At 41.8% G+C, this 71,625-nt stretch overlaps 2 protein-coding genes across 2 annotated transcripts; one reads left to right on the plus strand and one right to left on the minus strand.

The window, feature by feature from the left end:
* Positions 1 to 15,145: 15,145 nt before the first annotated feature.
* LOC125119579 (fibrous sheath-interacting protein 1-like) lies at positions 15,146 to 34,149 on the plus strand. Its single transcript, XM_047766749.1, has 2 exons — positions 15,146 to 15,651; positions 33,922 to 34,149. Exons 1-2 carry the CDS (start codon positions 15,219 to 15,221, stop codon positions 33,966 to 33,968), a joined length of 480 nt encoding a protein of 159 aa, XP_047622705.1. The 5' UTR covers positions 15,146 to 15,218; the 3' UTR covers positions 33,969 to 34,149.
* A 3,696-nt stretch (positions 34,150 to 37,845) lies between these two features.
* On the minus strand, positions 37,846 to 55,239 carry THBS1 (thrombospondin 1). Its single transcript, XM_047766750.1, has 22 exons — positions 55,077 to 55,239; positions 54,373 to 54,467; positions 53,557 to 54,116; positions 52,656 to 52,731; positions 52,167 to 52,366; positions 51,934 to 52,056; positions 50,655 to 50,748; positions 49,019 to 49,192; positions 48,540 to 48,716; positions 48,056 to 48,229; positions 47,694 to 47,821; positions 47,432 to 47,584; positions 46,503 to 46,721; positions 45,920 to 46,027; positions 45,022 to 45,181; positions 44,756 to 44,874; positions 43,045 to 43,279; positions 42,630 to 42,857; positions 41,914 to 42,185; positions 41,145 to 41,242; positions 40,904 to 41,043; positions 37,846 to 39,948 (listed from the first exon to the last, which is right to left on the minus strand). Exons 2-22 carry the CDS (start codon positions 54,437 to 54,439, stop codon positions 39,941 to 39,943), a joined length of 3,513 nt encoding a protein of 1,170 aa, XP_047622706.1. The 5' UTR covers positions 54,440 to 54,467; positions 55,077 to 55,239; the 3' UTR covers positions 37,846 to 39,940.
* Positions 55,240 to 71,625: the final 16,386 nt, after the last annotated feature.

Raw genomic sequence — 71,625 nt, forward strand, 5'->3', positions numbered from 1 at the left:
CCACTGAGTTTAATTTATAGAGTGTGGTGCCACTGTCACAGATGGAAGAGTAAGTACCCAAAGAGGTTTTCATGGAGCCAGCAAAACTTTGCCTTGTGTATGTCTTGGGTTGTTGACCTGGGAACAGAAATGAGTAGGACCTGGCCCCAGCCTTGAGAAGCTTAATGTCTATCAGGGAAGGCAGACACAGGGGTGCTATGCTTATGTAATGTGGCACTCCAGATTTGGGGCAAGCAGGGGGCAGTTGTCACCTACTAGAAGGGGCTTCATTTTCATACTTCTTCTTCATGTGGAAGGGTCTCTATTAGGCTGTTCCACTGTATAACATTTTCAGTTGTAAAACAAGAGTGTGGAGGGGGCATGTCATGGTAATGGTCCCCCTAAAAAATGGACCTTAGCCAATTCTGCTGAGCTCTGGCTTTACATTCTGGCTTCATTTAAAAAAATTATTTCCAAGCCTTGGACCAAGATTTAATTTTTCTGAGCCTTAGTTTCTTTTTTTAATTATTAAATTTTATTTTTTATTTTAAAAAAATTCATAGGCATTCCCATCGTGGCTCAGTGGTAACGAACCCAACTATATCTATGAGGATGTGGGTTTGATCTCCAGTCTTGCTCAGTGGGTTAAGGATCCGGCATTGCCATGAGCTGTGGTGTAGGACACAGACATGGCTTGGATCTGGTGTTGCTATGGCTGTGGCGTTGACCTGCACCTGAAGCTCTGGTTCAACCCCTAGCCTGGGAACTTCCATATGCTGCACGTGTGGCGCTAAAAAAAAAAAAAAAAAAAAAAGGAAAAAAAAGAAAAAAATTATGGCCATACCCACAGCACGTGGAGGTTCCTGGTCCAGAGACTGAATCTGAGCCCCAGCTGTGACCTAAACCCCAGCTGCGGCAATGTGGGATCATTTAACCCACTGCGCCAGGCCAGAGATTGAATCTGTACCTCTGCAGTGACCCAAGCCACTGCAGTTGGATTCTTATCTCACTGCATCATGGTGGGAACTCCCTCTGAGCCTTAGTTGCCTTTTCTGTTCAATGTGGAAAGTAAGTTCCCAGTTCCACTCATTGGGTAGTTGGGAGAATGGAATGAATGATGTATGTCAGCATAGACAGCCCTCGACTATAAACCCTACCCATACCCCATCTCTGCACCCAGCCTCAGGGCAGCTAATGACTAGGGCTATCTGGTCACCTGCCTAATGTAGGACCCAGACCCCAGGGAGGGAGGTGGACAGAGTTATCCTTCTCATATAGCCTCTTGCTTTACATGGAAGAGAAAATGAAATCCATCATTAAAGAGGATATGCATCAACCTATTTAGATCCTTATGAATTTGGGTCCAGTTCACTGCAGGGATTTTTTGTTGTTGTTGTTTAATTTCTAGAGAATTTAACTCCCACCATTGGGGTCACAGCAAAACGTAGACATTATTGTGCACAGTATGTCGTCCTTATTCTCAGTGGTAGTGCAGTTTCACTTTCAGATTGGCAAATGTAAAAGGACAGTTCACTGAGCAGCAATATTAATGGGGAGCTTCATGTTTATGTAATGATGTTGGGCTTTGTGTGCCATACAGAAGGTACAGGGGTAATCGGATGTTTCAGATACATGTCTAGACAGGGTAAAGCTTCAGGGACACTTGTCCAACCCTGGGAAAAGCTACAGGTCACCCGCTTTTGACTAGAAAAAGCTCTCCTTGATTAGCAAGTTAAATGTGGAGTTAACTCTCTGGCGCTAGATTTACACCCAAGAGGAAAATCAGATCTGATGAGATTTGACAGGACCGATGGTTTGTTGAGCTAGACAAGGCCTGACTATGTGGCTTCTCTGAGGCTGCTAAAAATGGTAGCTCCCAATGATCTTTCTACCATCCAGCTGTGGGGCCTGGATTCCCATTCTTGGAATCATCTCTTTGGACTAAGTCATTCTGATTTGAAGAGGCTCCTGTAAAAATTCAAGCTTAGAAGTGTTATACATGGACCTAGATTGCTTTGTCTGAGGGAGAATAATGAGGAAACCTATCTCAGGTAAGTTTTGTTATGAGGGCCATGGGACATTAAAAAGGCTTGGAATTGAGTATGCTTTCTGAGACATGTGTGCTCAGGTGGAAAGGCAGCATGGGGTCTTTGGATGCCCTAGGGAAGGGAGCAGAGCAAGGAGGAGACATTGGTGAAAGAGAAGAGTGTCCTGTGTGTGCCCATGAAGCAAGGGAGAAGGCTGTTCCACCTACATCCCTGTGCTTCCCAAAATCTCATCCTGAGTCTGTAGACTTTTTTTTTTTTTTTTTCAGATATGTACAACTTTGTTTTAAAATAGGGAAGTTCCTGTTGTGGCTCAGAGGGTTAAGAACCTGACTAGTATCTATGAGGATGCAGGTTTGATCCCTGGCCTCCCTCAGTGGGTTTAGGATCCAATGGTGCCATGAGCTGTGGTGTAGGTCACAGATGCTGCTCGGACTCCGTGTTGCTGTGGCTGTGATGTAGGTCAACAGCTATAGCTATGATTCAGCTCCTAGCCTGGGGACTTCCATATACCGGGGTGCGGCCCTAAAAAAAAAAAAATAGTGCCTGCATTACAAATTTTAAAGTCTGGGAAGTTCCTTTTACACCATCCCAAAGAGCTCATAAATGTGCACATGGGAGCAAATTCATTTAAAAAAGCATTACTAAAAAGGCATTAGTTCAATTTCTAAGAGACGGAGCAACCCTCAGTTAGCCAGAGTACCAAGACTAGTAAGATTGCCTTACCCATGAGACCATATAGCTTCATTCCTTCACTTAAGACCAAGGGGCTTTTTTTTTTTTTGTCTTTTTGCTATTTCTTGGGCCACTCCCGCGGCATGTGGAGGTTCCCAGGCTACGGGTCGAATCGGAGCTGTAGCCACCAGCCTACACCAGAGCCACAGCAACGCGTGATCTGAGCCGCGTCTGCAACCTGCACCTCAGCTCACGGCAATGCCGGATCATCAACCCACTGAGCAAGGGCAGGGACTGAACCTGCAACCTCATGGTTCCTAGTCAGATTCGTTAACCACTGCGCCACGACAGGAACTCCAAGACCAAGGGGCTTTAAAAATTGTATAGTTGGTATTCCCTCTGTGGCACAGTGGGTTAAGGATCTGGTGTTGCCTCAGCTGTGGCATAGGTTGAAGCTGTGGCTCGGATTCATATGGGAACTTCCATATGCTATGGGTGTGGCCAAAAATTTTAAAAAATAAAAAATAAATTAAAAAGAAAAATTGTATAGTCCAACAAGGGAAGAATTATTTTGAGCAAAGGCAAAAATATCTTGGAACTAGCCCCTTTCTGGAACTTTCTGGGTTATGATGGTACTGTCTGGTATTGAAGACTTAGAGTGTGTGCCCTGAAGTGTAAGCTTCTTGCCAGGATGATGTTCCAGCCTTTCCCTCATGTGTGCTCTCTCCTGGGGAGCAGAAGGCTGCTGTAGCCCCACATGAATCCATTAGTGTATACAAGACAGTTCCTTCATTGCAAATTGCCAGTTGTGATGTACCTTGCCTAGCTCTCTTCCTGGTGTCACAGAGAGGCCCTCCAGGGGCCATTGGAACGTGGAACATGCAGATTTAGGTTGATAACTTCTCAAGCACGGTCATCTAGCCATGACTGCTTTCAGCTTCTCAGATTGAAGGTTTGTCTTCCTACCTATTCTGGCATCGATTAAAATCCTACCTCCTCTGCTCAGGGGCAGTGCCAGCAGCCTCATATGTCTCGAGCGCTCATAGCAGATCATTAGCTGTTAGTACTCCTCACCACCAGACAGGAGTCAGCGAGTAATATATTAGTGTTTCACTTTTACAGTTTAGACGTTTAAGGCTTTGAGAGATCAGGTAACCTTCCCAGTATGAAATGGAGCAGCAGGGAGTGAGAGCAGGGGTTTAAACTCAGAAACATTAGGTTCAGGTCCTAGAATACAGCACAGGGAACTATATCCAATCTCCTGGGATAGAACATGTTGGAAAATAGTATGAGAAAAAGAATGTGTGTGTGTGTGTGTGTGTGTGTGTGTGAGAGACTGGGTCACTTTGCTGCACAGCAGAAATTGGCACAACACTATAAATCAACTATTCTTCAATTAAAAAAAATTTAAAAAGAGAAAGAAATGTCAGGCTCCCTCTCCTACTCTATGCTATTGTTAAGGGTTTTTCCTCTCAGTTGGGAGCTTCTGGTCCCTCCCCCCCCCCAAAAAAAAAATAGCATATAGCCTAAGGGACGCTTACCTTGGCACTTTATCAAGTAGGATATCAATAGCTGTGGGCAAACAACCTAGAGAAAGGATGCTGGAGACACATTTAAGATGTAGAGGAATGTCATATATTTTCATGGTTCTTCCAGTCTCTCATTTTGACCCCTTGGTGGCTGCTGGCAGGGTAGGGTCTGCCCCTGCTTAACTCTCTCCAGAGCTCAGGTCTGGTCTTGAACTCTGAATCAAGCCCAGATTGAAGGCAGGCCTCTCCTGCCTTTGCAGTGCATGGGGCTTAGTGGCCTCTTTTACACTTTGTGTTTTTTTTCTATTTATCTTGACACACAAACCTAAGCTATGACCTTGGCAGTCTCCCTTTGGCTCTGATTCTCATTCTCCCTCCAGCTCTGCTACCTCCTGCTACCCTGGGAGGGGCCCTGGTGGTGTCATTAGTAGTGATACCTGGTCCTGAAGCTGTGGGGGCAGCACAAACCTTGTTAGATCTGCTCAGCCCTGCAGCAGGTGGGTGCACAGCTCTGGGTGATGGAGAAACTGTGTACAGTTACTTTGGAGCATTTTAATGCCAGTGCAGCTTGGCCCCTGGGCTCATTTCTATCGCTGGGAAAATTCTTGTCCGTGCAAGGAAATAGCTTCCCTTTCCAGTTTCCATGTTTGGGCATCTTGGAGGGGTCTCGCCTGTGTGGGTGGGGTCCAGCTGAGCATCCTCTCTGATCAGCTGAGCATCCTCTCTGATCCGGGCTCTCTAGATAGTGCCATCATGGCCAAAGGCAGGGGAGCTGTCCTCAGAGCAGCTGAGGAATGTGGCAGTGCCCACAAATTCAAGGGCCCTTGTCTCTGGAAAGCGGAAGTTGTCATGGTCAGAGCCTGCAGCCTTGGTTCACTCCTGTGATAGGCCGTGTGAGGCTGGACACTACCTACCTTCCAGGCCGTGCCATATCTCTACTGTTTCAGCCCCAGCTGATGGCCTCTGTGCCCTCATGAACTAGGTGTGAGTGGTAATCATTTATCTTCTTTGAGACCTGTCAGATATACTCCTCTGACCTGATTTTAAATGAACACTTGCTGGGTATGGGCCTGTAGTGACCACAGCACCACAGTCTCCACATGGGCCCAGAAAACGTAGGCATGAAGGTCCCAGAGACAGAGTTCTGAGGTCATCTCCTCAATGAGAAGTTTAGATGGTGTCAGGAGAAGTATTTAAAGTTCTAGAGAAGCAGCCCTGTGGGCATACCTTTAGGTTCTTTAGATTTTGATATTACCAAATTGCTCTAACTTGACTCATCTTCCAGCTGACCTCCTATAAAGGGTGAGGCTTACCTGAACTCTGGCCCGGGTTAGAGCATTTAAACAGCTCATGGCCTTCTTGACTTCTGACCCCATCATGACCTCCTTTGACCCAACTCGTCTCTACATAGTACAGATAAACTTTCAAAGAGAGTGGGGAAAAACCATGCAAATTATTTTCATAACTGTTGCTTTCCAGTAAACCAGCAATCTTGCCTACCAGGAGACTTTGTTGCTGTAAAAGTAACGCATAAGATATATTTCCCCAGGGAATGGGGGTAGGGGGTGGGCGTGGTCCAGTGTCCCCTGTGACCAGAAAAAATACTCTGTGTAAAAACTTGCTCACCTCATTTCCAACAACTTCCTGGTTGTTTTGCTTTGTTTTTCTGGGACTAGGTTGGACAGAGGTGCTGCCTCCTTCCAGCTACAGAGCTGGAACCCCAGCCTTGTTTCCAGAAAAGAAGTGGCATCGACTTGCTCAGAATCTGAATCAAGTGGACTTGCTGTCCCTGCCACAAGAAAAGAGCAACCGCTGGCCATCTTCAAATAGTATTTTCCCCCAAATGGAAAAATTAGAGCCCCCTTTCACCTGTCACCCTTTTAGAAACCAAAGTTATGAAATTGCTCTGTCTCCTCTTCGAGCTCAACTGCACCCTTCTGACTGCATCACCAACTAGAGCCAAGGTCCTGGCCCTTTCCCAAATTGGAGGAATAGAGACTCCCATACCCTGCTTCTGGTTCCTTCCATCCATAACCCCTTGTGATGGAGTGATTCCCCTTCTCATCCTCTTAGGCGAGATTCCTAATGTCATGGAAACCAGCTCTGGCAGCTAAGCTGAGAACCATCACAGGGTACTCATGGGCACACTAGCCTTTCATGGAGCAAGCACATCAGGCAAACCCTTCAGGCCTTGCCTTGTCCAGTTGTTCAGGGAACACAGGTGACCTGGGCAGCGGGGGGTGTCCTGTTCTACATGGTTACTTTGACATGGTAGGCCCATGTAGAAGTGGGCTTCCAGCAGCACCTTGACATTTATGAACTCACTTCAGAGCTGCTTGTCTTGACCTATTTCACACTCTGTATTTTTCTATCCACAGATCCTCCAGCTTCTGACCTGGGCTGACTCATTTTCCTATTTACCACCTTGCCTCAGCCCTCATTTCTAATGTTTTACATAGTTTCTCTGGTGATGACCTTTGCTTTCCTTTTGACTGGCGTTCAGATTCTCCACTGGATGGTCAGCCTGTGACTTTTCTGTGTAAAAATATGCCATATCTTGCATGGCCGCCAGGACCTTTGTGCCTCCTAAGAGCGTTATACCTTCCAGACTTGCCTTTATTGGATTGGGGTAGCCTCAGAGTAAGAGAAGAGGTGGGATAGGGAGGGGAGGAGCTAAGAGGAGAAGGACAAATAAGCTCATTCCTCTGTGAATCCTTAGCACTGTTGATGCAAACATTGAAAGAAACACTGATCATTTACCTCCATGACTTTTAGACTTGTTTAATCTTAAGAGCCACAGCAAGTGATATGACCCTCTTGAGCCTACATGAGCTGATTGGGAGCATATTGACTTGAAAGTGCTGTTGTGTAGTCCAGCTGGAAGTCTTATCATTCTATCCACAAGTCAATATTTCCTGCCGAGTAATTCTCTTTTCTATCCCAATGAACTCTCAGATTGAATGACATCAGTGAAGTTTGGCAACACCAAGTGATTCTTAATCCGTGAGCTGGCTGCAAACTTCATTAAGTATCAAGTCCCTTCTGATGGTTATTTACTTAATAGCAATTCTAGTTTAACAGTGTGATAGAATTAGTTTGGGGTTCCCTTCTCTGTTCATACCTTCTTCTTTTGGTGATCCCCCTTACCCAAAAGCTTGGACTTGGGTGGCCAAGTTCATACCATTCAACCCACACCACAGATGATTGGACAAGTGATGAACACTTGAAAATGACTTTGTCAGTCTGCCATTGGTCAGTGACCAACTAGGTTATCTTGCTTGAAAATTTGGGCTAATAGACATAGAGACCATTGTCAGTCATTGATGGGTGGCAGACTCTTAAGGTGGTGTTGAATGCAGACCAGAGTTAATTCATGCTACCTAGGCAAGCCAAGATTGTAAGAGAGCAGAACCCGTTAATAAGCAGGGAAAGCTAGTTTGCAGACAAGAGGATGCATTTGGACAAGCAGTTGAGTTAAGAGACCACAGGGACTCAGTAAGAGAATGATGAAGCATGTGGCTTTGGTTCCTGGTGGCTTCTCAGCTCCAGAGCCCAACAGGCCCTTTGCTACTTCATTTCCTGCCTGTTGATATCCACAAAATGCCTTCCTAGATTTTACATCAATGCTCACCTCTACTGCCTGAGATAAAGAGTTCTCCAGGCAAGCAAAGGCTAAAGGAGTTCATTACTTACCCCCTCTCCTTTTTTTTAGATAAGGATTTCTGTTCCTTATGGCTAAGAAACCTTGCCTAAACTACTACTTAGGTGTTTCCAACAGTAGCTGCAACATAGAGTCGTAAACTTATATACTGGTAGTTAAGCAAAGGGTGGAATGTTTTCCTGTTGCTTAATTTAATGTAGACCTTGATGTCATTGAAAGCTATTTACAGCCATGCATTTATTGTTGATTGTTTAGGACATTCCAGCTTTCCACCCTTTTCTTGCTTGTGATAATTGTATTGGCTTTATAGGGTGGGTCTTTAGGAACTTGGCGTTTGTGGGGAGAAAAAAAACAACTAGCATTAGACATAAGCTTACATCAAAGGACAAAATGGCCTCTGCTAGTTTCTAATGCTGGACTTTCTGGTTATCTGCAACAGAGACATAATCTTGATTGCCTTGTCAACAAACCCAGTGCCAAATAACTGGAGAATTTTATGGTTGGGGAAACTCCAGATAGATAGCATAAGAGGAGAGGCAGGGATGAGGTGAGGTAATCCACAGTCTGTGATCCACCTCCAGTAATTACAAGTCACATTCCTCATCAGATTTAGCTCCTATACCAAACTGGTATTTATCTGGGTGGAGAAGTGTAAACAGCAGGCACCCTGGGAATGGAGCTGGGGCTGTCTTTTTTTTTTTCTTTCCAGAAATGAGCTGAAGGAGAGGATACTGTGTAAATCCATGTAAGATACTAAGCTAGCCTGGGTAATCTGAAGTTAAGTGAAATAATCTATGGGAACAATTTTTACTTTATTTTAATAATAAATACATTTATTTATTTATTTATTTATTTATTTATTTATTTATTTGACTGTGCCCATGACATACAGAAATTCCCAGGCCAGGAATTGAACCCATGACACAGCGGTGACCTGAGCCACAGCAGTGACAACGCCACATCCTTTGACTGCTAGGCCTCCAGGGCACTCTAGGGAACAGGTGTTATGTCTGAGGGGATGGATAGAAGAATGAAGGTCAGTTGGTAAAAGGATACCAGACCACCTGGCTTCACATCCCACCACCTAGTGGCTGTATAACCAAGGACGGGGTATATAATTTCTGGCTGCCTTGCTTCAACTTAAAATGAGAATAATAGTATCTACCTCATAGGTTGGTTACGAATATTAAAGGAATTTTTTTTTGTTTTTGTTTTTGTTTTTTAGGGCTGTACCTATGGCATACGGAGGTTCTCAGGCTAGGGGTCCAATCAGTGCTACAACTGCCGGCCTATGGCACAGCCACAACAGCATCAGATCCGAGCCGTGTCTGTGACCTACACCACAGCTCACTGCAACGCTGGATCCTTAACCCACTGAGGAAGGCCAGGGATTGAAGCCACAACCTCATGGTTCCTGGTCAGATTCATTTCTGCCTGCCATGATGGGAGTTCCAAAGGAATTAATACACATAAGATGGAGAGGGCAGTATCTGGCCCAGATTGGGTGCTTATTACACTCTGTAAGACATACTTGGGGTGCCAGCAAGACCAGCAAGATGCATGAGAACTAATACAAGTGTTCTCTCTCTCTCTCTATTTTTTTGTACTTTGTCTTTTGAAGGCCTCACCTTTAGCATATGGAGGTTTCCAGGCTAGCGGTATAATCGGAGCTATAGCTGCTGGCCTACACCACAGCCACAGCAACATGGGATCCGAGCCATGTCTGTGACCTACACCACAGCTCCCAGCAGCCCCGGATCCTTAACCCACTGAGCAAGGCCAGGGGTCGAACCCACAACCTCATGGTTCCTAGTCGGATTCGTTAACCACTGAGCCAAGATGGGAACTCCCTCTTTTTTTTTCACTAATGAGAAAAATCTAAAACATTTACAGTTTGACTATGGGTTGTGTGTGTTTTGGCCAAAACAAGAAAGAAGATCCATAAAAAGCCTACTAAAAGGATAATGGGAAAAGAGGGGCTTTCACAGCAACAGAGAAAATAGATTGGGCTCTGGTCTAGAAATATGAAAACTGAGATGCACTCTGATGAATTTTTCAAAGGACAGGAATAGCATGAATAATAACTTGTTTATGAAATACTGGAAAATTAGAACTGGCATGAAAGACGAATACTTTGAGGTGAAGACTTGAACAGATGGTTACTTGACTGTGCTTGCACAGTGAGTCGTTCAACTAGGGAGTTCACGAGCTCAGGAGTTTCAAAGCAGTCTGGATGTAGGGTATGGGTTATGATCCTGAACTGTAAAGGGTCAATAGGGATGTTTGTGATGAGCACGTTTGGCCGGTTCAGCATTTGTAGGTAACTTATATTAATGTCATTCTTAGCCATTTAAAAACATTGAGCACCCTTCATTTGATTCCCACAAAATTGATTTACTAAGCTTGTCCTGTGGGCAAGGCTCTGCAGGAATTCAAAAGATGAGAAAGATGGCTTGTGTTAAAGGTTCTGATGTAGTACCACCCAGAAACACTGTAATGAAATTAATTCGAGGGCCTACTAAGTTCACTTTTACTTATAATGTTATAAGACCACAGAGTTTTTTGGCTGTTTTTTGTTTGTTTGTTTGTTTGTTTTTGATTTCAGAATTGGTATTGTGAAGAAATTAAAGAAATAAAAGTTTTCTTTTTGTTATTGTTTCGTAAATTCTACCCAGGGTCCACTCTAAGGTCAATAGAACAGCTTATTCTTACATTTATTTTATTTTATTTATTTTATTTATTATTTTTTTTTGGCTTTTGTCTTTTTTGTTGTTGTTGTTGTTGTTGCTATTTCTTGGGCCTCTCCCGCGGCATATGGAGGTTCCCAGGCTAGGGGTCGAATCAGAGCTGTAGCTGCCAGCCTACGCCAGAGCCACAGCAACGTGGGATCCGAGCTGCGTCTGCAACCTACACCACAGCTCACGGCAACGCCGGACCCTTAACCCACTGAGCAAGGGCAGGGACCTAACCCGCAACCTCATGGTTCCTAGTCGGATTCGTTAACCACTGTGCCACGACGGGAACTCCCTTACATTTATTTTTAATTTTAGAGCAGTTATTCACAAAAAGCAATGTTAGAGCTAGAAGTTAATGTAGTGATCATCTTCAATTCCTTATTTCATAGCTGCAGGAACTGGGTCTCTTAGATGACCTGCGCAAGATGGTAAGCTTGGACTGAAGCCCAAGTTCTAGTCTTCTGTGTTTTCTTTCCTATTGGGCTGCTTTCCCCAGAGGATCAGAGTGATTGTAGTTGAGCTCATTTCTGTGTACATGCAGACTCCAATGTGTTATGCTTTATCTTGGAGCACCCAGAAACAGATTTACTGTGAAACCAGTGAAGCTGAAGTTTCAGGTCCCCTTTTGTATGAACCTTGAGTGGGGAAAGGAAGATAGGTTGTATTCAGGAAACATTTCTTTATAAGCATTTCTAGTAAATGAGAGATAATGTAAGAGATGGACCTGATTTTCCAAGGCTCTGTTCATCTCTTGTGATCTTTTTTCATATTCTAAAGAAAAACTCACGTTTGTACCTATTTTCTACTTATAATTTTGTATTCTTTTTTTAAAAGAAGAATCCCCCACCCTGCTCCAAGACTATATAAATTTCAAGTTCTGTGAAATCTGGACCTGCCTCTGATGCCCAAAGATATAACCAGTTGGGAATTTCATTTTAATATTTCAGATTTTTATTTTTAAATTAATTTAATTTAAAAATTTTGAGGAGTTCCCGTCGTGGCTCAGTGGTTAACGAATCCGACTAGGAACCATGAGGTTGTGGGTTCGACCCCTGGCCTTGCTCAGTGGGTTAAGGGTCCGGTGTTGCCTTGAGCTGTGGTGTAGGTCGCAGACATGGCTCGGATTCCGCGTTGCTGTGGCTCTAGCGTAGGCTGGTGGCTACAGCTCTGATTCAACCCCTAGCCTGGGAACCTCCATATGCCGTGGGTGCGGCCCTAGAAAAGGCAAAAAGACAAAAAATAAAATAAAATAAAAAGAATAAATAAAAATTTTGAGTATATTTAACTCACTTTTATTTTATTTTTTCTTATAATAATAAAATAGTTGAAGAAATTGTTGTGTTAAAATGTTTTAAACAAAAATGGTAGCTCCTTGCCCCATTCTTCCCCACTTCTTAGTTTTGCTGTCCAGAATCAACCACTTTTAATTCCCTTAGAAGTTTTCCGCTGTCATGGAACTCTATGTTGTTTAATAGTTTGCCTTCTTAATTGATCAGTTTATATCAATTTACAATGCCCTAAAGTTTTAATCAGTAATACAATGGAACTGTATTATTATATCAATTATATATTGACTTCCTGTAATGGTAGCCAAAGTTTTAACTTTGTTACTTCAGATATCCCTTCTCTCTCCTACCATTTCTCCAAAATAGTCAAATCACAATTTTTGGATACCCTAATCAAAACTATTTATATTATGATTTCTGTGTAAACATTATTTAGAGCAAAAGCAAGTAGTATCCTATAATAACCTTTCTTGTACAACTTTTTTGTTTGTCCTAGAGTTAATAATTACCTTATTTTCTTGTGCTTGATTTTATGTTATCTACCTGAGAAACTACCTTTCCTTTCATTTCATATAGCTTTTTGATTTTCCAGAGTTCATAATTGTTTTATTTTTCCTTTTACCTAATTACCTGTGTATCTAGCTAAATACATCATCAGAACTTCCAAGCATCTATCTTATCAATATTATTTGGGGGAAGTGATCAAACACATCAGATAATCTACCAATAACCCACCTCCCCCACTCTTCTTCCTCCCACCCCCCAAAGACCTCCTTCAATAATCTTTCATCCTCTTGTATGCAGTTTTTACCATTGCAAAAATCAGTATGGACTGATTTTTTTGTGGGGTCTAGAAATTGCGTATGTTAAGCCTTTAGTTTGGATGTTTGCTGAGGATGACCCTCTGTGGACCTTTTCTAAATCTTAGGTAGTCGTTTGCTCGTTATAAGCAGATTTTGAAAGTATATTTTAGTTATCCAGGGCCAAACAAGGACTGCCTTCATTTTTTAGTTGTCTAGGTTTACATAGTAGGGTGAAGGGAATGCTCCTGAAAATGAATAAATTACTACATCTAGATGTCTGAAATGTCTAGTGATTGAAAGTAGGATTTGCTAATATATCATTCAACTCCCATTTTTGACATGTATATTAACCTTAGGGTGAATTTCCTGAATTTTGAATCCCCAATGATTGTTAAGAGTATATTCCCAAACAATTTCTTATTACTCACAGACTCTTTATGGTACTTGCCATCATGAAAACTGGTTTTTAATATATGGAAGTTAAATGCAGTTTAAAACACGATATATTTTTTAAATCACTCAATGAATTTATTACATTTATAGTTGTACAATGATCATCACAATCCAATTTCATACATCTCACAACCCCAGTGCATCCCCCTACCCCCTGAACTGTCTCCTTTGGAAACCGTAAGTTTTTCTTTTATTTCTTTTTTTTTTTTTTTGTCTTTTTGCCTTTTCCATGGCCGCTCCCATGGCATATGAAGGTTCCCAGGCTAGGGGTCTAATCGGAGCTGTAGCCCCTAACCTATTGCCAGAGCCACAGCAACGCGGGATCCGAGCCACCTCTGTGGACCTACACCACAGCTTGTGGCAATGCCGGATCCTTTGCCCACTGAGCAAGGCCAGGGATTGAACCTGCAACCTCATGGTTCCCAGTCAGTTTTGTTAACCATTGCGCCATGATGGGAACTCCTGGAAACCGTTAAGTTTTTCAAAGTCTGTGAGTCAGTATCTGTTCTGCAAAGAAGTTCATTGTATCCTTTTTGCAAATTCCACAAGTCAGTGATAGCATTTGATGTTGGTATCTCACTGTCTGGCTGACTTCACTTAGCATGATAATGTCTAGGTCCATCCATGTTGCTAAAAATGCTGGTATTTCATTCTTTTTAATGGCTGAGTAATATTGCATTGTGTATATGTACCACATCTTCTTGATCCACTCCTCTTAAAACACATATTTTTAAAAAGCATGATATAAAATTTATTTTACACACTACTTTTATTAGTTGTGTTAGAAGGATTACGCAGCAATGGGGAATTAACTATACCAGGCTCAAAAACAACTCCCCCTCAGTACTTTATAAATGTAGAATATTTGGTTAATTTTTGCTGTTTACTACAAAGTAGGCCCATAGCATTGTTTTAGTTTACTGAAGTAGAAATGAAGGCCATTACAATTCATGATTAGGTTTTTTATAAGGACTTTTTGTTCTCAGGTTATTCATTCTCCTTTAAAAGAAGATTATAGTGTTGTCATAAATAATCCACTATGTAAGTCAGGGACAGTGCTGATTCTTTCAAGAAAGAGAAAATTTTTTCAAAGTCTTTCAATATATTTTAATCACATTCCTTTTTGAGACTGTTACAGTTCAAGTAGCACGCTGTTCAGTTGATTCTTGTAGAACATAGCTCTTTATGTTTGTTTGTTTTATTTCCTGAGAATATCACTGGAAACGTGTTTTTAAATCCCTAAGATCTTGGCTGAAACAATCAGCACTGATAACCTTTACAAGCAGAGATTAAATGTGTATGATCAAATCCTCCTCCCAGAATGTACTGCTATTGGAATGCCCCTGGCCTCTGTCTAGACCTGTGGTGTTGAACCAATTACACATCTCAGGATATACCTCCCCTTCACCCTTCCTTTTCTGTCTTCGGTCGTATTGTCTGCTGAAAGTTGTAGACAGACATAGGAGGTGAATCTGCTCCACTGGTCTGAGTTTTTAGGAATTGGGTGGTGATAGGGTTCACACTCAGGGGTAGCGAGAACAGAGAAACACCTACTGGAGATGATGGCAGGATTCCTGCCTATTTATCAAAGAGGTGGTTACTTACTACCCTGCTTGATGCCCCAAGACTCAAAAAATTGAAGGTGCTTTTCTAATATCTTCATTTCAGCTCAAGGTTCTTCTGTCTGTAGAGAAGAGAGTCTTAGTAGTTAATTTAGTGCAACAGTTCATTTCCATCGGTGTTGGACTTTCTCCTGGATTTTAGTATGTGTGATTGATTCTAAACTTATTCTCTAGGCATGTTGTATATTTCCTCTGCAATTTTGGATACTTCAAAATGAATGATTTTGCTATTGGGTGTCTTGTGTAAAGGGTTTCCTGGGACTTAACGTTTATATTGTATTACTGGAAGCATACCAGAAATCAATGTTTACTCAATCAGTTGACAATGAAAACTTTCTGTTTGTTTCATCAGTTAGATTCAACATCATTTCTCTCTGAGGAACAGTTAAGATGTCTTCTGGATGAGTGCACATTCAAACATAAATCCACGATGAGACTCTATTCAGAAAGAGAAGAGAAAAAGATTGAGGATATAACACCTGAGTTCCCCCAGCTTTCCAGATCTATTCTGTCTGAGTCACTAAATGGGTCAAAAGCAAAGGTCAAAAGCACTGAGGTGGAAGATGTAAACATGCCTGAGAACACAGAATGTGAAATATCTAGAGGCTACTACCTCACCAAAGCCTTGACTGGGCATTATATGTCACAATCTCTTGTCATCGAAGCAGAGTATATGAAATGCCTCCAATCTTCTGAGGACAAGGTTATTAGTGACACAGAAGACTACTTTATGTCGAAGACCCTTGGCATTGGGAGACTGAAAAGGCCCTCCTTCTTGGATGATCCACTGTATGACATAAATGTGAGCCTTGCATCCGAATACCAACATCTGAAACTCAGCCCTCCAGAGAAACCAAAACCAGGTCAGGCTTGGAGAATGTGTGTTTTGATGAATAATTCTTACTAAACACCTCAGTATAAAGGCATTGGAGTTTAAGAGTAGGGTAAGGAGGTATGCTTGAAAGTCATAGATGGGGTCAATTAAGAGTGTGCTAATATTAGAACATATTTATTAATGTTCATCTGAGATCAAGGTTGAGGTTAGTACTCTGATGAAGTACATTATTCTTTTTTAAAAAAACCTTTATGGAAGTGAAGTTGATTTACAAGTGATAATTTCTGCTGTACAGCAGAGTGATTCAGTTATACATGTGCACACATTCATTCTCCTTCTGGTTCCTTTTTTTACATAAATTATCGCAGAATACTGGGTAGAGTTTGGTTACCAAAGGGAACAGGTGGGAGGGGAGGGAAGGCCTAGGGATTTGGGATTGGCAGATGCACACTATGGTATACAGAATGATTGAAGTACATTATTCTTAATGGTAACTAATACATATTCTTGATGGTTATCCAGAAAACAATGTTGATTTTGGAAGAAAAGAGAAACTAGTTTGAATGAATATAAATAATTTGAGTAGATTTGCTTATTATTTTAACTTCCAAAGTTCAGTGATGAAAATTTATTCCAAGGAATGCATTTGTATAATGTTATGTATCATTGTGGTTTTATTAGTTTCTGTGTGCAGACTTCCCATCTCTGGTACTTGTATATTGCTAGTTGTTTTTCTTTTTAAATTTGGTCCAGGAGTTCCCATCGTGGTGCAGTGGTTAACGAATCTGACTAGGAACCATGAGGTTGTGGGTTCGATCCCTCGCCTTGCTCAGTGGGTTAATGATCCGGCGTTGCCGTGAGCTGTGGTGTAGGTTGCAGACGCGGCTCGGATCCCGCGTTGCTGTGGCTCTGGAGTAGGCTGGCAGCTACAGCTCCGATTCGACCCGTAGCCTGGGAACCTCCACATGCCGCGGGAGTGGCCTAAGAAAGGGTAAAAAGACAAAAAAAAAAAATTTTTTGGTCCAATATGGCATCTTGCAATGATACAGTGGTACAGGATACAAATACTATGGGCTGTTTTTGACACAGACAACATTCAATTGTTTATCTTTGTCAGAAGTCTAGCATAGTCTGTGTTATATTTATTGAGTCTATTTAAACAGCTTCAACTTTTTCTCTCATGTAGATTACACTAAAATATATTTTCTAGTAAATCTATGCCTATTACCTATTAAATCTATAATATATTAAATCTGAGCTAACTCCTCAGCCCTGTATTTCTAACTGCCATCTGAATGTGGCCTCAAACTGATTTTCTCATCCTTGCCTCTCAACTCAGATTTTCCTCTTGACTTCTGTTTCCTCAGTCACCCATGCTTAAAATCTGAGTCATCATTGAATCCTCCCTTTCCCTTGTATCCCACTTCCAATCTTCAAATCTTGTTTGTCCTACTCCTGAGGTGTCTCCCTTGCCCATCCCTCCCTTGCTTTTCCTGCCACCTCAGCTGGACTGGGGTGACAACCCTGGGCTCTCTTCTCTTCCTCCTGATGTCCACCACCTATACCAATCCCCCCCGAGTGCAGCTCTGATCACACCCTTCCCAGCTCAGAAAGATTCTCTGGCTCTCTTCTGCCTATTGAATGAAATTTGAATTCTTTCACTTGTTTCAAGGCCTCCACAATCTGACCAGAATTTCTCTTTGTAATCAATCTCTGTCTAGTGCCCTAGAGGTTATTCAGGTTATAGCTAATCTGGGCTCGGGATTTCTGGTACTTTCCTATGTCTCAGCTGTTGCTCAGGCCCTTTTCTTCTCAGAAATGAAATTCCACAAGCTATACACAGTTTTTACCCAGCAACAGGGTTCACTTGCAACATGCAATTCCATTAAATGGGTGTGGTCTGCCTTCTCCCACCAATGATCTTCATTTAATAAAAAAACTAGAACTTTGTTCTACTCTAGAATTGTAGTGTATTTCGTTTCTTTTTGGACAGAAGGTTTTTTCTTTCTTTCTTTCTTTTTAAATGTAATAGGCTTTATTTTTTAGAGCAGGTTCACAGAAAAATTGAGCAGAAGGTATCAAGAGTTCCCATATATTCCCTGCCCACACATATGTAACTTCCCTAATTAACAACATCTCTCACGACAGTGGTACATTTGTTACAATTGATGAACCTACACTGACACATCATAATCACCCAAAGTCCATAGTTTACTTTTGGGTTCCATCCTGGTGTTGTGGATTCAATGAGTTTAGACTAATGTATAATGACATGCACCCACCATTTTTATTAGAAAGAAGGTATCCACATTTCCTTTTTGTCTCCTGTAATAAAACTTACTAAATTGGGTGTAATGATTTATTTTATGTGGGGTCTCATTCCTGTGGAGTCAGTCTATGGGAGGTTTAGAACAGCATTTTGCTAAGATATGACTTTACTTCCCTGTGAATGGCAGTCACATCTGTTTCTGAGTAAAACATAAAAAGATGAAATGAACTAGAACTTAAGATGACTTAATGGAAAGGAGCTATTCCTTTAAGTTATAAGGTGAGTATTTGTAACTTCAGGAAATATGCCTCTGATGGTACCAGATAATCCTAGTGTAAGATTATAATGACCCTATGAGAATGGAGGATTAAGATGGTCTAGATGTGACTATGTGAACCGTATTTTATTTTCTATTTATTACATAATAAACCTTAAGTAATAGGGCCTACATCACTATTTTGAGTGCATGTCAGCATATCTGAAGCTAGAGTTTTTCCTTTACTAACCTCAGCATTTATGATGAAAATAACTTGAATAATTAATTTATTAAAAAAAATGAAATTTTACATTATGTGCTTTATGCAAAAGTGAGCAGCAAAACTGAATGCTAAACCAGTTTGTTGGCAAAAGCCCTTTAAAGATGTAGCTGTAGTGAGAAATTGCACTGTGTTCAGCTATTACATTATATCCCTCTCTTCAGAGGATTAAAAGTTTCTAGGGTGGAAACTTTAAAAGTTTAAAACTTTTAAAATTAAAAGTTTCATTTTTTTAAAGGTATAGTTGATTTACAATATTATGTTGGTTTCAGGTGTACAGTAGACTGATTCAGTATTTTTACAGATTATACTCCATCAGTAGTTTTTACAATATAATGGTTATACTTCTCTGTGCTTTATAATATATCCTTGTTGCTTATCTATTTTATACATAGTAGCTTATATCTCTTAATCCCATACCCCTAGCCTGCCCCTCCTGGCTTTCCTCTTGCCTCTGGTAACCACCACTGGTTTGTTTTCTTTATCTGAGTCAGTTTCCGTTCTGCTCTATACATTCGGTTGTACTAATTTTTTAGATTCCACAAGTGATATCATATAGTATTTATCTTTCTTTGACTTATTTCACTAAACATAATATTCTCAAGGTTCATCCACATTGCTGTGAATGGCAGAATTTCATTATTTGTTATGGCTGAGTAATATTCTATTGTATATACTGATCCTTTTTTTCTTTTTTCTTTTTATGGCCACAACCACGGCATATGGCATATGGAAGTTCCCTGGCTAGGGGTCGAATTGGAGCTGCAGCTATAGGCCTATGTCACAAGGCATGGCAACATTGGATCCAAGCCACATCTGTGACCTACACTGCAACTCTTGGCAACACCAGATCTTTAATCCACTAAGTGAGGCCAGGGATCAAACCTGCCTTCTCACAGACACTATGTTGTGTTCTTAACCTGCTGAACCACAGTAGGAACTCCACTACTTTTTATCTGTTTATCTGGTGGTAGACATTCAGATTGCTTCCATATTTTAGCTGTTGTGAACAGTAGTGCTGTTATGAACATTGAGATACATGTATCTTTTAGAATTAGTGTTTTCATGTTTTCAAGGTAGAGACCCAGGAGTGAAATTAGTGGGTCATATGGTAGTTCTATGTTTAGTTTTTTTGAGGAACCTCCATGTTCTTTTCCATTGTGGCCTCACCAATTTATTACATTTGTACCAACAATGTACAAGTGTTCCTTTTTCTCCATATCCTCTCCAACATTTGTTATTTGTAGACTTTTTGATGATAGCCATTCTGTCAGGTGTGAGGGGATATCCCACTTTGATTTGTATTTCTCTCACCACCTTTTCATGTGCTTGTTAGACATCTGCATGTCCTCTTTGGAAAAATGTCTGTTCAGATCTTCTGCTTATTTTTTTTTATTGGGTTGTTTTTTTGATATTAAGTTGTATGAACTGTTTATATATTCTGGATAGTAACCCCTTGCCAGTCATATCATTTGCAAATATTTTCACCCATTCTCTAGGTTGTCTTTTTGTTTTGTTGATAGTTTCTTTCATTGTACAAAAGCTTTTAAGTTTAATTAGTTCCAATTTGTTTATTTTTGCTTTTATTTCTTTTGCCTTAGGAGACAGATCCAAAAATTTTTTTTTTTGCTACAAATTATGTCAAAAAATGTTATGCTTATGTTGTTCTCTATGACTTTTATGGTTTCTGGTCTCACATTTAGGTATTTAATCCATTTTGAGTTTATTTTTGTAGATGGTATGTGGAAATGTTATAATCTGCATGTAGCTGTCCAGTTTTCCCAGCACCACTTATCAAAGAGATTGTGTTTTCTCCATGGTATATCCTTGCTTCGTTGGTTATAGATGAATTGACCATAGGTGCATATTCTGTTCCATTGATTCAAGTACCTGTTTTTATGCTAGTACCATTCTCTTTTGATTACCGTTGCTTTATAGCATAGTTTGAAGTATGGGAGAGTGGCACCTCAGCTTTGTTCTTTCTTAGCAAGATTGCTTTGGTAATTTGGTTTTTTTTTGTGTGTGGTTCAGTATGAATCTTAGGATTATTTGTTCTAGGTCTGTGAAAAATGTCATGAGTATTTTGGTAGGGGTTGCATCAAATCTATAAATTACTTGGGGTAATATGGCTTTTTAAACAATATTAATTCTTTCAATCTGAGAGCACAGGTTATTTTTCCATTTCCTTGAATCATCTTCAGTTTCCTTTAGCAACGTTTTTATAGTTTTCAGAGTATAGGTGTTCCAACTCATTGGTTAAGTTTATTCCTAAGTATTTTATTCTTTTTGATGTGATTTGAAAGGAGATTGGTTTTTAAAAGGAATTGGTTTTTAAAAGGAAAAGCTTTATTTTTCTGTTAATTCATTATTAGTATATGGAAAAGCATCATATTTCTGTAATGTTGATCTTGTGTCCTGCTGCCTTGCTGAATTCATTTATTAGTGCTAATGGTTTTTGGGTCAAGACTTTAAGGTTTTCTTTATAAAGTATCATGTCATCTGGAAATAGTGACAGTTTTACTTCTTCCATTTCAATGTTGATGCTTTTTATTTCTTTTTTTCTCTGGCTAGTACTTCCAATACTTTGTTAAATGGAAGTGGCAAGAGTAGACATCTTTGTTCCTGAATTTAGAGGAAAAGATTGCAACATTTCACTTTTGAGTTTGTCATAATTGGCCTTTATTATGTTGAAATATATAGGTTTGTCATAATTGGCCTTTATTATGTTGAAATATATTCCTTCTATAGCCACTTGGATGAGTTTTTATCATGAATGAATGTTGAATTTTGTCAGATGCATTTTCTGTGTCTGTTGAGATAATCATGTGATTTTTATCCTATCTTTCATTAATGTGGTATTTCACATTGATTGATTTGCAGATATTGAGCCATCCTTGAATCTCTGGGTTAGATCATGGTGTAGGATCCTTTTTGTGTATTGTTGGGTTTGGTTTGGTAGTATTTCATTGAGGTTTTGGGTATCTATATTCATCAAAGATATTGGCCTGTAATTTTCTTTTTTGTAATGTCTTTGGTTTCAGTATCAGGGTGATTGTAGGCTTGTAGATGTGCAGAATGACTTTGGGAGTGTTTCACATTCTTCAATATTTCGGAATAGGTTGAGAAGGATGAGTATTAGTTCTGGTCCTGGACTTTTGTTTGCTGGGAGTTTTTTTTTTTTAATTACAAATTCAATTTCACTGCTAGTTATTGGTCTACTTAAATTGTCTGTTTCTCCATGAGTCAGCCTTGATGGGCTGTATGTTTCTAGAAATTTGTCCATTTCTTCTAGGTGGTCCAACTTGTTGGCATATAATTTTCATAGTATTCTCTAATGATTTTTTATATCTATGTGGCATTGGCTGCTATTTCTTCTCTTTTGTTTCTTATTTTGTTTATTTGGATTCTCTCTTCTTGATGAATCTGGATAAAGTTTTACCAATTTTATTTATCTTTACAAAAACCCCCAGCTCTTGGTTTCATTGATCTTTTCTGTTTTTTGTTTCTATTTTATTTCCTCTTTGATCTTAATTGTTTCCTTCCTTCTGCTAACTTTGGGCCTTGTTTGTTCTTCTTTTTCTAATTCTTTTGGGTGGCAGTTATATTATTTATTTGAGATTTTTCTTATTTCTTGAGGAAGGCTTGTATCTATGAACTTCCCTCTTGGAACTGCTTTCTTGCATTCAGTAGATTTTGGAGTGTTTTGTTTCCATGTTTATTTGTCTCTAGGTATTTTCTGATTTTTCTCTTTGATTTCTTCATTGACCCATTGGTTTTTAAGTAGCATGTTGTTTAGCCTTCATGTATTTATTCTTTTCCCATTTTTCTTCCTGTAATTGATTTCTAGTTTCATACTGTTGTGGTCAGAAAAAAGGCTTGATATAATTGCTGTCCTTTTAAATTTGTTGAGATTCATTTTGTGCCCTAGCATGTGATCTGTTCTGGAGAATGTTCCATTTCCACTTGAAAAGAATGTGTATTCTGCTGTTTTGGGATGTAATGTCTTATAGATACCTAAGTCTAACTGGTCTAGTGTATCGTTTAAGACCACTTTTGCCTCATTGATTTTTATGCTTGAATGATATGTCTGTTGCAGTAAGTGAGGTGTTAAGGTCTTCAACTGTTACTTTATTATTGTTAATTTTTTCCTTTACGTCTGTTAGTGTTTGCTTTATATACTTAGGTACTACTGTATTGGGTGCATATATGTTAACAAATGTAATATCCTCTTCTTGTATTATATTATTATATAATGCACTTCATTGTCTTTTGTTATGGGCTTTGTTTTAAAGTTTATTTTGTCTGATATGAATATTGCTACCCCTGCTTTCTTGTTATTTCTGTTTTATGAAATATCTTTTCATACCCCTAGCTTTCAGTCTTTGTGTGTCTTAAGCCCTAAAATGTGTCTCTTTTGGGCCGTATATTGAAGGGTCATTTTTTTTTTCTCCAGTCAGCCACCCTATGTCTTTTGATGGAAGTGTTTAATCCAGTGACATTTTAGATAATAATAATAATAATAATGATAATAATAATAATTTGTCTTTATTGCCTTTTTAGGGCTGCACCCATGCATATTTAGGTTCCCAGGCTAGGGGTCAAATTGGAGCTGTAGCTGCCAGCCTACACCACAACCACAGCAACTCGGGATCTGACCTGAGTCTGTGACCTGCACCATAGCTCATGGCAACACTGGATCCTTAACCCAGCGAGTGAGGCCAGGGATCAAACTTGCATCCTCATGGATACTAGTTGGGTTTGTTAACCACTGAGCCATGATGGGAACTCCCTTTATTTTTTGTCTTTTATGGTAATTATTAGTGGGTGTATACTTACTGCCATTTTATTACTTATTTTCTTCTTTTTCTTTGTCATTGTTGTTTGTTTCTTCCCTTGAGGTTTGATTATTTTCTTTAGTAGTATTCTTGTGTTCTTTTCTTTTTATTGTCTTTTGGGGCTGCACCTGTGGCATATGGAGGTTCCCAGGCTAGGGGTCCATTTGGAGCTGTAGCCGCAGGCCTACGCCAAAACCACAGCAATGCAGGATCTGAGCTGCATCTGCGACCTACATCATAGCTCATGGCAATGCCAGATCCTTAACCCACTGAGCGAGGCCAGGATTGAACCCACGTCCTCATGGATGCTAGTCGGGTTTGTTAACCACTGAGCCACGACAGGAACTCCTTGTGTTCTTTTCTTTTTAGTTTTTGTGTGTCTATTGTAGGTTTTTGATTTGTGGTTACTATAGCATTCACATATGTTGACCTATAGTTATATCTACTTATTTGAAACTGGTCATCATTTAAGTTCAAACACATTCTAAAAGATCTACCTTTGTTTTGTTTTCTATTTTTTTTTCTTTTTTCTTTTTTTTTTTAAGGGCCGCACCTGCAACACATGGAAGTTCTCAGGCTAGGGGTCGAATCGGAGCTGAAGCCACTGGCTATGCCACAGGCACAGCAACTTGGGATCTGAGCCGCATCTGCAACCTACAGCACAGCCCATGGCAATGCCAGATCCTTAACCCACTGACGAGGCCAGGGATCAAACCCACATCCTCATGGATGCTAGTCAGGTTCATTAACCACTGAGCCACAATGGAACTCCCAAGATGTACCTTTTTACTCTCCTCTCCTACATTTTGTGTTTTGGATGTCATATTTTACATCTTCATGCATCCTTTATCTTTTTTTTAAATTTTTTATTTTATTTTTATTTTTTGGCTTTTGTCTTTTTTGTTGTTGTTGTTGCTATTTCTTGGGCCGCTCCCGCGGCATATGGAGGTTCCCAGGCTAGGGGTAGAATTGGAGCTGTAGCCACCGGCCTACGCCAGAGCCACAGCAACACAGGATCCGAGCCGTGTCTGCAACCTACACCACAGCTCACGGCAACGCCGGATCGTTAACCCACTGAGCAAGGGCAGGGACCTAACCCGCAAACTCATGGTTCCTAGTCGGATTCGTTAACCACTGTGCCACGACGGGAACGCCTCCTTTATCTTTTTGTTGTAGTTATAGTTGCTTTTACAACTTTTTTTTTGTCTTTTAATTTGCATACTGGCCTTTAAAGTGGTTGATCCTCAATCCTTGCTGTATATTTGCCTTTCCTAGTGGTATTTTCCCTTTCTTATAAATTCTTTCTTCTTTTCCACTTAGAGGAGACCCTTCAACATTTCCTTTAGTGTAGGTTTAATACTACTGAGTTCTTTCAGTTTTTTCTTGTCTTTCTCTCTCCTACTCTAAATCATAATCTTGCTAGATAGAGTATCCTAGTTTGCAGGTTTTCCTCCTTTTGCCTCTTTGAGTATATCAGGCCACTCTCTTCTGGCCTGCAGTGCTTCTGCAGAGAAATCAGCTGATAGCCATTTGGAAATCCCCTTGTATATAGCTTTGTTTTTCTCTTGCTGCCTTTAGAATTCTCTCTTTAACTTTTATCATTTTAATTATGATGTGTCTTGGTATGAGTCTGTTTAGGTTCATTTTTTTGGGGATTCTCTCAGCTTCCTGTACCTGGATATCTGTTTCCTTCTTTGGGTTTGGGAAATTTTCAGACATAATTTCCTTAAATCCTTTTTAAATCCACCTTTCTCTATCTTTTCTTTTTGGAACGTCTATGATGTGAATGTTGGTGTGCTTAATGTTACTCAGAGATCTCTTAGATTGCTCTTATTCTTTTAAATTTGTTTTTCTTTCCACTGTTTTGATTGGTTGATTTCCATTATTTTATTGTCCAGATCATTTATGTGCTCTTCCATATCACTTAGTCTGCTATTCATTCTTTGTAGCTTTTTTTTTAAATTTCAGCTATTGAATCATTCATTTCTGATTTAATCTTTTTTTGTATTTTCTAGTTACTTGTTAAAATGTTACTGTTTACATCAGTCCTTCCCCCTAATCAGTTAACATTTTTATTATGAATGTTTTGAATTCTTTATCTAGTAAATGTTTATTTCTGTTTTATTATTTATTTTTTCAGGGTTTTTTTTGTCTTTCAATTGAGAGTAGTTCTTATGCCTTTTCATTTTGCTTGACTTTCTCTGATTCTATGAATTTATGTAAAACTGTTACTGATGTGGTCTTGAAAGTGTGTTATTACGTGGGAACATCACTATACAGACTGCATGTATCCACTGCCTTTGGTGGGAGAGCTGGATTTGAGGCCAGTGCAAGTCATGTCTTTCCTCAGGATTTGTTGGCAGCCATCACTTTGTAGGTGGGGGGCTTCAGATACAGGGGCTAGAACTGGTGCTGGGTGTGAGATGGGACTTCCTCTCTGCCCAGTGGCTGTCACTGTGCTGTTGGAGTGGGGTCTGATCCCGCATTGCTGGAGCAGAAGCCCTGGGGGTTGGACCTAAGCTATCTCCGCTCCCTTTAAGTGTATGTTTTTCCTTCTCCTATACTGGAACCCCTACCCCAGAGAAGGGGAGTGCTGAAAGAAGTGGGACCTATGCACAGAGAGAGGTCCAGTATGCTGCTTGTGGAGGCGCCTGCATCTTTGCTTAGACACAGCCTTGAGTGCAAGTCACCTTTGTCCCTCACAGCTGATAACTGCCCAATAGCCTTCCCTGCCCTGTTGTGGAACTTGTCTACAGGGCTGGTATGGGTTATGTAGGCTCTTGATGTATACTGGGAGGTGAGCTGTGTTGGAGCAACTGCTGTCAGATCTGGGCAGCTTCTGAGGTTCCACTTGAGCAAATGCCAACAACAGCCACTGTTGCCCCACCCAGGCTCTACCTTGGGACTGGGCTGCCTCTGTGTCCCATGGTCAATTCTTTTCTGTGGTCATTGGTACCCCGTTGTGTAGGACCCCAGACTTGAGCACCCAATCTGTGACTTGAACTGCTCACTCTCCAAGGTAGGTGTTCACCCATGTCACCTCCCTTTTCCTGTGAGTTCTCTCCGAGGGGCATAGGTCCTGATCTGATTGCTTTTCTTCCCTTCCTACCTGATTGTGTGTGTGTCTTTCTTACAGGCTTGGTTGTATAGGAGTCCTTCTGCCAGTTTCTAGTTCGTTTTCAGAGATAATTTTTTCACATGTAAACGTATTTTTGATGTGTTTGTGGCAGGGAGGTGAGCTTACGTCCTCTTACTCAGCCATCTTGATCCCTCCTCCTGAAGTACTTCATTTTCATGTTTGTGCTTTAAGCTTAATTTGACTTTCTGTATACAAGGTCCAAGACATTGGGTGTTGTACTGTTGGGTTTCAGGGGGTTGATAAATAGCACCTTCTCTTCCCTGCTCAGATCAAAGCAATTGAGAGATGGGTGGATTCTGACAAATGGAAATAGAGGAGCTTGGCTTTATTGCTGATGAAATGTAGGGGATTGTTGTTACATGGTAGGCAGCCAAATGGTCTTCCTAATGCTACACCCTCAAAATAAACTTACACACCCAGTCATTTACAGAGGGGAAAATGTTCAAGCCTCACCTGTGGAGAACTGTGCATGTGGAACCAATAGTACAGAGGAACAAAGGAGCCCCTAGGGTAAGTTTGTGCTGACCCCCTTGGAGAAAGGAGTGTGCTGAGTGAGCTGTTTCTCCCCCTAAATTCACCAATCAGGTATCTGCCTCTTCTTTCCATGGGAGAGGCAGGGAGGTGGAGTGGGGCCGATGCCTCCCCACTGTTAAGTTCCTCAACGTGGACGTGTGAGGAGAGTAAATCATTTTTTGGTCCCATAAACCTGGGAGACACTTCTGAGTACTTGGGTGCTTTAGGGCTGTGGTTAGTCTAGTATTTAATAAAATCATCTTATACTTTCTAGATATTACTTTTAGATAATCAAAAAGGCATCTCACATGTACAGTATTTTGTTTTCCCCAACAAGCATTTGAGCTGCTTATCAATAGAAATTCATGTAACAAAGAGGAAAATATGATTAACACCTAACAAAAACAGACTAGGGCAAAAAGGGACACAAAATCAGTCACATGGTAAAGAAGGGGGACAGGACTATACTAATTCTTCAAGGAAAACAAAGTGGAATTTCCTATAGGACCCATTTAGTGAGTAATGTTCCTAAAATTTTCTATAACAAATGCAACAATGAGTTAGATGAGGTTTTTATTTTTGTTTTATTTATTTTTATTTTTTTGCTTTTTAGGGCTGCACCCACAGCATATGGAAGTTCCCTGGCTAGGGGTCAAATAGGAACTACAGCTGCCAGCCTATGCCACAGCCGCAGCAGCGCCAAATCTGGGCTGCATCTTTGACCTATACCACAGCTTATGGCAATGCCAGATCCTTTGAACTACTGAGCAAGGCCAGGGATTGAACCTGCATCCTCATGGATACTAGTCAGGCTCATTACTGCTGAGCCACAACAGGAACTTCCAGATGAGGTTGTTTTTAAAATAATACCCTTAGGAGTTCCCAGTGTGGCTCAGTGGTTAACGAATCCGACTAGGAAGCATGAGGTTGCGGGTTCGATCCCTGGCCTCGCACAGTGGGTTAAGGATCTGGCATTGCTGTGAGCTGTGGTGTAGGTTCAGACATGGCTCGGATCCCACATTGCTGTGGCTCTGGTATAGGCCGGCAGCTACAGCTCCGACTAGACCCCTAGCCTGGGAACCTTCATATGCTGCAGGTGCGGCTCTAGAAAAGACAAGAAAAATAAAAAAATAAAAAAATAAAATAACACCCTTAAATGACAATTAGGGCAACTCACTGTCTTGGTTTGCTCAGGAGTGTCCTGGTTTTACCCTGAATATCCCTCATCTTGGGAAACCCTCTGTCCCCAGCCAGCTGGGATGGTTGGTCACTAAATTGAAACTGAGACTGAAAACCAAGGAGCAAATTAATTACCCAAAGGACAGAGCTCACAGAATCCAGTTAAGGAGCAGGATTTGAGTCTAGGACCTAGACAAACAGAGAAGCCTGGTAGAAGCCCTACCCACCAATGATCTGGCCTCTGATTAGGGGAGTGGGCTGTGGGTGAGACAGACCTGGGTTTGGATCCTTGCTCTGCTTTTAGCAAGTGATATTATGCAAGTTACTTAATCTTTCTCTTCTCTCCATCTTGTTTCACTTATTGATAAGATATTATTTAGTACTTACCCTATAGGGTTATAGAAAGGATCAAATGAGAACATCCACATAAATGATTAAGTTAGTGACTGGACTTGGTTAGCTTACACAGTATTTAATGTTTCATCAGGAGATTTCTTATAAGTGTCTGGATTTCTGACTTTTTTTTTTTTTTTTTAAGCAGATCAGTACGTTGCCCACTGGGGAGGAGAGCTGAATAACAGATGTTCTCTTTAGAAGGTGCATGTACTTTTCTGAAAAAACATGGTCCAACCACCTGGTCCTCTCTGCTTCATGTGCTTCACCCTTTGTGGTGATATGATTTCCATCCCATATTATATGCCTGTGCTGTTTAGAAGGTTGTCCAGCCACTGGGGGCTCATTAGAAATGCAAAGCTAATGGCCCCACCTCAAACCTACTTATCAGTATTTGCACTTTGAAAAGATTAGTTGTGATCATTAGTTTAGATTTAGGTTAGTTGTGATCATTACAATGAAGTTTGAGAGCACTGTTACAGTTCATCAGAATTCATCAGAATTGCTGCTTTGATAAAATTGTTGTGATCATTAGATTAGTGTAGATTAGATTAGTTGTGATCATTATGGAAGTTAGAGAGCACTGTTACAAACCACCAGAGCATGATTCCTAACCAGTGTGAACATAGAGATCATCTATGGAATTTTTGGCTTGTTTGTTTTATACCTATGTCCAAGGCCTAGCCAGACTTACTGAAATCAGAGTCCCTGGTATAGACTATCAAATTAATGCAAGATGCAAGATTTTGCTATGCATATTTGAGAAATATGGGGTTCAGTTTAGTTGTGAGAAAGCTAATTATGTTATTTTGTTGAGGTCCTCAGAACAAATTCTAAACAATGGCACCTTTATAATTTGAGTATATTTCATGTTGAAATTTCCAAAGATCTGATTGGGCATTGACCAGGTTCAGTGAAGCCCAGTTGAAGGTGGATTGACTTTTGGGGCAGATATTGCACTGGTTTGAAGGAGGTGTGGGTTAGTATACATTATTACTCATACCACCTGAACCATTTGAAGAGAACTAGGTTACTTTGAGAAAGTTTTCATTGTTATACTATAGTCTTATGGGTTTTCAGTGGAGCAGTGAGATTCTGAAAATAATACTACTAGCTAACTTTTATTTTCCATTAAAAATATTTTGGCTTGCTCTTAGGGAAATATTTAACTCATCACTGCTTTGATGGAGTTCTTTATTTCTTTCAAACAGTATGTGCTCTCAGGCCTCCTAGTTATTATTTATTAAATTACTTTTCCAAGACTGCCAATTACTTCTTAGATGCTCTTGGTAACTTAATCAACCCTCCAGAGTTTCTTTGTTCAAAATATCTGCCTTATTAGAAATTTCCAGTGTTAATTCCTGTTGTATGTAAAACCTTAGCACATAGCATGTTTATATTTGGTGAATTTATCTTTTCAAGTTACTTTCAACTAATTTTCTTTAATTCAGTTCTTCTTGGGGTAGACTTTTCATAGAAATACTTGCCCCTGATTATTTTCCCTACTTTGAAATACCACTTTCTCTACCATTTGGTTTAGTAGTGTAAAATGGACAATGGCATGTTGGAGAGTTTTGATATTTAACTATAGTGTACTTACCACTTTATCAGTTGTATGGAACTTCTAATTCCATTGCTTCATTCAAATTGAGTAAAAGATCATGACTGTAGATTAGATCAATGGACTAGTGGTATTGGCATCACCTGGGAACTTGTTAGAAATGGAGAGTCCCAGGTCCCACATCAGACCTACTGTACCAGAGTCTGCATCTTAACAAGATGCCCCAGTTTTAACAGGTGACTTCTATGCCAGTAGAGAAGATCTATATTAGATGGTTTACTAGTCATTCTATTTTAGGATTGTAAAAAATGCTAGCATATGTGGTGGTGGAAATAATGTCAGAAAGTATCCTCTTTCCCATCTGCTAAATCCTATGCTTTATTTCTCCTCCTCCTCCCCCTCCTCCTCCCCCTTTTCCCCCTCCCTTGCATCCTTCCCCTTCTTCTCCTTCTCCTCCTCCCCCTCCTCCTCTTCCTCTTCCTCCTGCTTCTTCTTCACTACAGCATGCAGTGGCCTGATGTGGGATCTCAGTTTCTAGACCAGGGATTGAACCCAGGCTACCCTTCCTATATCTTCTTGAATTTTATTTTAATGAAGACATTGCCCTCTCCAGATTGTCTTCTTATCTCCCCAACCATCCCTATTGCCCTTCTTGTGGTGAACCTTTATTTTGGCCTCTGAGAATAAGCATGTCTTAGCTTGAGTTCTCTACTGTTTCATGGTTAATATTTTATTTGGAGACACACAATAGGCAGCATGGGATCATCTATGCTTTGTATTCTTTTGATTTTCAGACCTTTCTCTTGGCATCTGTCCCAAGTCTGTCTGGCATGTTAAGCTATCCTGAGTGCATCCTTTAGGCAGTATATCTTACCTCTGGCTACACATAAGAATCATAGGATGAGATTTAAAAATGAGTTAATGCCTTGGTTCCATTCCAGATGAATTAAGTTGATTTCTAAAATCAGTTTCTGAGAATGGGGTCTGGGTGATTCTGTTGTATAGTCATGATTAAAAACATTGCTCCTAGAGTTCCCGTCGTGGCGCAGCAGAAACGAATCTGACTAGGAACCGTGAAGTTGTGGGTTCAATTCCTGACCTTGCTCAGTGGGTTAAGGATCTGGTGTTGCCCTGAGCTGTGGTATAGGTCGCAGACGTGGCTTGGATCCTGCATTGCTGTGGTTGTGGTGTAGGCCGGTACTGATCAGCTCTGATTGGACCCCTAGCCTGGAAACCTCCATATGCCTTGGCTAAGGCCCTAAAAGCAAAAACAAAAAGACAAAGACAAACAAACAAACAAACAAAAAACATTGCTCCAGGCTTCCATAGTATTCATTTATAAAGGGCACTGTTCTAGGATGTCAGGAGAATAGGAAATAATCACTGCTCTGAATTATTGCACAGTCTGTTGATGAAGGCAGACACTTAAGCAGATAATCACAGCATAGTGGAACAGCTATAATATAAGAGCTTCCAGAGGAAATGATGAACATGGGAGAGGTGGGGAGGTGGCATTTGAATTGAGCCTCCAAAGATAAGTGGTGGGCAGAAGGAGAACACTCCCGACAGAAGGACAAGCACTTATGAAAGCTTGGGGCCATGGTTTTATCATTCCTCATCTCATATGTGGGATATCAAGGTCCATTTCTCATCCATTCCACCTTCCTCTGCATCCTGTTTAATATTTCTTCTCCATGCATTGATAGTATCACCACTTATCTCACTTTACTCTTAAACCCCAAATCATGTACCCTTAATTACTAGAGTGATTTAAAAAATATCAGCTTTATCAACATCTATTTTAAATTCCTGTATCAGTTTCCTATGGTTGCCACAATGAATGATCACAACAGAAATCTATCATCTCAAAGTTCTAGAGGCCTGAAGTCTGAAATCAAGGTGTCGGCAAGGCCACATTCTGTCTGGAGGCTCTAGGGAAGGTTGCTTCCTTGCTTCTTCCAGTTTCTCAGGCTGTTGACATTCTTTGGCTTTTTGTGGCCACAGCACTGCAATCTCTGGCTCTGTCTTTACATTGCCTTTTTCTCCCTCTGCTGTATCTCAAATCTCCCTCCACTTTTCTCTGATAAGGACATTTGTTAATGAATATAGGACCCTCCTGGGTCATCCAGGGTGTCTTATCTCAAGATCCTTCATTACATCTGTAAAGACTCTTTTCCCAAGTAGGTAACTTTCACAGATCCCAAGGGTTAAGATGTGGACATAACTTTTTGGGGGGACCATTCAACAGTACGATACAACTCAGTGGTTTTTAGTATATTCACAGATTTGTGCATCTGTCACCACCATCAGTTTTGCAACATTGAAAACACCAGAGGAAAACACTGCACCCATTTGCAGCTACTTCTTATTTCCCCCAACCCCCTAGCCCAAGGCAATCGGTTATCTGTCTTATGACTCTATGAATTTGTCTAGTGTGGATACTTTATATAAATGGAATCATACAATATGTGGCCATTAGCATCTGGCTTCTTAGCATAATGTTTTCATCCATGTTGTATGTAGCATGTTTCAATACTTTACTTTTTTTTGTTTTGTTTTGTTTTAATGGCTGCACTTGTGGCATATGGAAGTTCCCAGGCCAGGGATCAGATCCAGGCAGCATTGTGACCTATGCTACAGCTGCAGCAACACTGGATCCTTTAACTCACTGTGCCAGGCTGGGGATTGAACCTGCATCTCCTCAGCAAACTGAGCCGCTGCAATCGGATTTTTAACCCACTGTACCACTGCTAAAATTCTGGTAGTGTACTCTTTTACTGTGGAATAATATTCTTTTGTGTGGATATAGCACATTTTCTTTATCTGTTAATCAGTTAATGGACTTTTGGGTTGTTGCTACTTTTTATAGTTCTGTTATGTGTAATTCCGCTATGAATTTTGGTATGCAGGTTTCGGGGTGGATGTATGTTTTCATTTCTCTTGGGCATATTATATACCCAGGGTTAGAATGGTAACTGGGTCTCTGGTAAGCTTTTGAGGAACTGCCAGACTTTTCCCAAGTGGCTGCTCCATTTTACATTCCCACCAGCCATGTATGAGGGTTCCAGGTTCTCCTGATTCTCTCTTTTTTTTTTTTTTTTTTGGTCTTTTTGCTATTTCTTGGGCCTCTCCCGCGGCATATGGAGGTTCCCAGGCTAGGGGTTGAATTGGAGCTGTAGCCACTGGCCTACGCCAGAGCCACAGCAACAGCAACTCGGCATCCAAGCCAAGTCTGCAACCTACACCACAGCTCACGGCAACGCCGGATCATTAACCCACTGAGCAAGGGCAGGGATCGAACCCGCAACCTCATGGTTCCTAGTCGGATTCATTAACCACCGCTGCCACGACAGGAACTCCCCTGATTCTCTTTTATTGTCGTCTTTTGTCTTTTATTTGGCGCTGTTGTCAGTTCTGGCCTTTCTGATACACCTCTCACTAAGGTTAGAAAAGTATTTCCATTCTGTCTCTTTTAGTGTCACAGTTTTTCCCTCATATTGAAGAAATGAAAGACAATCAGCTCTCGTCTACCCTGTGACATTTACTTTCAGTTTCCCCTTGCTTCCCAGAAACTTTAATAAGCAAAAAAATAAATTTTGATGCCTGTCTCCAAACTCATAACCATTTTAGCTCTCAAAGCTCAAAAATCGCTCCCTGAGCTATAAACTCAATGAAGGCAGGCACCTTCTCATTCACTTTTTTTTGTCAATTTTGTATGCAGCATGTGGTGATTGTCTAAAAAGTACTAAATGAGAATGCAGATTTTGTACTGCCTCATATGTGAAAGGATTTAATGTTTTATGGGTGATGATTTTTCTTAATTATGCACAGATTTCTGACAAATTTGGTTATTTTTTTTTTTTTAATGTGCAGGTGACCAGGAGACTGAAAATGTGATAGAAGAATGTAAAGAGTCTTAAGCAAAGAGTTGCTGGAATATGCTTTTAAAAAAGTTGGTAATTTAAGTTAAATCACACTGTTTACAAATTCTTTGAATTCAGTGAATACATTGTAGAAACCATCCCTCAAATGATGATATTGGATTCTCTCTTTTTGGTTCACACTTCCTTGATATTTTTGAGACTGGTGGTATAATTATTCAATGGTTCTTCTTCATTGAAAGTTCTGGGAAAATTGTTTTTTATTGCTAATCTTGCAACATTAGGGTTACATTATAGAAACCAACATTTTATATATGGGTGCTATGTTAATACCAGTTCAAATGCAATGACTGTTTTGTGTTTGGGTTTATACATTACCACTTCATTGCGATTTAGACGGATTTGTCACCATGAGTTGTAGTTTTGCCCCTGAATTCCCTTCTTTCCTCCTCCCTAATGCCCGTTAAGTAGGTTTAACTTAATATGAAGAGAAAATAATTTTTTTTTCAACAAAGCAATGTTAGGTTGTCCTTTACTATCCTTTTAGTAATGATACTTTTCACAAGCAGAAGTTTGAGTGAATTATTCCACCTATTAATTTTAGTTTTTTATCTTCTTTCCTTTAAGAATGCAACAAATAAAGGTCAGCTACTTAAAAACAAAACAAACAAACAAAACTCCTGATTTTGTTTTAAGGTAGTGAGTTTGTTAGTTACAAGTCAATAACCCGGATTCCTGAGAAAATTTTATGTTAACACTCCATAGAATGAATTGGCACTAGAACTAGAAGTCCAGTTTATTTCTGATTCAAAAAAATAAGCTGACTATTGTGCCGCTTTTAATGAAATTTGGAGTCATGTATGGGTAGCATTTTTTTTTGCTAGCATGTTCTCGTCTACTGATATTGAATAATGTTAGTGAATTGCTTACATCAAATTTCCTTGCCTTTTTTTATTGTTGCCACACCCATGATATTTGGAAGTTCTCAGGGCAAGGGATTTTATCCAAGCCACAGCTTCGGCCTACGCTGCAGTTACAGCAGTGTTGGATTCTTTAACCCACTGTGCTGGGCTGGGGATCGAACATTTGCTGCAGCAGTGACCGTAATTGCTATGGTCAGATCCATTGCACCATGGCAGAAACTCCTTCCTTGACTTTTTAAAATGAAGACTTCTATAGCTACTGTTTTCAGAAAAATTAATAGTCAATTTCTTTTCCAACCCTCTCTCTTTCAGTTTATATTAAAATAGCAGTAGTTCTTGCTGATGTCAGTGTGCTGCAATGTAATTTATCCTGATCCTCAGAGTTTTGTAGTGGGGTGCCAGCAGAAGTTAACAGTCATGATTTTAGACTCTCAAAGGAATGACATGTGTGTTATAGAGTTTGAGTCAGAACAATCAGAGGAGAGAGGTGATATGGGTGGATTTGTAATGGTCATGGAGAAGAGCCTTTTTTTGCCCATAAGCCTTTCAGAGGAGTTGAACTTTCTAAACCCATGCGCTTCTGGTATTTGACATGTGTGTGCATGTGTGCAAGAGAAAGAGAAGAGATTGGGAGCAAGAGGGAGGGAGAGAGTTAAAAAGGGAGAGAAGGGGAGAGGGAGATAGGTGGTGGGGAAAGAGCTTATGGCTTTATGATGTGTTTCTGCAAATGGTGTTTGGAGCATAGTGAGTCTTTATGTTTACAAGAGTTTATGAAAAGGAGTTCCTATTGTGGCACAATGGAAATCAATCTGGCTAGTATCTGTGAGGATGTGGGTTCAATTCCTGGCCTCGCTCAGTGGATTGGGGATCTGATGTCGTGATGAGCTGCAGTGTAGGTTGAAGACATGGCTTGGATCCTGCATTGCTTTGGCTATGATGTAGGCTGGAAGCTGCAGCCCTGATTCCACCCCTAGCCTGGGAACTTCCATATGCCATGGGTGAGGCCCTAAAAAGGAAAAAAAAAAAAAAAAAAAAAAAAAGAGAAGGGAAGGAAAACAGAATGATTTTAAGTAACGAATTTTACTATTAAGAGAAGTGAAAGCAGGAGTTCCCGTCATGGCGCAGTGGTTAATGAATCTGACTAGGAACCCTGAGGTTGTGGGTTCAATCCCTGGCCTTGCTCAGTGGGTTAAGGATCTGGCATTGCCATGAGCTGTGGTGTGGGTCAAAGACGCAGCTCGGATCCTGAGTTGCTGTGGCGTAGGCGGAGGCGGAGGCGGAGGCTACAGCTCCATATGCTGTGGGAACGGCTCAAGAAAAGGCAAAAAGACAAAAAAAAAAAGAGAGAGAGTAGTGAAAACCATTCCATAGCATGTCAACTGAAGGTACCTCTAACTGGTGAGTTGAATTTATATAATATATTCCACATGAAGGCTCCAGATTAAAAAAAAAAAGTTACTCTGCTAGGGGAAGAAAATGTTATTTAAAAAAACCCAGTGTTTTTAAGGTTCTCTCTAGACCTGAGTGTTTGCCCCAGGCCAGAATAGAGAAGAAAAAGTATGAAAGAACAAGAGCTAAGTCATTTCAGGAATGAATTTAAGATCTTTAAATTTGAGGTTTTTCTCCTTATGGCTCTTTAAGAAAACTGCTGACACCACCTTTATTGTAAATTCCCATAGGACCTAAAGTTTATTGCCCTTCAATCCAACTCTCTGAAACACATGACAATAAACTCCTGTAGAAGGAAAAAGCTGTCACCCCGATGGCATAATTTTAATTTTTAACAAGCCCTTTATTTCAGTACAACCAGATTTGAGGGTCAGTCTTGGAGTGAATGTGGAGCATGCCTGGGAAAAAAGCTCTGGTCCCCACTTTTCTGTCCTGTCTTGCTATCTTCAGTTACTTTTGTTCTATTAAAAGTGAATTAGAATTCTCTCCCAAGACTTCACACATTGAGCTGCTCTGAGAGAGTGAACGATGTCGTGTTTCAAAGAATTATTTCTTTCAAGTCGGTTTTCCAAATTTTATAACCATTACCACCACCTTCTAGTTCCTGATTCTTCACCTGGATACCATGAAGTGATTTGGCAATTTGTATTTACATATGATTCTCCTACCCTAGATGGATGTTTCTAGAATGAGAGAGAAAAATCAACAAGGGAAAAATATTCTCTCACTCAGTCCTTTTTGTATTTAATGGACCTCTAAGTGAGACCTTTAACCTACTGAAAAAATTTCTTCTTCTACCTGTTCTTATTAATACCGAAAATGGTCCAGTATTCTGCAGTCATGGTTAGCCCACCTGGAACTCAAGGTCTGCTTATTCTAAGGTTTTGGCCTTCTTTTCATAAAATGATTTGGTATTATATATATATATATATATATATATATATATATATATATATGGATTTCTTTCAAATTGTACCTGTCTCTTTAGTCATCTGTTTTTGACCAAAGGAAGATTCATTCACCAAAAGGTGATACCTATAGCGTTGACCCAGCTTTTCAAGGAAATTCCTCCTCCATTAGTGTTTCTAAAGCTTCTCCACAACATGCAATCATGTTGTCCACCCAGTGCCTTGGTTCATGGGTCAGAAGAGGCAGTTGGGAGAGTTGCATGTGCTCCACTCCTGTTTTCCTTTTTCATTGTTTTAGAACCAGACTTTGAAAAGGAGTCAATAAATGACATTTAATGACATTGGTAAAGTATGAAATTGTATCCTTTTGGGGCCCAAATGGGGAGGGTCATTTTTCATTGCTGTGTTTTTAATATAGACAGGCTAATTTGTTGCTTTGTTCTTCTATTCCATAAATCCAGCAAATATATAGTCTAAGCAACTCAGCCTTCAATCATGTAGAAACTGTGACTGTCACCATTACTTACTGTGGTTTCTTTTTGTGTATGCTATATTGGATTAGGGATGGAATTTACCTATATCTCATAATGTGTAAAGCCAGAGAACAAATAAACATGGATACAGTAAGTATAAATATAAATTTCCATATGATTTATTGTTGTTCCTTGTACATAAGAAACAGTAATATACAACTTACACTGCTTTAGAATGTAAAATGGGATAAAAATGTGTACAAAAAAGCACATTCCTAGAAAAGTATTGGCAAATAGTAAAAATGGGGGGAGGGGTAACAAGCAAAAAACAAATCAACAAAACAAAAAGAAAAACAAACAATTCTTCAATTCAGTGTGCAAACATTTTATAAAAATAGAAATACTAACTCTACAGGCAGTATTTCCTGATAAATTATTTAAATAGCATATCTACACAATCTTGAGATATCTATTCCAATGGCAATGAGAAAATAATTTATAAAAATAAAGCAACAGTATACAAGATGAGAGAAAAAACAACTTTCAGAAAATGTATTTAACATTTCAATGCTATTTCCTTATTGGGAATACTTTTTCTGCAAAGAATTTTTATACTATATACAACATTGACTTTTTTTTTAGGTACTACAGTAGCTTTAAGTTTGTTAGACACTTAAACTCTTTCCACTTGATCCAAGAATTCTTTACTCAGTCACACAACAAATGAGGTAATATTTGTATACAAGTTTCACCTTTGTCATCTTTTTTCTTTTGGAAAAAGGAAAAAAATAATAAGTGTAGATGCTTTTCGTCTCCCTGGAAATAGGCACAAGGGATGGGGTAAAACAGTATTAAAGGCCTCCTGGCTTTCTTTGCAAACTAAAAACACTTGCAAATGGACAACCAAGTAATTCCACTTGAAAAAGAAAAAAAGGAAAGAAAAAAAAAGAATCCCAAATTATTTAATCTCAGCACAAAGTGCAGAACAGCTTGCTATGCTGATTTCCTTGTGCCTTTCCTGTGGAAGATTTGCCCATCAGTTTCAACTACCTGCTCTCAGACACTTTCCATATGAAACCTAGATTCCAGGTAGAACAGAGTTAATAAATAATCTGTATTTACAATCTTACAGTCATGAAGACTTGTAGCAAAAATGATCTGGATAGTCCTTACGCTTCTTCCTGTTCCATGAATAGTCTTTCAGACAGATCCTCCAGAATAAGTAAAAAATAAATATTTTACATTGTAAAGTGTTCTTAAAAAAACAAAACAAAACTACAGTCCAAAAGAGAACATTGGAAAACTCCATGATATTCAGGAAAAAAGAGAGAAAAGGAATGTCTTAGTTAAGTTGATCATTTTGTGCCTTTCTAACCATAAAAATATAAGCACGGCTACCCTGCCCTTGGGAGGCAACCTGGTGCTCACTGAGATGGTATGTTTTCTTATTTTCCTGCTACATCTGCACAAGCTACATCTGGAATTCAACCAACAATTTCAATATAACCAGGCAGTGGCAGCCAGCACTGCCTTAATGCTGGTTTAATTCTGACTCCCTATTCTGGTCACTACAGGTGATGTGTAAAGGGTGGAAAATAGGGAGGAAGTCCAGAAGCCAGTCTTTTCCTTCCTTCCCTGCTTTGATTTAAGTGCCTATTTACGTGGGTTAATCAGCTAACACCGGCCAGCATCATGAAATCCAGCAAGTCTTTCAATCCCCTGAAAATGATTTAGTACCGAAAATGTAACAGTTCCTCCATATTTTCTTCATACATCTGTCTCTTGGGTATGCGCCCTCCTCTCAGGGCTCTGGCCCCCGCTTCCCCTATTCCCAAGGGAGGAGGTCAGGGGTGGTTTTGTTGGTCAATTCTAGTGAGTCCACCCTTCATGCCTGAAAATGCTTTGGAGTCCACTGCTCAGAGCTGGCCTCACAAGAGCACTGTACTCTGACAAAAGCAGAGTGGGACAGGCACCTTCCAACTGAAGCACGTGGAAGCTTTTGCTTTTTCCAAAGCAAACCCAAGTCATTGTTTATATTCTTGGAAGAGTCTTCTCATTCAGAGGCTGAATGCTGAGTCTGATTTGGAAAACTGCATTTTCTTAAGGCAAATCACATGTTCTAGGAGTCCACACTGATGCAAGCAGAGAGCAAAGGCAGGCAGGGAGGAGTGATCTTGGGGGTTTTCTTAAGCCCATGGTTCCAGAAGGTGCAATACCAGCATTGGTTAGGATCAGTCTCTTGGTCAACAGTTTGATGATTAGGAATCTGTTAAACAAATAGACAAATACATAAATACATAAACAAACTCACTCATAAAGGCACTGTCCTTTTAATATCACTTAAGAAATTAACTACCTGGGCATAGCTCTACTTTTATAATGTCAAAAGCATATTTTAAGATTGTCAGCTTATAAAACTACGTGTTAACATGTTTGAACATTGTTGCCAGGAGATTAATTCAGCATGACCTTCCAGAACTTACACTGTGCTTTCTAAGGCTTTTGATGTTAAATGTGTATTATTTTAAATAATTTATTTTAAAAACTTTATTTAAACATTTAAAATTTTTTCATAGAAAAATTCAGACTCAAAGATCACGTAATTTAAATGGTAATTTCAACTGTGTTTTCTTTTTTACTCTGCTTGGTCTTGTCAGCACCAGGGCTTGGCCCTGTGAACATTTCACAAGCACTTGTGAGTTTCGGTCGACCCAGTGCTAGACTGAGTGAGAGCCTAAGGAACCAGTGAGTAAAAAAGAATGAAGGAAAAAAAGCAAAGGTTAGTAGTGAAAATTACCTTAACATGCCAGTATAAAGGCCGTATGCCTTTCCCTTCCTTTCTAACAGGGAAAGTTGTGAAGACAGCTTGTGCCATAATGGCAGAAATAGAACTGGAAGTGGTATGCAAGGCATGGAAATGTAAACACTGAAAAATGTTTAAGTATTATCGTGGGGGTCCTTGTCTGCAGTTCACTTTGCTCTGTGTGTGAAGAGCCCAGAGATGGCTAAGCATATGAATGTGGTTCACAAAGACTCAGTATTTCATAAGGCACATAGTTCATAGGCATTATTTCATTTTTATCACTGTGTCTTCAACAGTAAAACATAAAAAACCCTGTCTCTAAAACAGCCTTGAAATCAGACTCTCCCATGATTGGCATTCTTCACATTGGTCTGAATTAGGGGTGTCAAGTGAAAAGTCACTGTCATGTTGCTCCTACCTCTGCACTCATATTTCAGGTCGGAAAAGAACACCATTTCTTGAGAGAAGACGAACAACCCTAGCCTACCACCGGCATAGGTTTTGTCATAGATGGGTCCTGAGTCTGCCATGATTTTCTTCCCTTCATACATCACCACACTGCAGGAGAAAGGGAATCTCATTAGCTCCACCCTTGCTTTTTGGTTTCCCCCTCCTCGCCCATCAGTGTGCCTTAAGTGCAATTATCAGAGCAGTCTTACCGAATGAAACCTGTCTTTGGTCTGTGACTGAGACGCCATCTGTAGGCAGTGAAATCTTTCCAGCCTATGTGACGAGGATCATGCCACAGGGTACGCACCTGAAGGAAAAGGAAAGGGAAAGGTTGGAACAACTCCATTATGAGATCTCTCTCTCATTCCTTGAGAAACAGTGCTTGAAAGGTACAAAGTTGACCTAAATTAGAGGGCTACAGCATGGGATTTTTTTCCCAAGGCCTTTTTCATTTGATGTGTGCTCTTGAAGGTACATAAAAAGCAGAGAGAAGGGAAATTTTCTTAGTTTAAAGAGGCTAACACTGCCTTTGAACTTGAAGAGTAACTCTTGAGAACATCGAGCTCCCCTCTCAGATGCTAGGATTTTTTTTTTTCCTTTTCTCTTTAGGGCTACACCTGCAGCATATGAAGGTTCCCAGGCTAGGGGTTGAATCAGAGTTGCAGCTGCTGACCTACACCACAGCAGTAGCAATGCTGGATCAGAGTTGCATCTGTGACCTACACCACAGCTTGTGGAACACCAGATCCTTAACCCATTGAGTAAGGCCAGGGATCTAACCCAAGTCCTCATGGATACTAGCTGGGTTCTTAACTCACTGAGAACTCAGGATGCTTTTTACAAAGCAGAGCTTAATGCTATAGTTGGTGATGCTGGAAACAACTAAGACTGGTATCTAAGACTCTTTGTTGGAGGCTAGCCAAAAAACACCATCCCCAGTTCTGGTTCAGCACCCCTCCCATAGGGTGCTGTTCTTACCTGGCCGGGGGTGTTTCCTGTGTGCCACAGGGCGTTCCGAAGATGCTCACCAGGCCCTGTGGTGGAGTTTACAACCTTCACAGAAAGGCCTGAGTACCCCTGAGCCCTTGTGGGATTGGTGTCCCAGTAAGACTGAGTGACTTGCTTCCACATCACAACATAGAAACGGCTGCTGGACTGGTAGCCAAACACAAATCCAGCATAGTCATCATCCCTTTCGGTGTTGATGAAAAAGGTGCCACTGAAGTCCACAGCGTTAAACTCATCATAACCTGGAAGAGGAGGCCAGACCCAGATTAAAGCCTGTAGCCTTGTGGTTGCCGGGGGGATGGGGAGGATGGGGGAGGGGGGAGGGAATGGGATGGGGATGGGGAGGGGGGAGGGGGGAGGGAATGGGATGGACAGGGAGTTCAGGGTTGGTAAATGCAAATTATGACATTTAGAATGGATAAGCAATGAGGTCCCTACTGTACAGCACAGGGAACTATATCCAGTCTCTTGGGGTAGACCACGATGGAAGATAATACGAGAAAAAGATAATACTGGGTCACTGTGCTACAGTGGTGCAACACTGTAAATCTACTCTAAGAAAAAAAACCCTGCGGCCTTCAGGATGTGCTCTGTCACATTCCTAGGACATGCTTGACTGCCAGCTTTGATATTTGCTTCCTTCCCCTGTACCCGTTGGCCTTTCATTCAAAGAACTTACTACTTACCTACAGCAAGTCCAGGGTCACAGTTGACAGTCTGGACGAGTTCTTTACCCTGATGGCGTACAACCCAGTTAGGGTCATTCTGGGATGTCCCTTTGGGATCTAGAGGAATCATCTGGAATCGGCGGAAATCAGTCTCACTGATGTCAACATTTTCAGGACAGATGTCATCGATGTCTGGCACATTGTCATGGTCAAAATCATCTTTGCAAGCATCACCTCGACCATCCCCTAAGGCCAAAAAAGCAAGGGTTCAGTGAAATTCTGAAATGCCATTATTGGTGCCAGAAGTCACTGACTGGTCAAGGTTGACATTTAGTATCCTCATCCTCAAGTGCATTCAGCCTTGTTTTTATTTCCTCAATCCAGAGAGCTATGGTTTCAGTTACTCTCTTTAAAAGTGGCTCCACTGACTCACCATCAGAATCCTTCTGGTCAGGATTGGGCACAAGCCGGCAGTTGTCCCTGTCATCAGGGATGCCGTCATTGTCGTCGTCATGGTCGCAGGCATCACCCTTGCCATCCTTGTCGTGGTCAGCCTGGTTGGCGTTGGGCACATAGGGACAGTTGTCCAGGTTGTTCTGATGGCCATCTTCATCAATATCCTGATTGTTGTCACAGGTGTCTCCAATGCGGTCTGAGTCAGAGTCAAGCTGAAAGAGACAGAAAAGGAAGGTAAGTTGGAGTATGAGTTGTTGATGCTGAAGAGAAAACTTATGGATGATTCTTGAGTGACTGATATGGCCAGTGTGGTTTCACATGTATATGCTACTGCTGGAAGCTAGTCATATCAACAGATTTTAAGTGTTTTTCTTGACCCTTGTCTTCATATGACAATTTTAACAGAGGTATTTAAGAATTTTTTTAATAGAAAACTTTCTAAATAAAATTAAATAGTATTATCTAATCGCTAAGAATGGAATGCTATGTTAAGTGCTTATATCTTAATGATAAAATTCCTTGGCTACTTTTTATTTTCCATTGAAGTTGTCAATTATGAAATCGTTGACATGTAATTCTACTGGAGGTCATTCAATCATGGCAACATGGCATGGCTTTTTATACATACTAAGTAATCTGTATGGTGGGATTAATTATTTTCTTCTTTTTTAGGTATTTGGTTTTATACATCTAGACCATAAGGATGGTCAACTGTTGGCTCAGGATAAGTCAAAATGCTAAATTTTTCAAAACCATATTTCTCGGAGTACTTTTTTATATTATTCAGGGAACATGGGATGCTTAGTGGTTATTTATATGCAAATTGGAATTTTTCTTGCCAGTCTTTATGCCCTTTGCCATTAAGGTTTTTACATGATGTGTTGCTATTAATTCCATCTTATCTGAAGAATCAAAAACTCATCCAAGAGGGTAAATGATACTGAAGAATTTTAATTCATAGTAAGACCCAAACTCAAAATAGATGACTCTTAATGCTATTTGATTAGCAAAGCTATCTTAGACCATTCATGCTTTCTCATCATGGCCCCCAAGCTATTTATCCTGTTGCCTTTTGTTTTATAGGACCTTGCAAGAGCAAGAATTAGGAGGATTTCTAGATTTCTCCAGAAATTAGTTGGATTTCTCGTCTCTTGAATCTTTTAAAACTATTCCCATTTTCAAAAAACTAGTTTTTAAATTTTTAGAACAATATGTTTTAGAAAAAAAAATGCCTTAACTTTTACCCCTAGAAAATAATGATGAGCAATTATACACAGCTGTGACCTGCACCACACTGCAGCAATGTAGGTTTCTTCAACACACTGCCAGGCTGTGGATCAAACCCATGCCTCCACAGTGACCAGAGCTGCTGCAGTTGGATTCTTAACCCACTGCACCACAGTGGGAACTCCTATATAACTGATCTTAACAATGGTAGATCGCACAAAGCAAGTCATGTGGACCTTCTTGTGAAAGACAAAGTTGAAGCTGCAAGACTGTCATGAGAAAGAGCTATAGGCTACGGGGAGCTCTCATCAGGCAAACTGAAAATACTTGCAGTTGGCTAGGAGACCACTGTGAGCTGTGGTAATGAAAGTGTTTGAATACTTTTTAAGTCCTCTAGTTTTTAGGGGCCTAGAAAGGGATATTCTAACACTTATCTGGGATTCTGAAAGGAATCCATGTACCTGATCTGGATTGTGTTCCAAGGGGCAGTTGTCACACTGATCGCCAACCCCATCCATGTCGGTGTCTCTCTGGTCCACGTTGTAGACATACTGGCAGTTGTCTCGTTCGTTGAGGATACCTGAGGATGACAGGGGACAGGTAAGAGCTGAGATCTCCAGTCTTGGGTGTTTCAACCAAACTGCAAGTTCACAGTCAGGGCTGCTCAAGATGCAAAGCCAAGTGTGGTCACTGTCACCTATGGACCGCTGGAGTCAGGGCGCCTTACCATCCCCATCAATGTCAGCTGCGCAGGCGTCTCCTTCCCCATTGTTGTCTGTGTCAGCCTGGTCTGGGTTGTGGTTGTAGGGGCAGTTGTCACAGCGGTCTCCCACATCATCTCTGTCATAGTCGTACTGGGCTGGGTTGTAATGGAATGGACAGTTGTCCTGCAAAGAGAAGAAAGGGAGCATTTTATAACATGGTCCAACAAACCAGCACAAGCTGCAGACCACATACGGGATATATATAAAACTGGGAAAATCTGCAGTGCTTATTTCTACTTAGTGGATATACTAAGTGAGTCCCCTGAAAAAAAAGTCACTGCAAAAGTTAAAAGCCAGGACACAATGAATGAAACATGAATTTCTGTTGGTTTTAAGTCACTAAGATGTAAATATAATACACTTAACGTCTCTGTTCTCAGTACATGCAAAGAAAATCTTACTGTGACTTATATAGAAGACATTTGAAAAGAATCTGGGGAGCAAAGTGTCATTTGTTTACACATTGGAACTTCTTGTTCCAATTGGGGGAAAGGAAAGCTGTGATGAAAAACACAACCCCCATTTAAAATTATCTTGGTGGAGTTCCTACTGTGGCTCAACGGGTTAAAGATCTGGCATTGCCACAGCTGTGGTGTAGGTCCCAGCTTTGGCTCAGGTTCTCTCCCTGGCCCAGGAACTTCCATATGCTGCGGGGGCACCGGAAAAAGAAAAAAAACTTCTTTTGGCCATATCTAAGTTCCCACATTACTGAAATACAATGAATAATTTCTGATGATCCTATGTATCAGCTCAGTTTATTTTTCCCTAGAACTCTGTAATTTCATTGAATCTTAGGGTGTTGCAGGCTGTTTCAGCTGAATAGAAAAGCTGAAAGAGAAATGGAAAATGTTTTGTTTTTACCCTGTCATCTGGAATTTTATCATTGTCATCGTCATCATCGCAGGCATCGCCGATTCCATCCTTGTCATAGTCTTCCTGCCCTGAGTTGGGAAGGTTGGGGCAATTATCCTGTAAAGAGAAGGCACATTACAGCTGCAGCTTGCATGCCTTTTGCTCAGCTCATGCACAAGAGACTTCACGCAAATACCACAGACAGAAGAACTGAATGCTGCTGTGCGCTTTAAATGGGAAGACAAAAGATTTCTTAGAGGATACACACACATGCAGCACACACACACAATTGGTATAAATGCTCTAGACTATACACACTGGGAACACAAGTCATGCTCTGCTGGTATTTGATAGAGCAATGAACTTTTTTTTTTTTTTTGACAACATAATCAACTTTGGAACACAGCTGCCACAAGGGCCTGCCTCATTCATGTTCTTGGCAACAAGTGATTTAGTATAGATACAAATTAGCACTGCTCTGCCTCTGGATGATTTAATCTTTCAGTGTCCTTTTCAAATATTCAGCCTTTAAAACTCGCCAGCCTATTGCCTTGCCAAGGGCTTTCTGGAGGCAGGTGAGGGGAGCAGGTACCTTTTTGCAGTGGTAAGTTGCATTGGCCACGCACACCAGGTCCTCGTTGGGCCAGCCGTCCAGGTCCGTGTCCTCCCCACAGATGATGCCATTGCCCGCGTAACCAGGCTTACACTCGCAGCGGTACATCGGGTCGCTGTAGTGGCCCAGGTAGTTGCACTTGGCATTCTTGTTACAGTCGTGCGTCCCATCTGTGCAGGGGTTACGGGGCTTGCACACCTGAGGGCAAAACATCCTGATGTTAAGGCAGAGCCTTCGGGAGTCCCCAGACACCCAGAAACAAGAACCCAGATCCATATAGTCTCAAGCAGGCAGAGCTCCATGGGGAAAGTAGAGGTTACCCCTGCCTTCCATCCTCCCCCATGGATGTCTGGATAACAGGCTAATATGGCTTTAGGTGTGTTTTTCCAGAACCTGCTCAGCACCTAGACACTAACAAGTCCATCTGCTCACACCTTATTCCAAGACAGCATTGTCAAATGTGATGGACCTGTTTTTCTTGCTGGATGTACAATGGATTTTCTTTTTCTTTCTTTTTTCTTTTTTAGGGCCATAAATGCGACATATGGAACTTCCCATGCTAGGGGTCAAATTGGAGCTACAGTTGCCAGCCTCTGCCACAGCCACAGAAACGTGGGATCCAGGCCTCATCTGCGACCTATACCACAGCTCACAGCAACGCTAGATCCTCAGCCCACTGAGTGAGGCCAGGGATTGAACCCGCTGCCATATGGATACTAGTTGGGTTTGTTACTGCTAAGCCACATTGGGAACTCCTGAACAATAGATTTTCTAGTTTTGTTTCCAAAAGCTAGATCATACATTTACCCCCTTCCCTATTTTCTGTGCAGGTTATGAGGTGATGTTGCCCCCTTTCATGGCTGTTTCAGTCAAGGACACCCCTTCTTTTCTCTGGTCCACAAGTCTACCTGTTTGTTGGCGGTGGCGTATTCCACACTGCGGCCAAAGGGCTGGGAGCCAGTGAAACGTGGTGGGCAGGGCAGGCAGTTGTAGCCAGGATCTGTGTTCTTACACCTGTGCTCTCCATTGTGGTTGAAGCAGGCATCAGGGACTTCTTTGCACTGTGGAAGACACAACCATTTGTTCATGTTTAGAGAACGATGCCATAGGAAGTGACGAGGACAGGTGAGCTGCTCTCCTAGGTCTGCTAACTCCCAGCCATCAGCTTACCTCATCAACATCTTCGCACTGGATGCCATTTCCACTGTAGCCAGGGGGACAAGCACCGCACTTCCAGCTGCCATCAGGGTAGCTGGTACACTTGGCACCAGCAAAGCAAGGATTGGACAGGCATCCATCTGCAACAAGAGAGACAGGCAAATGGTTGGCCTCAGCTGCTGTCACTGCCATTCTGATGACTTAAACCAGGGTGTCAAATATTGGAGGGCCTATACAACTGAAAATATGTTGAGATTATGTTGAGTCCATCTGGTATTTTAGTGTAATCTAACCACTCAGGACCATTCAAAGCTGAACCCCTGTGAATGCTGACTGTGGCATTCAGTGGTTTTGTCCTGGGCTGTGTGGCTTACCAATGGGACAGTCCTGCTTGTTGCAGATCTGATTTTCTGTCTCATCACCAACGCAGTCCTTGCCTCCAAACTGGGGTGCAGGGTTGTTACAGAGCCGGCTACGTTTCTGTACCCCTCCTCCACAGGTGACGGAACAGATGTCCCATGGTGACCAGGGTCCCCAGCCTCCATTGACTGTAAGAAAATGAACCACAGGTGGAAGTTAAGGCCAATTTTCAAACACTTTACCTTCACAAAAGGTTCTCCTGTGTTTGTTCAAGAAATCTCTGCTACCCTGACACATAGGAAGAATGTTTGGGAAGAGAGTGAATCTGAAGTGGTTCTTCCTGTTTTTCATTAAAGGGAGCTGCTGAGCATGTAGGACTGTGCTTCTTTCTATTTTTCTCTAGGGAGGAAACTTTCCCCCTCCACAACCCACCAAGCCAGAAGCTGTGGATGCCAGACGGCCAGTTGGGCAGAGCTGCCAGGCAGTGTGCACACTTACTGGGGCAGGCGTCTCTCTGGCAGGCTTTGGTCTCCCGAGCTTCACCCTCACATGGCTTCCCATTCATCTGGGGACTGGGAGAGTTGCAGAGCCGGATCCTTGTGATCACACCATCTCCACATGTGACAGAACAAGACGACCACGGGGACCAGTGGCTCCAGCCGCCATCCTGTTTAACTAAAGTACAAAGCTGATGGTTAGATGGTGCTTCCCACCAGCCACTCTGCGCTGCTTTAAGTGCGTTATCTAAACAAAATCCTCAAATAGCCCCATGGAGAACTATTCTTATCCTAATTTGCAGATGATGAAAGAGCTTCAGAGAGGGTAAGCTGTGCTCACGGATGCACAGGTAAGGGGGAGAACTGGGCTTAGATCCAGAGCCTAGAACCTGTACCCTTAACCTCTATGCAGTGGAGTTGCTATTGGTGATACTGAGGACAGGTCAGTTCCCCACAAGCCTAAGCGGCCAGGCTGCTTACATCTCTTGTCACACTCCTGAATGTGGCAGGTCCGAGTCTGCACGGAGGAGCCCTCGCATCTGTTGTTGAGGCTGTCACAGGAGCGGCCACGCTGCTGGATGCCATTGCCACATGTCACAGAGCAAGAGGTCCACTCAGACCATGGGGACCAGCCATCGTCAGCAGAGTCGCTGGCTGCAGAGGAAACGGTTCCTTTAGTGTTCAGTCCTTAAACTATTCTTTTAGATTTCTCTGCTCAGAACTTTCTTCTCTCCCCAAGGGGTGAAGAGCAATATATTTCTTAGACCAGTGGCCAAGGGGTTTATCCCTGATCTTTCCATGCACAGCCTTGGGATCTATCACATGCTTTGCCTGGGTCGGTATAGCTGAGCTTTCTCCCAGCACGTGTTCCTCTTCATCCCTGCCTCCTTCCGACTCTCTGCATTTTCAATGAGTTTCCCTTTCCTGACTGAAGACACCTCGATAGGCATTTCCAGCCCAGCCTCGATAGGCATTTCCAGGCTTCCAAGAATACTTGAGTTTTAGGCAACTTAGAGGAGTCACTTTGAGGGGAGCCAGAGACCATGTGTTTGGCAGATGCGCCTGAAGGCAGCAGAGCTGCTGTTGGCTGTAGCTCTGGCTTGATCATGAGGTTAGTCAGCATGTTGCTTCTCTCACCCTAGCATGTGGGGCTTTTTCTGCACATATTTTCACAAGAGGAAAATGTGTTTGTTTACCATCTGCCCAGGCACTATGACTACAATCACATCTCACTGTATCAGACACGAGACAGGGGACTTGTCCTCTCCTGCCATCAGTTGGACGTTTTCCTAGCACTCCCTGATTCAAGTTCGGAGCTCTGCTAGTCCCCAGCTAGCTTTGTTCCCTGTACCCACACCTGAGGTGGATTCTGAACAGAAAGTGCTGAACAAATGATTACAGCAGTGCCCATGTCACTAACATCTCTGGAGGTGACTGCTTATTCTGAGCTGTGGTCAGTGTGCAAAGGTGTGTATGTGTTGGGGGGACTCGGGGGTGTGGGTGAAGATAAGTGCTTCATTCCTGTTTTATTTAGCTTAGTTATGATGAATCATTTTAATGATTTGTACCTACTCTATTGTCCCAGCAAAGTGATTAATTCATACTCACAACAAAACCCAGGGACTGGGTGCAATGAAACAGTACAGTGCCCTAGTTCAAGGAGGACCCTGAAACTCAAACTGCTGTTTTCTCTGAGGTCTCTTAGGCCTGTAGATAAAATGGGCAGAACTTTCAGGCCCAGGTAAGTCCCGTGCTCGCAGCAAAGCCCATCAATTTCTCGGTGAGCAGATTTTTCTTCACTCTAGGCCATAAGGTCAAATTCTAACTTAGAGCTTTGCTGCCACAAATTCACCTCTCCTTTCCTCAAAGCATTGAATCATACTCAGTAAGCTATACCAAGACTGTTGCCTGTCCCATAATCCAGGGGGAAGTAATTAAGTTGAATCATAATAGAGTTTTTGGCTCTATGTGGCAGACAGGCCAGATGCTACAGCAAAAAACTGAAGGGAAACAGCTGATGGAGGTGGGGGTGGGGTACTGGCATTATGTTCTGCTGTCCACTGTTTAGGTAAAGCTGAACCAGTAGTCGAAGCAGGGTTAAGTTTTAGGAACTTACGCCAACACCGAGGGCAGCATTCTCCATCAGGAACTGTGGCATTAGAGCAGGGCATGATGGGGCAGGACACTTTTTTGCAGATGGTAACTGAGTTCTGCCGGGCAAGAGTGACAGAGAAATAGGTTACTAGGCATACTGCAAGCAAAAGCTGACAAACTGTCACATTTCAATTACAAAAGTAAACGTGGTCAGGGTTCTAAGTGCTCTAGTGGAATGATTTTAATAAAAGATCTGCCTCTGTCATGTTGGCAGCCATCAACAATGTAGAGACAGTTCTAGTGCTAGTTGCTTGTCACTCCATCCCTCGGAGAGTTCTTTCTTAATTGCCACTTAGTCATTTCTTCATGCACAGGAGCATAGAGAATTTATCCAATGGGAACCACCACACATCATGGGTCAGATCTATCACTCTGTGTCTGAATTCAAACTCATAAAACTCATCCAGGAAGGACCTTAAAATTTAAACATTTTATTTTTTGGGGGGAAAGATCAATGAGCATTTTGTTTTCTCAGGAATAGCTCTAGCTTTAGATTATACTGGACAAGAATGGGAATTTAGTAAATTTTGGTTCCCCAATCCATGATTTGTTTTAATTTTGACTTTACTCAATGAGCTAGGTAATTCCCTTAAACCTCCCTGTTCCTGCCATTAGGCACAGCTAGATGGATACACACACTGTAGGCAGTGCCATCTGAGCTAGGTATGTTATAGCTCAGATGTTGGGCTAAGTGATTTCAATAGCAATCAGTACTGTATTAAGAGCATCTACTTGTCATAGCTGAATACAAATCAGGGTTGAGGAAAAAAGTTTCCACTAGGCTTTTTTTTTTTGGCTATGCCCACAGCATGTGGAATTTCCCAGGCTGGAGATCAAACCCATGCCCACAGCAGCGACCAGAGTCACTTCAGTGACAACGTCAGATCCTTAGCCTGCTGCACCACAGGAGAGGTCCTCCACTAGGTTTTACTTACCTGACATCCAACGCTTAGCCCTTGAACTAAAGCAGGCAAGTTATTTAGACAGTTTAGTGGATAGATATGGCCTTTCAGATACCTAGCCTGGGGTATAATTAGCCCGGGGTTGAAACACGTTGAGTATTTAAGGATTTTATAAAGGTCATAACTAGACCTTAAAAAAAAAAAAAAAAAAAAAGGCACCACTTTGGGATCAGGCCACGGAACATAAAAAGAGCCTGTGTGGCCATCTGGATCTTTCCCCACAGCCTGTGGCTTCAGATGCGTCATGGATTAGAGTTTCTGTCTGTAGAGACCACTTACCTGACAACGACACTCAGTGCAGCTGTCCACTGTCCACTCCTCATTATTCCTGTACTGGACTCCGTTGTGGTAGCAGAGGGGGGGCCTCCTCAGCTCACTGGCCAACTCTTTGTTCTCTTCAGTCTGAAAAGAGGAAAAAGGTTGTTACTGTCCAATTTCACTTCTGTCGTTGGCATCATTAGTGATACACATTCAGGGGCTCATGCTAACAGGCGGGGGTGAGGGCCACTGACCACTTTGCGGATGCTGTCCTGCAGCGTGGTCACAATGGTGCGCAGGCCCCTGAGCTCCAGGACCATGCTGGACAGCTCATCACAGGAGATGCCGCAGATGGCTTGCAGATCCTTCGTCTTGTGGCCAATGTAGTTGGTGCGGATGGCGGGGCTGGACCCATTCACCACATTGTTGTCCAGGGTGAGAAGGACATTGGTAGCTGCCAAGAAACAACGGAATGCAATGAGGAAAGTTGTAGATCTCCAAACAGATGCTCTCACTGGCCCATCCCTGGGGTTTTTAATCATAAAAGACATTTCATCTGGGGAAAGGGCTGGAGGTGAAGGGGATATGGATGTGTGGAATGCTGTTTGAGTCATGTTTGTGTACCTCTTAACTATTTTACTCAGTGTAATTTATGCACAACCACCACTGCTTAAGTTTCTCAGCTTGTTTTAGGTGGAATTGCCCCAGTTTCTACATGTGCCCTAAAAAAATAGGATACTTACAGCTGGAGCAACCTTTGTTCCTGAGGATGTCTTCTGGTGTGGTTCCAAAGACAAACCTCACGTTTTGCAGCACCCCCTGTGGGCAGAGGACACACGTTGCTTGCAGAATGTTGGGTGGGGGGGCAGGGGGTCAGTAGGGTGGGGGCAGACTGTTTATGCTAGGCAAAACACACAATGCTCTAAAAGTTTAAATGAACTCCCTTTTAAGATCACCACGTCAAAATAACACACCAGCATGAACTGCTAGACAACTTCAAAAATCGTAATTGTATCTTCTGCCAAGTCTTCAGTGTTTTACAAAGAATTCAGTTATCAGCTTACTTGGGTACAGAGGAAATGGAACCTGATACCAAGACGGGAGGATATAATGACACTCTCCTGTGTCAAAGAGTTAAATGTGGGAGTTTCAAAGCCACAGTTACAAAGATCTAGACATTTAAGCAAGGAAGAAGCAGCGGCAAAGAGCTGTGATTTTAACCTTTTGAGACCAGTTACATCCCCATGAGGAATTAAAGAGCAAAGTGGTATTTATTCTGCTTATAAAGAGTATCCACTTCAAGTTATATTATAATTGGTGGAATGCATCTGAAATAAGTTCTTTTTTGAGAAGAGCATAAGGAGCATTTAAGGTTTGAACAGGCTGTTAGAGGAAAACCGTTTCTTGTTTCCATCAGTGGTTTTCAAAGTCTGGTCCCCAGAACACCAACACCAGCCTCACCCTGGAACTTGTTAGAAATGCAAATTATTAGGTCCCATCCCTACCTACAGTGGGAACCACTGCTTTAGTGCACACAGGCAGTATTTCCTGTTACTGGAACCCTGGTCTCTCCTGTCACTGCCCTCTCAGCAAGTCAGCTACCTAGCAGTCAGCCCTGTGGACCAGGAATGGAAGAAGCCTCACCTGAAAGTTGTCATTGACACCTCCTTTTGCGATGCGGAGATTGGCGATGCTGGCCAGGTCCCTGGTGAAGATGCTTTGGATGGGAACGTCCAGCTCGGCATTCTCCATCTTCTCGCAGTCGATGTACAGCTGGGCCCTGTCCTCCTGCACAAATAGGGTGATGCTCTTCCACTGGCCAGTGGCCAGGAGGGCTTCCTCCACTGACACCACCTGCTGCTTCCCCTGCACGGTCAGGCTCAGGTCCAGGGTGCCCGCCTTGCCGTTGGAGACCACGCTGAAGACCTGGCCAGAATGGTCTTTCCGCTCCACGGCCAGCAGCGTGCCCCGGGTCTTCTTCATTTGCCTCAGGGAGGCCAGGAGGAGGAAACCTTTCTCTGCTCGCACAGCATCCACTAGGTCTTGGAACTTGTCATCAGGGACAGGGGGGATCAGGTTGGCATCCTCAATGCGGAAAGCTGGGCTGGAAGGGTCAGGACCCTTCACTAGTCGGCGCCCAGAGCCCTTTCGGGCAGCCCCGGTGAGTTCAAAGATGTCAAAGACGCTGTTGTCTCCCCCAGACTCTGTTAGACAAGAGGAGGAAGCACTGTGAGCAGAGCCCTCTAGGTGGGGGTGGTGGAGCTAGGGGTTCAGCTCTGGCGGGTGGGGCAGAAAGACAGGGGTGAAAACTCCCTGCAGCCACTGAAAGGGCTTAATCAACACCAGGTCAGAGGGAACCTGCATCCTGAGGTTCAGCCAGGGCTCGGGAAGAGGCACACCTGGGGTAACCAGACCTCCCTTCTCTTCCCTCCCCCCTCAAAAGGTATCATACAGACTTACCTGGAATGCGGTTGGAGCCACACACATGCAACAGGAACAGGACACTGAGTCCCCAGGCCAGCCCCATGGTGGAGCGTTTGTGCCCAACAGAGAGCCTGCAGCAGGAAGCACAGAGAACCCAGGTCAGAGGCCGTCCATCAATGAGGGTGAGCAAAACTGGCTGGGCATGGGGCCAGGGCCTCAGGGACACGCCCCCCCCCCCCCGTGGCCCCCACATTTGGTGGAATGAGGGGCAACAGTATTGACTCTGGAGAGAGCATAAGGAAGAAAATGAGGGAGTTGAGGGGAGGAGACTATGGCTTTCAAGTGGTGGTAGGGGCAAGACAAATAACGGGCGGCCGGGGGCGCGGGGGGGGGGGGCTTTTCCTTGGGAAGGTGAGGTAAATAGCAGGACCAGGAGATGTAGTTTGGGGAGCTGGGACAGCATGAAGGTGCAGAGATTTTTCTAGAGGACTTTTAGAAAGGTTTAGGAAGGACTTGAGGAAAAGAACAAAATCTTGGGGTGTCCCTGGCGATTTGGGTTTTGATCTTGGAGAAGATCGCTCTGAAGCTCTTCGTGAGAAGAGTCCTCCAGCGGCTGAGAGGTTCAGGATGGGGAAGGCAAAAAGTGTGAGATCCGGGGTCTGCCAGGAGCTAAAGTCTGGAGCTTCAGGTGTATGGCCAGGGCAGAACTGGACCTCGGCGGCCGCCCAGGGACTCCTTACCTGTGTGGAAACGGGTGCAGCAGCTGGGACTGGAAGCAAGGACACAGCGACCGGAGGAACGCTGGAGAGGCGCGGGGAGAGCGGTGCGCCCGGGAGGCCGCGGTATCAGAGGCTGCGCAGGGAGATTCGCCGGGGTGTGCGCTTGCCGGCCGGCCCGGGTGCAGTGGCTGGTGAGGCGGCGGAGCCGCGGGTTTTTAAAGGGGCGCTCACATTCCTGGGGTTTCCTCTGGCCAATAGGATGCGGCCGGGCAGGAAGCGGGAGGGGGGCCAGTCTGGGTTCCTCTCTCCGCCCCCCGCTGCCTGGCGCACAACTTTCCAGTTAGAAGGTGAAGGGGGGCGGTGGGTGTCGGGGCCGAGAAGCACTGAAACTTCTCAGAAAAATAGGTGCCCGCCCACGCGGCCTTGGCGCTCACGGACTCAGCACTTTGGCTGTGGCGCCGCGCGGGCCGATGTGCTCAGTGTACTCATACCGGGCGGACGAGGCTCTGGCCACCCACCCGAGATCCCAAGCCGGGGGTTGGGGAACCTGTTCCCTTGAATGCCTGTGCGATGGCTAAGGGTGGACACTTGGATATCGAGCCCATTTTTTGGAAAAAATAAGCCCGACATGGTAAATAGGACCAAGAGGGGACCAGTCTTTGAAAGAGTTGGGTATTTGTTGACCCTTGTCCATCCATCTTGGGTACTTGCGGACCACGCGGTCAGCTTCGCGCCGCGTTCCTGCCCTCCTCCCACTCTGTCTCCTGCCTTCCCCTCGAGGGACGTGAGTGCGGTATCGCACCGGCCAGCAGGCCACGGATGGGGCTCGCTTTCCCACCGCGCGTCGGGGCAGCGTTTCTGCAGCTGCTTGCCGCCCGAGTTCCCGCGAAGAAAAGTCTCTTCTCACAAATGCTGCGGCGCTTCCACAGCGGGCCGCTTGGGGGCGGTATGCGAATTCTGATCCAGGGGACGCGAGCAAATGGCTTCATTTCAGTCGGGAATGTTAAGGAAACTTGCTCTTTACCACTACTCTCAAGCCAAAATTGAAATTGTGTCTTGAAAAACAGTTTTTGTGCCCACTCGTGCTTCTTAACGTGACTCCTGCTTGGAGGGTTTGCAGCACCATCTGGCTCCAGGGTCTTGAACTATTTACAGAACAGACCCATAGAGTCATAAATTACCCTCTGCCTATCATTTTATTTCCCCCTTTTTTCTTCAACCCCAAAGTTCTTTTCATTTTTTCGGCTCCCGAAACCGAGGTGTGGGTTACATTTCTGTGGGTGCACCGATTGCCATGAGCGCTGCCGCTGCATGCTTCTGTCATTGGAAATCTAGTGTCCAAGCCACCGGTCCCAAGCCAGCATGACTCCAGCTGCTTGGAATTCCATTCATCTCTTGGGCTGGGACGTCAGCAGCCACACTTCCCCTGCTGTGATCCAGCACTGAGGCTGGCCCCCAGACCCAGGGAACAGGTAGTAACTTCACCAAATAAGGATCTCAGCCACAAGCCAGGGAAAGCCCTGGGGTTCACTTCCCTCCTTAGCACTCACACCTGGCTGGACTCCTAACGGGCTGGAAACACCCAAGAGTTTACACTCCTCAAACAGCAGTTTCACTTTTCTTGTGTGGGAGTGTTGTGTGACAAGGGCCATGTGGGGGACAGAGTGTTTTTTAGTTACTCAATATACAGCAAGCACCTCTAGAAGATGACAAGTATGTTCCCAAAACTCTTGTTTGTTTGTTGCTGAAGTAATAACTTAACCTGACAGTCAAATGGATTTCACATGCTGGGAGGGAGAAAGACGGCTTCGTCGGATGATTAGTCAAATCAGATTCCTGCAGGGGAAGTCATAGGTAATGATTCAGCCAAACAGATCTGAAGATTCCCGAGTCAGCAGCCATACCCCTCCTTCTCCCTCCCTTTTCCTTCCCTAAAATCCTGTTAGAGTCTTGAAAGGTGACTTTTTTTTTTTTTTTTTTCCCTACTTGCTGCTCATAGTATCAGGTACTTAGGAATAGTTTTCAGAGGATGGGCAGCCGCTGGCCCCCTGTTCCTCTGGCCCACTTGCCAATTTTATACAGAAAAGTGGAGGGCTTGAGGGCCACACGGGGCCCACAAGAGCAGGATACTGCTCTCCTTTTATAAAAAGCTCATCTCCTGAGTCTTAGTTTCATGGATAGAGCAACTGGAATGCCCTTCAGGCTAGCCACTTCTGGGACCCAGGGACTGTAGGAATCCCTTGGAGTTTTCTTGGAACTTGGCTTCTTTTCACAAAACAAGGAGAAGAAATGTAACCTTTTACAAGTCTTACAAATAGGAAGGTGACCCGATGAGTGGCAGGGAAGAGCTTTCTTGTCAGAGAATGCTGACAGATGTATAGGAGTTACTTATCTCGAACACAAAGGCCCGGCCCAAGTCATGGTACTCCTGTTTTTCTTTTTTCTTTTTTTAAATTTTATTTTTATTAGGGTGTAGTTGATTTACAGTATGTCAATTTCTGCTCTTCAGTGTAGTGTCCCAGTCATATCATATACATATATTCTTTTTCTCATGCTATTTTCCATCATATTTTATTCAAAGAGATTGGATATAGTTCTCTGTGCTACATAGTAGAACCTCATTGTCTATCCATTCTAAATGTAGTAGTTTGCATCTACTAACCCCAAACTCCCTGTCCGTCCCACTCTCTCCCCCTCTCCCTTGGCAACCACAAGTCTGTTCTCTGTCTGTGAGTCTGTTTCCATTCTATAGATAGGTTCATTTGTGCCATATTTTAGATTCCAGATTTAAGTGATATCATATGGTATTTGTCTTTCTCTTTCTGACTTACTTCACTTTGTATGAGAATCTCTAATTGTATCCATGTTGCTGCAAATGGCATTATTTGTTTTTATGGCTGAGTAGTAGTTCACTGTCTGTATGTATCATATCTTTGTAATCCAGTCATCTGTTGAAGGACATTTAGGTTGTTTCCATGTCTTGGCTATTGTGAATAGTGCTCCAGTTTTTCTGGTGGAAAGGAGGGATTGCAGTGTGGTGGGGTGAGGTGGGGTGGGGGTGTCTGGGAAACTAATAGGAACTCTCCTGCAACCCCACTAGTCAACATCTGCTGAAAATATTCCCTAGAACCTAAATACTCTAGGAAGTTTTTGGAGAAGGGGGATGGGAAAAGGGAAAGAAAACCTCTGTCTTTTAATGTGGGCATACCCCTCTTGTGTGTATACCCTTGACCTGTAATTGCTGGGATTTCAGGCCAATAATCTGACACAGACCCAAGGGATGGGCCTTCCGGGGAGAGGGTCCGGTCCTCTCTTTGCCAAGTTTCCATCCTTGAGGATTATGTATTTAAAATAAAATTGTAATGCATATATCATTTTATAGGATTTCCTTTTTTTTTTCCCTCCAATTTCCCCCTAATTGGATGTGGGATTGACCTAAAAACATTACTAGTAAATAGGAGGAAAGGACTGTCAGTAATAGGTAGTTTAAAACCTGCAGGTGATTGGGGTGAATGAGATAGTTGAGAGAGAATTTTTGTGTATCTAGAATAGAGAAGCAAGATGGGCTGTATTTTGTGTAGGAGTTTTTTTTTTAAATGCTGGAAATAGTCAGCATTTTTCTTGGTAATTTTAAGAACCTAAGGAGCAACAAAGTATCATCATGTTCTAGAATAGACCAAAATCATAGCATCTATAAAAATGAAGACATCAGAAATTAATTCCCTCTGAATATTTCCTCTAGATCATGGTTCAGTGTTGTTTTCGTTCTGCTGTCTTGATGGTCAGAGCCAGAGGGAAGTTACCAACCGATTTTTCTTATCCTTCAATCAGACACCAACTCAAGCTCCCCCTCCTTCTTGAGATGTTCTCCAGTGGCTTTATGTTGTCTTGGATCATAAGTTGGAAACATGCATTATTTCTACCACATTACTCATCCATCACTTTACATTCTTTAATATTTACTTTTTCAAAATCAATTTTATTTTCTTATGTGTAATGACTAGGGTGTAAGCATCCAAAGGGTTGAGCTTAGGAAGAACTCTAGTATTTGAATTTCTAAATCCCTTTATAAGCTCAAGTCAATTTACAGCCCAGAGGGACTAGAACATTCACCAGCTCCCTGACTAGCTCCACCATTTCCTGTGGTTATGCTGAGCTCCTTGAGTGGATGAAGAGGTGAGGAACCCTCAAACCTTATGCCCCTCCCCAGATAACTAAAGCAATAATACTCTTGAGAAATTAAATTCAATGAGAAGGGGTGGGACTATTTCTTTAAGGGTAACTATGTTTCCGCACCACTCCCCCTTCCCAGCCAGTGATTGGTTTGGGAATTAGCCTGCGACCCAATTCTGGCCAATGAGAGTTTTGCTGGAGGCTTCTGGGAAAAGTTCTTATATTTAAGAAAGATGTGCAATCAGGTTTTTTCTAGTCTCCATTTGGACCTGAACTGATAAACCCTGTTGGATGCTGTTGGCCACTAGGGGCGCCAGACCTAATGTGCAACCAAGGCTGGAGAAGGACAGGAAGGGAAGATGAAAAGAACCTGTAAGACAGACCACATTTTTGAGTTGCTAAATCTGCTAACCTTAAAGGCCAGGGTATCTTCAGATTTCTCCGGGTATGTGCTTATTATTGAAGCCAGTTTGTTATTTTCTGTTACTTAGAGCCACAAACTTCCTAACTAGGTAGCTTTTCTCCCTCTACTTAGCCTTTTCACAGACGTTTTGCTTGGCCCTCTTCTGACTGTTTTAGGATAAGAGAAATAAGAACAGGTCATAGGATAAAAATGTTTCAAAGACTCTTCACGTATATCATTAAGGTGCTTTCCAGAGAAGTGGCACTGTTTGTTCTCTCCCTGCCCGTCCCTTTGCCAGCAGGCCACTCTGGTTCCCAACACTACTCATGGCCCACTGAAGGGATAGGGTGTTACCTCATATTATTGTGTCTTTGCATCTCTTCTTTGGGGAATTGCGAGGTACAGTCCAGTGGGCTCACAGAGGAAAGAGTATCCAGGATAAGCTGATCTGGAGCGAAGGAGTTGGGAAACTGATCTGCTGGGAAATCTAGGATGTGGGGCAAGGAGATGGTGAGGTTTCGACCAGAGCCTAGAGATGGAACTGAGGAATATTAGCAAGGAAGGAAAATAGGGACACAGAGGACACCCTCTTAATGTGTGGTAATGAGAAGCCCCAAAGGCCATCTTTGATAAACGGTCCATTAGTGCTCTGGAAGAGGGGAGCAGGGCTACCCAGGGTCTATGATAGAAAGCCCTGTGTTTGGGAGCAGCCTCTCTGACTCCCTTCCCATTGCTCTTCCCTCTATTCAACTTTTTTTTTTCCCACCGTCATTGAGGTATAACTGACAAAATTATAAAGTATTTAAGGTATACAATGTGAAGATATGCTGTACATATACATTGTGAAAAAGGTTCCCTTCATTGACTTAATTAACACATCTATCACCTCACACATCTACCGTGTGTGTGTGTGTGTGTGTGTGTGTGTGTGGACATTTAATTCTGCTCTCTTAACAAATGTCAATTATACAATTTGGTGTTATCAACTATAGTCACCATGAGATCCAATAGATCCTCAGACTATATTCTCTATTCAATTTTTATGCTTTATCACCTCAGTGCCCTTTTGGGGCATCACTAAGAATGGGCTGGTTTGGGCTTCATCATGGAAACTTTTCATTTTCAGCGTTTGTCACCCCACAAGAAGGCCATGCCTTCAAAGACCAACTTACAAATATGGGGAGGGGGCTGGGGAATCATAGTCATCTCTGGGACTCAATGAGTCCAAAGCATGCTTCCTGCCTCCCAGTGTCTTCTCTTTCCATGACAGCTTGAAATTCCTCCAAAAATAAGACCATGGAACTTTTTAAACCAAACAGAGCCATCTGGTCCAACCACTCAGTTAATAGATGAAGAGGTTGGTTCAAAGAGGGGAAGTGACTTTGAAGGTGTGGGTGGTGGCAGTCCAAAGGACAACTCAGTGCTTGTACGTCCATCTCCGAGCCTCTATATGGTTCTGCTCTTCAAGATTCATTTCATATGGTTTCAAAGACGTTTCAGCATTAAAATCAGCAGAAATGCTTTCTGGTTTGCCATTTAACAGCAAAGTATGTGCCCAAGATGGGGAGAGAGGGAGAGGTGGGAGATTGGCAGAGGGGAGGGAAGAGGGAGAAGGAAACCAGCGCAGAAGAGACAGCATGTACTTGTTAACTTGTTAACTAGAGGCCCACCTGTACTACACATTGTCTCTTCTCTGTCTCAGAGTCCCAACCCTAGACCCCTCTTTCGAGTTTATTGAAATGCTTGCTGCTGCTTCCAGAAGGGTGCTACACTTTGGCTTGAGGTCATGATTTGTCAGTTTCTTTAGAAATGCATTGTCACTCCAGTTTGACCCTGCCTAGGACCCAGTAGAGAATTATTTTGACTCTTAAGCTAGTTTTATGGAACTTGAGGCAATCTGGCCCCCCAGGTTTCTAGGAATTGTGGAATAATCCTTTGGCCCAGGACCAATGAAATCTGTAGAGTGAGATGTTGAGTTGTTCTGTCTGCAACTGAAGGGCCCAGGGAGCCCATGGGTTAGGTATAGGAGCCATAGAGATAGTTCAGGGTGAAAAACAGTATAGACAAGGTAGCTTGCAGAAGAGTAGAATGCGCCTTGACTCTGTACCCGTTTTTTTTGGTATTGAAATTTTTAAGGTGTTGCTCACGTTATTTTCACCAAGGATGTGGAACAATACCAGTGTCTTTGGAAATAATGAAGCATTTCCTAAAAGTGAGGATGATAACACATGGGAATGTTCCTGAGATAGGTTGTGAAATGTTTTCTGGATGTCTTCACTGATAGTATGGATTTTGGTCACTTAATCTGGAATTGAGTGACCTCCAGAGGTCCCTCTCCCTAAAGAGGTCTGTGAGTCTGCAAAAGCTATGAAACAGTGGAGTTTCCAGGACCTCTATGAGGGAGTTGGCTTCGGATGCTGATAAAACACGTTCTTACTAAAGAATTTAACTTTTCTGAGGTCCAACGTGCTACTTCAAACCACCCGTTTATAAATGACTATTTTTCAAAATTTCTGAATAGTCTTCCCATGTGCAGTCCAGATTAAGTGATATTTCCAAGTTTTCTTTCTGTTTTTTTTTTCTTGGAAGAAAATTACAAGTGTCAGTTAAAAGGGAAAGACAGGCACACATAAAGAAAACCCCAGCTATTGTGTGAGGAATTTTGAAGATTGAATATGACATGGAGATTGGCGTCCAATTTCAGTCTAGATGAAAGACTCACATGCCACTGGGACATGTGGCCAGCAACCAAATGGCTGCATTACTGGGCATTTGTTTTAAGTGATAGCCATCTCTTGGGAGGTTGTTTTTCTCCTTATCCCTTTTTTAATAGTGAGATCATGACAACTTGCATTTTGCTAGAACTGAGCCAAGGGAATTGTCACTCTTTCTAATTTAAGAGGATGAGTGTAGAGCCTGAAAAAAAAAAGCTTTTAATTTTATTATGACACCAAAGATAAACACCACTGCTTCCCAGGGAAGAGGTGTACAGAGAGGAAACCTTTTCTTTTCTTTCTTCCCTGCCTCCTTTCTTCTTTATCTGTTTCCTTCCCCTCCCCTTTTCCTCTTTGGGTTTATCTCCTCCTTTCCCCTTCTTCCTCCTTCATTTCATTCCTCCTTCTTTTCTTCCAATTCTTTCTTCCTTCCCCTTCTCCTCCTTGGATTGGTTGATTAGTGAGAAGCAACTGCATTAAACACATGGAAAGCATTTAGCTCATCATTATTCCATGACCTGGCATCTACTTACTTGAGTTCAAAATCTTGACTTTCCTCAGAACTCTAACCATTCCCTCTGTCCCTTGCTGTACTGAGACTTAAAGACAGAGGACACCTATATGATTTCAACCCTCTCGATTCCCTTGTCAGTCCGTTTGTCCTTCCCCAAGACATGGTATTTGGCGCCTTGAGCCTGATGGCCTTGTTGAAACTGGTAGGTTGGGGGTGTGTGGGAAGCAGCAGAAGTGATTTTACCAATAAGTTGATGAAACTTAAGTTTCAGGGCTTCTCATGTGCTTGGGCTCCTTTCAAGTCCCTAGAGGGCACTAAAGATGTTGGGCGGCATTTACAAAAGCTAAGCTGTCTTAACCACAACTAGTTAAGTCCACTGGCTCTTCCTTTCCAACTGTCTTCATTCACACTCCCTCTCCCACACTGGAGAGTTACAGAGACTAGGAGAGTTACAGAGACTACAGGCATTTTTTGAATCTGACTAAGGGAACATGATAGAAAGATATATGGTTTGCAGTCCCTTCTACATATAGTGAAGTAAGCGAAGTATTGACTAGCCGTCCTGGCCTTGGCATGGCTTCCATGAGTTTTCTTATTTATTTACCTGGTGTCTAACAGGGAGGTGTAGGGTTAGAGGTAATATTGTGACAGAGGCATCCTGTCATGTCTCATGTGTGTCATGGGGGAGAAATTTTAAAAGGTGTGGAGCCAGAAAGCAGTGTGTGGGAAATTTTTCTATAATACATTTTTCTTTTGATTTTGTAATATCGACAGTATATACTGTTTTAAGTATTTTGTAGTATGTTGTGACTTCTCATTGTAAATAAGCATTCATTCATACCTAGTTTTTAATTTGTAATTTGGTCTCGTTTTTCTTAAATAAGACTCTCTAAACTGAATACATTTCAGGCCCAGCTAACTCCCTGGTAGAGGAGCATAAGAGGGGACTTGGAGTCCCCTGTGACACAGCAGGTAATGGATCCAGCGTTGTCACTGCTGTGGCTCAGGTTGATGCTGTGACGTGGATTTGATCCCTGGACTGAGAACTTCCACATGCTTTGGGCGTGGCCAAAAAAAAAAAAAAAAAGGGTAGGGGGGAGACTGAATGGGGAGAAAACATGGGGAGCAGGACTCGGACAGGAGCAGGCTAGCATGTGAAAGATGCTCAGGGCTGGGTACTGGGTCTTTGTGTTTCTGTGCCTGCATCCATGTGTAGGTGTGGTAGGCAGTGATAAGTGCAGTCAGGCCACCTGTAGATACTGATGATTCTCCGTGTATTCGAGAATGACTTATTTGGGGCAGGGGGAGAAGGGAAATGTCATTCATCTGTGCTAATTATTATTATAATCTACATGAATTTCTTACCACCAATACCTAATTACCGTCAAGCAGAATAATAATTTCGTACAGCAATTCATGTTTCAGTGTAACTTAAGTTTTATTTGATTGTAACCTCACCTATTCTCTGTGTGCAATAATCTGGCAAAGTTTGAAGAGTGAGCTCCAACAACTAAAGCTCAGACCATGATGCCTTCAATGGGTCTGTGTGTCAACATCCTGTTCTAAAATGCTCCCTGCTATTAAAAATAAATAGACCTTACATCTTTAGTGGTTAAATTTACCTTTAGGCTAATTACCTCCGTTTTAGTGATTTGGAAGATGGAGTGGGTTACATATACCCTGTGGCATAGGTCATTGTTTATTTTCTACTATGTGTCAGATTTTTCTTTCTGTTTAAATGTAATCTTTAATGTAGTCTTTATTATTTAAATGTACACAATGAGGAGTTCTCTTTTGGCATAGCTTATTAAGGAGCCAGCATTGTCACTGCTACAGCTCGGGTTGCTGCTGTTAGACAGGTTCAGTTTCTGGCCTGAGAACTTACACATGCCGCAGAAATGGCCAAAAAAAAAAAAAAGTGCACAATGAGTATTTTCTTTTTTTGTGTTTTCTCTTAAATGCATGCTCTAGAAATTTATTAACTGCCTACCATAGCCACCAGGCCCATGAAGGAGGAGGGACCACAAACTCACAACACTGACAGCCTTGGATGGGCTGGGAGGAGGGAGCACATATACCTTGGAGTGAGAAGGGGCCTAGCCTTGTCTGGTTATGTGGATGAGGGGGTCAGGGGGTAGGGGCAGGATGGGTGTGGAGAGGACGCAGAAGGTTTTCCTGAGGAAGGTGGTATCTGGGGTGAGTCTTGGAGCCTTTGGATACAGAAGAAAGAGCAATTAATGTATTAACATTCTCAGCCACCATTTTTACTTCCACTTATCCCTTTTAGAATCTGGGCAGAAGGATCTGACCAAGGGCCCCAGAGCAGAACATCTGTGTTTTTGATTCTCCCCAGTGTATCTTGGAAGAACAGTTCTTTCAATTCCTTTTTGGCATCTTTTGCCTTCAGTGTTAAGATAATACTGCAGAGCCAGGAAAGCAATTAACTGAAGCCAGTAATTAACTTTCTCCTTGCATGGGCATAATGAATTGAGGTTTCTTGGCTGATGAAATTTACTCTGGATTGTTCTGTGATAAGTCCTTTGTTGGCAGTTTTTCCAGCAACAGAGATACCACATTTCCTGAACTATAATTAGTCCAAAATCTCAGAAGTTCAGATCATGGTAGCTTCAATTTATATGTTTCAGTATCCTGCTCTTAAATGCTCCAGGCTCCTTCCTGTATATTCCTTTTAGCACAGTGCCTTGAATCTGATAGGTACATAGTCAACTTTTGAGAATGAAAGAGGATAAATGAATGAATGAATGCATATCCAGGAGAATCTTTATTCTTAGCAGAAGGGAGTCTCAAAAAATTAATAAAACCCTACAGAGACTGATTAGGAAAAATATGAAAGGCCACAAATTACAAATGTCAGTTCAAAATATTTTCTGATTTTCCTTGAAATTTCCTCTTTGATTCGTGGTTTCTTTAGTAATGTGTATACCAAAACAAACAAGCAAACAAACAAAAAAACAAAACCCACCTTTCTCAGCCAGAGATTAGATAATACGCTCTATTTTCTTTCTTTTTAAAAATACCTTCATTTAAATAAAGGTATTCATTTAAAATACCTTCAGAAAAACAAAACAAAAAAGGAGTGAGTCTTAGAGTGAGTCCATAGTATGGTTTGTCTGGGAGGTATGGTTAAATTATTTTCTTTTTTTCCTTGATCTGCGTAATTCTGCTAAACTTCCCCCCCCCCAAAAAAAAAACAATACAAATTGCACTTTCAATTCCAAAAAGCAGAGACTTAGGAAGTAGTTTTCAGCCTATTTTTAAGATCAGGGGGGGTTTGAAGACTTATTCTTTGTGAAAATGCATCCAATTCAGAAAACCCCCTTTGTTGAGGTCCAAGAAAAACTTGTTTAGGTTTAAAACACACAAAAACTCAAGGAGAAAAAGAAACAAAAACAAAAACAAAAACCCTTCCAACCACACTTATGGCTGGATGGCAAACACAGAGGCATGAATAACCCCAGATGACATCCATAAAAGCCAGCAGTGCTCTTGCTGGCTAGGTGGGCCTGGTTGGGGAAGACATGACAGCCAGGTTTAGGCACTGGGATCTTGTTTCCCTCTTGGCCTCCAACTGGGGAAGTTTCCACAGCCACCTGATAGGATGCTGCCCTAAAACCTAGCTGAGTTGTTATCTGATACAGAGACAGAACAGAGCCCGACATGCCCAATGACCCTGTAATGAATCACTGCTGAGGTTGGGGGATCCCTGCCAAGGTGAAGGGTTGCATGGGTAACATGCCATGGCTCTGGTGCCTCTAGTAAAGACCCCATTGTGTTTCCTTTTTCAAGTGTCTTTCTCTCCATCACCTCAGGTTATGGGTCTAAACTGAAACAGAATACTGTTCTAAGTTACAGCCCCAACAACTAAAAACACCTACCATATATTCATCTTCCAGGCTTACACGGATAGGTTTAGAGATTAGATCTAAATAAAAGGGATCCTTCAGCTGAGAATTATGGAATGAGTTACAGGAGGCATCAGTCGTATGACTTGGCTGCAAAGAAACACATTCTGGCTAGTTGAAGCAGAAAATGTATTTATTACAAGAATTATCTGTAATGTAACTCACAGAATCCCTGGGAGGCAGAGAACCACTGAAATAATGAAATATGGCTAAACCCTACCCAGAATTGCTCTGGGAAGGACACTGCTCAGTTTATGGATAGCTGGAGCATTTGTTTTAGCTTTCTGAACATTGCCAAATAAATACCTAACCCTTGAGTAGAGATTCTCTATTGAGATAATCGGCCGCTCCTAGAGCTGAAGCTGGCGTACACACAGTATCATACCATGTATACTGAGATATGGAAAGGAATACAGATGTTGCCAAAAAAAGAGCCCAGTTATATGAGTTCCCACCTCCCAGTATAAGAGACAGAAACTCACTTTACCAGCCTTTACCAGCTTCCCTTGCTTCTAGGCTCTGTCAATTGAATGCCTTGGTACCTGGCATTATGAAGCTAGTGATACAAAGAAATAGGTAAAACTTTATTAACAAGCATAATAAAATCAGAAATGGGTTTTCACTATGAAAATAATGACGTGGATTATTAGCAAGATGAATATTAGATATAGGATACCATCTTGATGAAATCAACATTTAAGGTATTATTATGGACTGAAATTGTGTTCCCCCAAATTATTATGTTGAACTCTAACTCCAGAACCTTAGAATGTGGCTGTGTTAGGAGATAGGGACTTAAAGGGATAGTGAAGTTAAAATGAGGCCATTAGGGTTGGCCCAAATCCAATGACTGGCTTCCTTTTGAGAAGAAGAAATTTGGACCCATAGTGAGGGATGTGTGTGCACAGAGGAGAGGCAAGCAGGAAGGCAGCCATGTGCACGCCAAGGAGAGAGGCCTCAGGAGAAACCACCGCTGCTGATACCTTGACCTTGGACTTCTGGCCTCCAGAACTGTGAGAAATAAATTCTATTGCTTAAGCCTCCCAGTTGGGGGCAATTTTTCAATGGTAATCCTAGCTTGGATTACCCAAATTTTCTGAAATGAGTAAGATTCAAAAGTAAATTCTGGCCTTCTAGGAGTTACTTGTCTTTATAATTAAATTACTAGCTAAGCTGTGTATGATTGTGAACTAAATTTCAAAATCAACCATGAGTAAATCAGAGTAATATTTCATTAGTTTAGACTCTCTTGGGGGGAAGGGAAGAAGTAAGTAAAAGCCCTAATGATTTATAAATTAAAAAAATTCAAAAACTAAAAAAACTAAAAAATTCATCTTTGCATTCTAATCTTACTAGAATGTGAGCATTATTGGATTAGAGAGTCCATTTGAAAATCATCTAGTTAGTTAGTACAATTAATTTTGATCACTTCTATCCCCTCCAAAAACCCAAGCATTAAAAAAAGCTATCTATCTTCAGAAAAAAGGGGGGTTCACATAGCGGCTCAGCAGTAAACAACCCAACCTAGTACCCATGAGGATGGGGGTTTGATCCCTGGCCTTGCTCAGATCTGACATTTCTGTGTCTGTGGTGTAGGTTGGCAGCTGCAGCTCTGATTATACCCCTAGCCTGGGAACTTCCATATATTGCAGGTGTGACTGTAAAAAAAAAAAAAAACAAACAAACAAAAAACAAAAAATAAAAAAGATAAAAAGCTATCAACAGTGAAAAATCTATTCATTTTATTCTTGTGTGTGTATGAATGTGTGTGCTTTAGACTGATGTGGTTGTTAGTGTCGTCCACCTGTATTTCCAAGTCGTTTTCCTTTTGGGAAAATGGTAGGAGAGAATTTCTTTGTCCTGTTGAAAGCAGGAATGGTTGCAGCCTTGATTTGGCCAGTAAAATGTGATTGGAAATGACGTGTGTCCTCTCCAGACAGAAGGCCGAGAAAGCCAGTGCATAATTTTCCACCTTTCCTTCCTCTAGCCTGAGCAACAATGACTAACACCATTTGATTGTGTAACTGCTGGTGGAATGGGCCCTTGAGTCTGGATGACATGGAACTGAGCCTCCCATGACCCATAATAAACTTGTAGCCTAAGTGAGAAATAAACCTTCATTGTTCCAAGCTTTTAAGATTTTATGGTTGTTTTCTAGAGCAACATAACTTAGCCCATCCTAAACTAATAGAAATGATAACGACAACTCCAGAGGTTGCATTGGTCATTCTCTTTAAGAGCCGGAAAATATTCTTATGATTAAAAAGCATATTTTTGCTATTATAAATCTATCACAAAGAAAAATAGTGGTTTATGTAGATGCCATAAAATAAGAACTATAGTAAAAATGTACTAAGAAGTAGAGAGTGGAATGATCAGTATACATAGAAAAGATGATATGATTTTCTCTCTAAAAACCCAATACAATCAACTGAAAAAATTATTATCAATTAAACAAGATGAACATATACACAGTTGTTCAGAAATCAAAAATTTTTTCTTTGCTATCGACCATAGCCAATTAGAAAATTTAGTGGGAAAAAAACAGTCCTTTTCAAAATGAAATACCCTGTACAAATTCCAGAAGGCTCAATAAATAATTGTTTTAAAGTTTGCAGAAAGAAGCACTAGAAAGATATATAAGACATTGATGAAACTGGTTACCTACAGGGAGCGGGGATGAATGGGGCGAGGAAGGTGGGGGCAGAGGCAAGACTTCTCTACGTGTGTCTCTTTATAGATTTGGCCTTGTAACCATGTAAATGCATCATCTTTTCAAAATATAATTGACTCTGTCTAGTCAATTATGATGGAACATGTAATGTGAGAAAACCGAATGTATACATGTATGTATAACTGGGTCACCATGCTGTGCAGTAGAAAAAGTGTATATATAAGGAAATTAAAAAATAACAAAATATAAAAACCCTATCATATACTAAGTTGAAGAAAACACAGATATTGGATTACGTAGAGAAGTAGTTTCAATACCTAAAAACAAGGATAAATTTGGAAGGAAAATATGGGTAGATTTGACTCTATGCAGATGAAAGATTCTTTGTGTTAAATGACACAATGAACCAAGTCGGAATTAAATGACAAACCATGAAAATATTTGTAATATATATGACCAAGGAGATATTAATATATGTTCATAATCTTTTCAATTCAAAGAAAACTGTGAATAACCTAGCAGAAAAGCAGATGTGAGACACAAAAGGTAATTTGCAATAATTCAAGTGGCCGCCTAGTCAAAGGAAAATAGAGGTCAATCTCACTACTGAGCAAAAAAAATTAAGATGAGACAATGATTTTTGATTTATCAATTGGCAAGATCTAATATACAGTGTTGATGGCATTGTAATAAAATGCACAATTTTATAGTAAAAAAGTGAAAAACCAGTGAAAAAGTAAAAATGTTTATATTTTGCCATTAAAAAATAAATTCATATCTGTTTGGAATAAAAAAACTTGGACAGAAATACACTAAAATGTTAACAATAGATATATATCCTGTTGGCCATGCATAATCTATCTTTGTTACTTTTAATTTTTAATGTATTTTTCCAAATTTCCATGACAAACGTACTATTTTTATAGAAAGTCATTTTTTTAAAAAAGAATGTGAGATAAGAATCTAAAGTCCCCCGAGTTCAGATTTCCTCATGCTTTCTATAATAACCTCTTCCTTTTCATCAAATTCAAATTCAGCTTTATTTCCCCGGAGGCTTTCATCATCCAAGATAACTCTTTTATATATTTTTGTTTAAATTAATTACAATAATGCAGCAGAAGCAATCCTCCTGTTTTCATTGCACATGCAGGGTTGTAGCTGCATTATGAATTCATTAGTTTGCACTGCATCACCAATGACGTCATAACCCTCTCCTTCAGACAAATATGTTTGGACTACCAAACAATGAATTTAAAAAGAAACTTTTGGTGGGAGTTTTTTGTGGTTCAGAAAGTTAAGAATCGAACTGCAGGTTTGATTCCTGGCCTTGCTCAGTGGGTTAAGGATCTGGCATTGCTGTGAGCTGCAGTGTAGGTCTCAGACACAGCTTGGATCTGGTGTTGCTGTTGCTGTTGCTGTGATGTAGGTTGGAAGCTGCAACTCCAATTCTGCCCCTAGCCAGTGAACTTCCATATGAAGGTGTGGCCCTAAAAAGCAAAAAAAAAGGAAGAAAAGAAACCTTTGGGATATAACCCATTTATAGTAGCCAGTGCTTCCAGATCTTGTAATTTGAATTTCTGATCATTTACTGTTCTTTAAAATTCTGCAGAGGACTTTAAGGGTGTCTGCTATCTCCAGTATGAGACTGGACACTGCCATAGAGTGACAGGTATATACATGTTTGGGAGATGGGATGATTTCCTGCACTTGGGAGAGTATCCACTAGGTACTCAAAGAGTGCTGGCAAAACAGAGTAGAAAAGGCTCTTGGTTTGCAGGAAGGTAGGGCATCAGGTAGCTGCAGAGAGGAGGTGATGCTGACAGACTGCATTCCAACAGTTTCCATCTGGGCATTGTCTTCCTGGTCCCTTTGGATACAGTGAGCAGATTGCATTTCACTGCAGTGGAGAAGGGTTGGGAGCTGAGCTGGTCAGTTTCCTCTTAGTCCTATTTGGTTTCTCTCATTCGAACACACCTGTTGAGACCCTGTCCTTCTGATCCAGGTGGAGGCTGCTTCCTGAACGCTGAGCTTTGAGTGTCTTAGACATGAGCCTCCTGGGACATACTCCCCCAAGATCAGCTGGCTTTGTGATGGAACATCCCAACTCTGTGAAGTCCCTTCTCTCTCTAAGTACTCCGAGGAATGCCCTTTATCACTGTGTTCCTCCTA

The sequence above is a fragment of the Phacochoerus africanus genome, chromosome 2 (assembly GCF_016906955.1).
Source record: "Phacochoerus africanus isolate WHEZ1 chromosome 2, ROS_Pafr_v1, whole genome shotgun sequence".
Classification (NCBI taxonomy): domain Eukaryota; kingdom Metazoa; phylum Chordata; class Mammalia; order Artiodactyla; family Suidae; genus Phacochoerus; species Phacochoerus africanus.

Bases quoted from the DNA above. Each gene is read 5' to 3' on its own strand.
- THBS1 (XM_047766750.1), bottom strand. From the start codon at position 54,439: ATGGGGCTGGCCTGGGGACTCAGTGTCCTGTTCCTGTTGCATGTGTGT. The intron at 46,722-47,431 runs GTAGACTTGTGG...TTTTGCCCTCAG, and splicing joins ACGCCACCGCCAACAAACAG to GTGTGCAAGCCCCGTAACCC. The intron at 42,858-43,044 runs GTGAGTCAGTGG...TTTTGGCCTTAG, and splicing joins TGACCAGAAGGATTCTGATG to GGGATGGTCGAGGTGATGCT.
- LOC125119579 (XM_047766749.1), top strand. From the start codon at position 15,219: ATGAGACTCTATTCAGAAAGAGAAGAGAAAAAGATTGAGGATATAACA. The intron at 15,652-33,921 runs GTCAGGCTTGGA...TTTAATGTGCAG, and splicing joins TCCAGAGAAACCAAAACCAG to GTGACCAGGAGACTGAAAAT.